The sequence below is a fragment of the Hevea brasiliensis genome, chromosome 15, assembly GCF_030052815.1.
Source record: "Hevea brasiliensis isolate MT/VB/25A 57/8 chromosome 15, ASM3005281v1, whole genome shotgun sequence".
NCBI lineage: Eukaryota > Viridiplantae > Streptophyta > Magnoliopsida > Malpighiales > Euphorbiaceae > Hevea > Hevea brasiliensis.
Window position 1 is genome coordinate 53,411,108 of NC_079507.1, and position 72,089 is coordinate 53,483,196.

At 32.7% G+C, this 72,089-nt stretch overlaps 2 protein-coding genes, 2 long non-coding RNA genes and 3 pseudogenes across 4 annotated transcripts in view; 3 read left to right on the forward strand and 4 right to left on the reverse strand.

Moving 5' to 3' along the window:
- The first annotated feature begins 10,541 nt into the window (after positions 1 to 10,541).
- Positions 10,542 to 43,383, forward strand: LOC131169146 (B2 protein-like; annotated as a pseudogene).
- On the reverse strand, positions 30,965 to 35,297 carry LOC131173761 (receptor-like protein EIX2). Its single transcript, XM_058135903.1, has one exon. The coding sequence runs from the start codon at positions 35,168 to 35,170 to the stop codon at positions 31,844 to 31,846; it is 3,327 nt and encodes a 1,108-aa protein (XP_057991886.1). The 5' UTR covers positions 35,171 to 35,297; the 3' UTR covers positions 30,965 to 31,843.
- A 4,774-nt stretch (positions 43,384 to 48,157) lies between the features above and the next one.
- On the forward strand, positions 48,158 to 50,400 carry LOC110667954 (uncharacterized). The gene is made up of 2 exons (XR_002497398.2): positions 48,158 to 48,461; positions 49,420 to 50,400. It is a non-coding gene; the product is annotated as an uncharacterized LOC110667954 (long non-coding RNA).
- A 2,174-nt stretch (positions 50,401 to 52,574) lies between these two features.
- LOC110654198 (receptor-like protein EIX2) lies at positions 52,575 to 55,776 on the reverse strand (annotated as a pseudogene).
- Positions 55,777 to 60,310: 4,534 nt separating this feature from the next.
- On the forward strand, positions 60,311 to 63,220 carry LOC131173762 (B2 protein-like; annotated as a pseudogene).
- Positions 63,221 to 65,132: 1,912 nt separating this feature from the next.
- On the reverse strand, positions 65,133 to 68,719 carry LOC110634113 (receptor-like protein EIX2). The gene has a single exon (XM_058135904.1). The coding sequence runs from the start codon at positions 68,585 to 68,587 to the stop codon at positions 65,321 to 65,323; it is 3,267 nt and encodes a 1,088-aa protein (XP_057991887.1). The 5' UTR covers positions 68,588 to 68,719; the 3' UTR covers positions 65,133 to 65,320.
- A 2,755-nt stretch (positions 68,720 to 71,474) lies between these two features.
- LOC131173763 (uncharacterized) overlaps positions 71,475 to 72,089 on the reverse strand; it is an 827-nt gene continuing 212 nt past the window's right edge. Inside the window, exon 2 of the long non-coding RNA XR_009144073.1 lies at positions 71,475 to 71,896. This is a non-coding gene — a long non-coding RNA (uncharacterized LOC131173763). The remainder of the gene's footprint in view (positions 71,897 to 72,089) is intronic.

The window sequence follows — 72,089 nt, forward strand, 5'->3', positions numbered from 1 at the left end:
TGTCAAAAGAAGGAAAATGGTATTGTAAACGGTGTGGATCCCATAAAGAAAATTGAATACATACTGAAGTATTAGAGGGGCAAAGAAAATAAATGTTAGAAAGCGTGTAATTTGGAGAGCTCATGTTATAGACTTAGAATTATTGTTAGGAGAAAATAAGAGTAATTAATTTTTTTTTTCTTCATTTTAATTTATTACAATAAAATCATTAAATTTTAATTTGAGTTACAAAAAATCACTATAACTATTAAATCGGTTTTTCAGTTGTCATATTAACTAGATAGTGTGCAATTTTTAACTGTTGTCTCTCAACTTTAATGTGTTATAATAAAATTATTTAACTTTAATATGTATTAAAAATATAACTCAAATCACACATTGTTTTAGAGACAACTCCAATTAGGGGTGTGCAAAAGGTCGGTTCGGTTTCGAACTTAACCGAACCGATAAAACTGAAAACTGAAAATCAAAAATATTAAAAATCGAACCAAACCGATTAATAAGAAAAAATCAAACCGATAAATATCGGTTCGGTTTGGTTTTAAACCGATCCAACCGAATTTTATAAAATTTCATATTTTCAACATTAAATCTAAATAATAAAAACATAAAAACAAAAAAAAATTATAAATCAAAACTCAAAAATCTTAGGGTTCTGTTCGGTTTTCTTTGATTTCCTTGATATATATATATATATATTTGGTTCGGTTTTTTTTGATTTTTTGTGAAAATAACTGAACCGAAGTGATTAACTGAAATTATCAAAAATTATAAACCGAACCGATTGAACAGAAATCTGCTCTCCCCTAACTCCAATACTAAAGCTCAACGGTGAATTAATTATTTTTTTAATCTTTAGTATTAATTGTGCATGTTTTTATATTTTCTATTATATATCAAGTGGTAACAGGTATATACACTATATGTTATTATATATCAAATGGCTAATATAAAATTATCTGGTTTTTTAATTTTTTTTTCATCTGTCCATGCTTTGATTTGTGATTAATATGTATAAATTAATTAAAATTTATATCATTTTTAGCATTATTAATTTATTAGTATAGTTATCAAATTGATTTTTTTTTCTAGTGAGATTTAAGTATAATTTATTCTAAAACTATATTGATTTGATTTATAATTTAATTATTATTATTATTATTAACTTACTTTATCTATTTCATAATTAAATTGAGTTTAGTGGATAAAAAGTGTTTTTTTAGGAAAAGTATAACTTTTGGTACTATTGAAAAAAATAGTTTAAAAAAAATTATTCATGGTATTTTTATGACTAAATATTTGAAATTTAATTTAAAATTAATATTTAATTTTCTCTAATTAATATATTTAAAAAAATATTATTTTAACAGTAGCTCCATCAAAATAATATTGCTAAAGTATCTATCCTAAGTTGAAGTCTTTCCAATATGACGAAATAAAAAGCAGATCAAACCAATGGAAATGATAGAGCCAATTCTTTCATATGGAAAGTAAGAAAGGAAACCGAGTAAATATGAAATAAATGATGAAGGCAATAGAGGCTTAATTCAAAAAAACTTTTCTCTCACCTTTGATGCTAAAGATATCCTTAGTTCAAATACTCAACTGAAGAAGACCATGCTTATGGAATCCTATTTTAGAATGCAATGCATAGAAACATCCTTGATGTTGATAGCCACTTGTGGAAATTTACCAGTAGTAGTCTTCTTTCATTTTTTTTAACTTTTTTTTGTTAGAATCATTATATTTTCACTTTCTTTTTTTTTAACTTGCATCAGCATTAATTTGTGAATATTGTCAATTCGTTTGATAGGCATTTGTGGTAATTTAGAAGTACTATCAATTCATTTGATGGGCGCTTGTGGAAATTGGGAATACTTGTTTGATTTTTCTAACTCGTATTTTAATTTAAAAAAAATGATTTAGATTCTATTTTATTGATTTTTTTTATCTAAATCTAATACATCAAAAATATGAGATTTTCATGTAAAAAAAACTTATTATTAACAACGGAGAGAAAATGAAGTATTTTGCTTTTTAAAATGCTAAGTTTTTCCAGACTAATTATCAATAAAATATTTTGCATATGAAAAAAAAAATAATGGAGAAAATAAAATGCCAATATTCTTATAGTTTCATTGTTCATTGAAAATTGAAAGAAAAAGAATGGTGTCATGTTGTGATTGTAAAATGGGAACATTTTATTTCTTGACTTCCCTTAACTCAATATTAATAAGCATTTTTGTGTAGTAATTGTAACATGTCTTGACGTAATGCAATTAAAAATATTGACAATATGGCTAGAAATCTTCCATTTCTCTTTTCATTTTTTTCCCAGTTCATTTACTGACTGCATATTTGAAAAACCTTGTTCATGTTCATTGCAAAACCAAATCATACATCTTGATATGAATAATTTTTTCCTTTTTTTTTTCTCATAAATTTGTTCTCATTATCAATTACAATTATTACCATTCTTGCTGTAAATCGTATTCATATATAATAATAGACCAAGTCTAATTCAAAGTCTTCACTTTCTCTCATACCCCAAATAGATGATTAAATACCATTTTAGGCCATAAGTTTCGAGCTTTATTAGTTTTTTACTTCAGAAAATCAGTCAATATTAGATTTTCTATCTTTTCACAAAATGCGTTAGATTGTTCTGTTATGTTTTGTAGGGAACTGGAAGATTACTTTTAACTTCAGCAATCATAGGACGTCAAAACTTAAACCATACAATAAATTAGATTTTAATCTAACAAATTTTTAATTTACTATGTCATTTTCATACATATCCTCTCTCATTTTGATTTGTTTTTGGATATTTAGGAAAAATAACAGATATTTAGGATTTTACTTATACAGTGTAATAATAATGAAAAGATAAAAGGGACATAGTAACTAAACTAAGAATAGAAATAAGAATTTTACTAAACAAGTAGATTATCTCACTATTAAGAGAGGAAAATTTAAACATTAAGGAGAACTAAAATGGTTTGATAGTTGACAGTTAACAGGACACATTCACCTTGGAGGGCTCTATGTTCTAGGCCTATTGTAGAGAGGAAACATGAGTAGAATTTCATTGAAGTTTTCTTGCTTCTTTCCAACTTACAGCCACCAGAATATCAAAATTCCTCAGTCTTATCACTACTTCTTTTCCTCTGCTCTTATTGAACGAGGAGTCTCAAAGCTTAAAGAAAAATATGACTATCCTATTGGGAAAATAAGTACTGATAAATAAAGAAAACTTTTATTCATAGACCCTATAAGATCATTGAAACTCTGATATCGCATGCATGTAATGAACATAAAAAATTTTTATTGAATGAAAATTTTTATTAGGCGAGGATTTATTTGGTCTTAATTAGAAAGTACATGGGTATATTTAGCCTAAAATTTAATTTTGGGTTTATTTGGCCCTTTACAGAAAGTATAAGAGTTTATTTGGCCTTTTTTCTATTGAAAAATAATTTTAAAAAAATAATTTTATTATTTTAATATTTTTATGATTAAATATGTAAAATTTAATTTTAAATTAATTTTTAATTCTCTCTAAATAATATATTTAAAAATGTATTATTAAATAGTAACTTCAATAATAATGTTAAACTATCCTAAGTTAAAGTCATTACTCCTTCCCATACGCCAAGTAAAATTATTATAAAGTCAAGTCTCTCCAATATAACAAAATAAAGTCAATTCTTTCCTATGGGAAAGAAAAGAAACCAAGTAAATGAAATAAATGATGAAAAGCAATAGAGATTCTCTCTCACCTTAGTCCAAATAGCCTGTTGAAGAAGACCCTGCTTATGGAATCCTGTTTTAGAATGCAATGCATAGAAATATCCTTAATGGCAACTTGTGGAAATTTGCAAGTAGTGTCAATTGGTTTCATATTTTAATTTACATAAGCATTTAAAAAAACAAAGACTTGACTTGTGGAAATTTGTAAACACACTTGTGAAAATATAAGAGCACTATCAATTCTTTGATGAGAACTTGTGGAAATTTGGGAGTACCGTCAATCTGTTTGGTTTTTAACAATTTGCATCTGAATAAAAAAGACAAAGTCCAATTTACAAATTTTTCTAATCTACATTTAATACATCAAGAATTTAAAGCACAAAAATATGAATTTTTTTTTTAAAAAAAAAGAAAAATTTCAATATATTTTGTATTTTAAATATATAATAGATTGAATTTAAATAAGTGCATATATTAACAATGGAGAAAATGAAGACCGGTATTAATGAAATTTCGTTATTCATCGAAAATCGAAATAAAAAGTATGGTGCCATGCTGTGATGAAGTTAATATAATTAATTAATTAATAGGAGCATTTGAATCCTTGAGTTCTCTTAACTCAATAGCAGTAAGAATTTTTGTGTAGTAATTGTGACATGTTTCATATAATGTAAATAAAAGTATTGACAATATGGTTAGAAATCTTTCATTTTTCTTTTTCATTTTTTCCCATTTCATTTACTGAGTATATATTTCAAAAACCTTGTTCATGTTCATTGCAAAACCAAACCATGCATTCTTGCTAGAAATCATACACATAAAATAATAGACAAGTCTAATTCAGAGTCTTTACTCTTTCTCATACCCCAAATAAAAAATTAAATACCATTTTAGGCCTAAAGGTTCAAGCTTTGTTATTTTTAGTTTTTTACTTCAGAAAATCAATCAATATTGGATTTTCTGCTATTTTACAAAAGGTGTTAGATTTTTGTCTTATGTGTAAATATATACTGGCAAGCTAGCTGAAGAGATAGATGAGGAGGAAAAGTTTTTAGCTGAGCTGGCTAGTTTGTTAGAATTTAATTATTTACAAGAGGAGAATTTAATTAATTATATTATTTTTGAAATAATTTTTTTAAATGAATTTTTTTTAAGTTCAAAAAAATTAAATTTTTTTATCTATTAAAATTTCAAATATAAAAATAATAAAAAAAAAGAAATCAATTAAATTGATTTTTTTTTTGTGAAATTGTAGTTTTCAAACAGGGAACAAAGAAAATGATCCAAGAAGTTGAAGTAGGAATACCTCCATCTTTTCTTAAGGCCAATTGTTGAGAGAAGTCTATAGGAGAGCCAAAATAAAAGCAGTGGACAACGCCTCCTTCAATTGGTGAAAAGCTGATTGGATTTCTTGTGAATAGGTGAAGGAATTGAGGTCAACGATATGCAATTGTGCCATAATCCTTGATGAACTTGCAGCAATAACCATCAAGCCCAAGAAATCCACATAGTCCTCTTACAGTACCATACAATAAATTAGATTTTAATCTAACAAATTTTTAATTTACTATGTCATTTTCATACATATCCTCTATCATTTTGATTCGTTTTTGGATATTTAGGAAAAATAATAGATATTTAGGATTTTATTTATAGAGTGTAATAATAATGAAAAGATAAAAGGGACATAGTAACTAAACTAAGAATAGACATAAGAATTTTACAAAACAATTAGATTATCTCTCTAATATTTAAGTTTTAAGAGAGGAAAATTTAAACATTAAGAAGAATAAAAATGGTTTGATAGTTGACACTTAACAGGACACACTGACTTTGGAGAGCTCATGTTCTAAACTTAGAATTATTGTAGAGAGGCAACAAGAGTGGAGATTCATTAAAGTTTTCTTGCTTCTTTCCAACTTACAGCTACCAGAATATCAAAATTCCTTAGTCTTATTACTACTTCTCTTCCTCTACTCTTATTGAACGAGGACTCTCCAAGCTTAAAGAAAAATATGCCTATCCTATTGGGGAAAAAAAAAAAAAAACTAATGAATAAAGAAAACTTTTATTCATAGACCCTATAAGATCATTGAAAATCTGATACCCCATGCATGTGATAAACATGAAAATTTTTATTGAATGAAAATTTTTATTAGGTGAGGACTTATTTGGTCTTAATTAGAAAGTAAATGAGTATATTTGGCCTAAAATTTAATTTTGAGCTTATTTGGCCTCTTATCGAAAGTATAAGAGTTTATTTAGTCTTTTTTTTATTGAAAAATAATTTTGAAAAAAGTTATTTTATTATTTTAATATTTTTATGATTAAATATATAAAATTTAATTTTAAATTAATTTTTAATTCTCTCTAAATAATATATTTAAAAATGTATTATTAAACAATAATAATGCTAAACTATCCCAAGTTAAAGTCGTTACTCCTTCTCATGCGCTAAGTAAATGATTGTAAAGTCAAGTCTCTCCAGTATGACAAAATTAAAAAGCAAAAAACTAATGGAAACGGCAAAGTCAATTCTTTCTTATGGAAAAGAAAGGAAACCAAGTAAATGAGATAAATGATGAAAAGCAATAGAGGCTTGGTTCAATAGAGCTTCTCTCTCGCCTCAGTCCAAATAAGCTGTTGAAGAAGACTCTGCTTATGGAATCCTATTGCAGAATGCAATGCATAGAAGCATCCTTGATGGGAACTTGTGAAAATTTGCAAGCAGTGTCAATTCGTTTCATTTTTTTAATTTACATCAGCATTTAAAAAAAAAAAAAAAAGAAAGACTTGACTTGTGGAAATTTGTGAACACACTTGTGAAAATATGGGAACTTGTGGAAATTTAGGAGTACCGTCAATTTGATTAATTTTTTCTAACTTGCATCTGAGTAAAAAAGACTTAAACTCTAGTTTAGAGATTTTTTTTTAATCTAAATCTAATACATCAAGAATTTAAAGTACAAAAATATGAAATTTAAAAAAAAAATAGAAAAATTTTAATATATTTTGTATTTTAAGTATATGATAGATTGAATTTTAACTGAGCTTGCAGTATAGCTGTATTCTAGAATGTACAGGTAGCTAGTAGAATGTACAGGTGTCCAGAGGCAGTTATTCTTTTATTTGTGTATAAATTGTATTCTTTTATTTTTCATATTCTTTGATTCAATTTCTCCGTTTTGTAGGATCTTTGCATTTATATTAACCAATCACAGGACAAATTATATTTAATCTAACATCAATGGAAGAGATGAATAATTTTCATTGATTAAAATTCAAACTTGTGTTGCTTGTAAAGAGAATTTAATTAATTATATTATTTTTTTAAATGAATTTTTTTTTAAGTTTAAAAAAATTAATTTTTTTACCTATTAAAATTTTAAATATGAGAATTATCCAAAAAAAAAAATCAATTAAATTATTTTTTTTTTTTAAGATTGTAGTTTTCAAACAGGGGACCAAAGAAAATGATCCAGGAATTTGAAGTAGGAATACCTCCATCTTTTGTTAAGGCCAATTGTTGAGAGAAATCTATGGGAGAGCCAAAATAAAAGCAGTGGACAACGCCTCCTTCAATTGGGTTCTTGTGAATAGCTGAAAAAATTTCTTCTGAGCATTGAGGTCAACAATATGCAATTGTGCCATTCCTTGATGAACTTGCAGCAATAACCATCAACCCCAAGAAATCCACGTAGTCCTCTTACAGTACTTGGTAATGACCACTTCATAATGGCATGAATCTTCCTATTATCAACTGCAACTCCCTATGGAATATATAACATGACCCAATTGATTAAAGAAGCACTTTGATTGATTCTGGAATCAACATATATGGTTACCCTTTTATTGATTTCAACTAGCTTAAGATACAAAAATATAGCACAAATTTAAAACTGAAACAACGACATCTAATCCAACTTATTTTCCCATGTGAATAGCTTTGTAAGCCTGCCCAAAGTAGGGATCCATCTTAACTGAATGTCCATGGGCTCATAAGCTAAGTCAAATCTTACCATTTTCATCCTTCATTAATTAGCAAGAAAAATATAAATCCACAAATGATGAAAATTTTGCATATAAATGTGAGCAACATTTCTTTTTTTTAAATAACATAGGTACTTCATTTTTTCAATTAAATATTTATTGTTTAAAACCTGCATTTGTGGAAGACAGATAAAAAAACTGACAGAAGGATCTCACAAACAATTGGTTTTATTTGGATGATCTCACAAGCAATATAAGAATAAGTTTTGGACTACTGAAATGCAGAGAGTCGAGTATCTCCACAATGCTGAAAAGCATAAATCCATGCCAAAAACACTTAACAACAGGGAAAGATTATAGAAAATATAATAACTTAATTGGCTGTAGTTCACACCTATGACAAAATCTTATTACAGAGAGAGAGAGAGAGAGAGAGAGAGAGAGAGAGAGAACATTTCAAATTAGACATTGAGAAATCAGATGATGATTTTGAGTTCATTAGCATCAAACACATGTTGAGAAAAATAATGAAGAAGAAAGTAGAGGTAAAATTTGATTGATATTGACCTTGGCACCAAATGGACCTACTTTAAGCAAATCAACTTCTTCAACCACAACAAAAGCTCCCTAATGTGGGAACCAACAAGTAGTCAAACAAATTTGCTATGATAGAAGAACAAAAATTTCAAGACCATTACCAATGAGCTTTAAATGATTATTTTAAATGCTACGGAATGGAATATTTTATGAGGCCTATGGTGGTAGGGAAGGGTTTGATCAGTATTAGTATTGTATTGTTCTGCTTATTGCGGTAGCATTGTGAGAAATTTGGGAAATACATCGGGTTAGCATTCGAGAGTTTTGTGTCATTGTATTTTACTCTTTTCTTATATCTTGGATAGAAATCTTACAATCGAACCACGTAAATTTTATATTCATTTTTTTCCTCTCTCCCTATACATTGTGTTTATGTAATTGTGTGTGTTTTAGATTTGTAAGCTTGTTATAACAGATATTTTTGTATAATGAGAATTATTAAAGTTTTGTCTTGAACTCTTAGTTTGTGAGATAAGATCAACATTTACATGTTGCTTGTTCTTTTTCACCAATGAGAACTTGTGTTATGAATGAAGTGTTAGTAGTATACCCTAGAGTATATCATTTAGTATGTATCTTGTACATGTTTTATTAATAAAAGACAATTTTACTTTTCCGTTTACATAATATATTTATGTGTAATAGAAAAGGTCCATTGATATTTTGTTAGAAATTCTATTCTTAAGTTGTTAAGAATATGAGTGACAGTATTTCTAGCACAAAGTATCATAAATTGGTTCACAATCAAGGATACTTCACAATAAGGACATGACTTATCCAGAAAGATTGTAATTATATTTGTTCCCAAGTTATTTATATGAGATGTAAATAAGATAGAATGGTGAGTCTCATACCATATAACAAATATGATAGGCACTTATGCATGATAAGTAGGCCGAACCAGTGACACTTATGACAATCACATGGAAGTTTACTCTTGTCAATGCATTATCATAAATCATATCAGTGCATATAATCTTTAGACCTGAGATAGCACAATTATCTTGTATATAGGTGGTTTGAGTTTGATACTGCTTTCATACTTGTACTGTGTATGGGTATATGGGCATGTGTTGGCTCCTACCAGTTATATATGGAGATAGGTGTTGATCAAGATGGAATCTGTTACCCTAAGTAAATAGGGATAAAATCCTATGTTCATTTAATTATTCTTGATGTTTCAAGTTCTTGGCCACTACAGACAGATTTAATCAGAAAAGAGTTTCTTATAAGAAAATCTTTTTAATCAATAACTGGAATTAAAAGAGAACATAGCAAATAGAGTTTGACATAAACCATGACTCTAGCTCGAATTGAGATTTTGTAACAGAGAGATTCTAGTGCATGGTAATATATGATTATAGGTTCATTTAAAGCGTTCCTTATTACTGATTGGGTGGCCATGGCATGCTATGCTAGGTATTAACCATGGTCTATGAGGTGCTTAAAATAATTTAGAGAAATCATTTATGGTAAGAAAAAAGTTTTGATGATATTAAGAGTTGATATCATATCTCATTGCCAATTAGTGATGAGCCTAGTGAGTCACACACATACACAAGTAATCACCAAGTTAAATGTGATTTAATTAATTAGTTAAAAAGTTTAATTGATTAATTAAATATGTTTGGTTTGCAATTAGATTGCAAAGTCCCTAGCATGGCTTGAAACTAAATCTAGGTTATTGGATGTATAGTATAAATTAAATTTATATTTAAAGTGTTTAAATATGAATTTAATTATGAGAAATTAATTAATAGAGGTTAATTAATTAATTTATATTTGATATAAATTGATTAGAAGAGGAGAAATAATTATTTTGGGTTGAGAACTTAAAATTACAACACAAGGGTAATTTGGTCATTTCACAGGGTGACATGTGACACGATATAAGCAATAATCATTTTTCTATCTTGTTTTACAACTTATATTTTTCACAAATTTCATGGCAGAAAATACACACACAGTACCGTTACAGTGGAGGTAAAGTCAATGTTAGCCGAATCCATACATAATACATAAAAATACTTAATTTTTGTGATAAATTTCCACTGTACATTGAATAGTTCCAATTTCAGGTAATTTGGTAAATTTCTTTTATTTTAAGGGCAATAAGTTTATCTTTTTTTGGAAACTTTTATTGTTATTTCTTTAATTTAGGTTGAAAGTGTGTGTGCGCTTTGAAAGTCTCTGTGCACTTCGGAGAGCGTTTTTTTTTTATCCTCGTTTCGGCGTCGGTTTCCCCAATTTGCTTCCAACACGCTAACTATCCAAAACGACGCCGTTTTTCTTATTTGTTCGCCGTTTTCATTTGCGTTTTCCTCCTCTTTCAGTAGTTCCTTCGAGCAATGTTCTTTCGTTTGTAGAGTATTTCTTCAATCAGTGACGAGATTTTGAGCTGTTAGCTTCCTTGGATGTTTTGCCTGCTCAAATAAATTTATTTATGTTTGATTTGACAGTGAATCAGGAGAGTGCTTGGAAAGGACAATAATGATTAGAGTGAGCTTCTTTTGCACGATATGGAGCACTGGAACTGATTTGACAATTGGTATGGTTGTCCATCCCCTCCTTCTTCTTCTCCTTCGTTATTTATGGTTGTCCACGAAAGCTGACGAGCTTCAATGTTTCACTTACTATTCTCGGCTTTTCTCCCTCAAAATGTAAAATCATTTCTCATCTCTCTATGGATTGAAGGGTTTTCTATTCTGGAATCATTTTTCTTCTCTATTTTTACATGATCTCATCACGTGTTATTGCGAAATTTAACTATCTGGGTTTTGGAGAGTTATGAATTTTCTTTTCTTTTCTGTTGCTTTATATTATTTGGTAATTATTTATGTGAATACCCACCAAATGGGTCTTGGGTTTTACTGTTTGATTATGGATCTTTTAGGTGACTTTTTGCATTTTATTTGGATCTCGTTAGACTAGATCAGGGTTTGTCATTTGATGATATCTATGTGTGTTACGATGTTAACTTATTTGTGCACATACTATACTACTGATGCATCTGATAAATGGTTTCTCAAAAAGAGATACAAGTTGTGTAAGTCTGTACTCTTAGATTGAGCTGTTTTGATTTAATTTACTTATGCTATTCTATGGTTAGTTACTCAATTTTGCAAAAAACTAAATACAAATGCAATTTTTTACTGTCCTAGGCTAATTTACAAGTTCAATTTTTGGGGGAAGTAGAGTAATTATGAGATCAAAACTCTCATGTAACAGGTTTTCAAATGAAATATTATATTTTTTTATTTAAAAATATGCCCTTGAATCCTCTCATTATCTCATTCAATATCCATGCAAATGCAATCAAATGTTCCCGATCCTAAAGCATCTAATCAACTGAGGTATGCAGTAAAGAATCTGACATCAAAAAGGTGCAAGCGTGATTGCATAGGCATTCCAATAAAAAACTAAAAATTATGGTCTTAGGCTATGACTGTGGCATTGATTGTAGTAGTTCTAATTGTTGCTTTGAAGGATAAACAGTTTGTGGCTGTACAATATCATTTGTGGCCTATCATGGAGATAGAGTTAATTCATTGTGGGTGCTACAATGGTGAGTTTGGTTGCTCTACTTAAGGTAAAGGTGGTTGTTGGCTTTTGATGGGTTAAAGTGAAATTTTAATCTGAACTTGGTGTAGTTTCATGTATGGAGGACATCCAAAGAAGGGGTTTGACTAACAAAATTGCTTAATTCTAATTGGTTGGAGTTTGGGCTTCTGGGTTATTGTTAGCTCAATTGAGGTTTTAAGGAGTCTTTTCATTAAAGTTTGCTTTCAGTTGTTTGTTTGGTTGCTGAGATAACTCAGAGAAGGAAGAAAAAAAAAGGGGCAAGGTGTTGGTTCTAATTTGAGGCTCAGTTAAAAGCCATAACAAAAAAAAGTGAGAAGGCATACGCCTGTAGATTTGTCATTCAATGGAGATGTTTTGGAGTCATTGATTGTGGAAATTTCGAAGTAGTAACATGCCTAGATTATAGAGGTCATAACATATCTCATTAAACCATGATATGAAGACAAAGTGAATGGTGCTTTTCAAGCATAGCTTATAGTTAACCTTTCTTCTTCTTGTTTTTATCTGCCTCTATTTTAGATATTTTGATATCTAGCTGTTATATATATGGTTTGAATGTTTCTGAACATACTTTTATTCTTTTGTGATTCAATCTTTGTCTATGATCTTTCTACTCTCTCTCTCTCTCTCTCTCTCTATTTTACATTTTTAATCCATCAAATAAAATTGATTATAAAAATTCTAATTTTACAAGTTGGGGGAATCCTGCTTGGGTTGTTATATTGTTGCCTCTTAGAAAAGCACAGAACAGGATAGGGCTGCTTGCAAGTGAGAATCACACCCTCCATTTCTTGGTAGGCATTTCTGCTGGCAAATGAATGGCATGGGTATGAATTTATTAGGCAATATTTATTTTTTGGAGCAAGTTATTGATAAAAGTTGTTCTGCTGCCACGAATGTGTACATTGGTGCGGATGATATATGTGCTTAACAAATGTTTCAAAATAGGATGCTGTGGTAGTTGGTATAGACTTGACAGGAAGGGCAATAAAGTAAAATACATATTGCCCATGGAAAAAAAATTATTTGATTCCATGTTTATTTATTTCTGTTGGTTACTTTCCTTCCTGCACTCCATTGTATTGCACGCCCTAAACTTGTGTCAAACTCACTGGAGATATGTTTATTAGTGTTTGGGCCTTGGTGTTTGCGACCTAGTGTGGAAGAATTATAATGGTCTAGAATGAATTTAGCTGCCATTTCATTGATTTCAATTAGCTTTTAGATACAAATTTATACAAAAAAAAAAAAAAAAAGAACAAAAATTCTTTGAAATTTAATTCACTTCAATCCACAAATAGAAAACACAACTTCGCATGAGAGCACAACTTCTTTGAAAACAAAAGTATGATAATCCACAATTCTATAACTGAATCAACGTCAAATTAACTAGCAATGTCTTTCTCAATACAATTTTCATGGTGGAAAACACACACACACTATTGTTGCAGTGGAGGCAAAGTCAACAGTAGCCAAATCAATCTATGAAAAAGTTGCAATTGAACTTTCAAATATTTATTTTCAAGCATGTAAATATTTTCAATATCAAATGACAAACAACACCCATCCATAGGATCTAAAGATGCACTAACAACAAATAAGTACACTGCATCATCTCTAAATCGACTGTTCATTTCTTATATTCATAGTACTAACATTTTTAACCATGAAAACAGAGAAGGTTCCATTAAGGAGGCATCACATATACATTGGTGGAGTAATGATTACATTGAAAAAAAAAAAAATTGAAAGTTCCATTAAGGAGGCATTGCATGTCTTTATGAAAAGATGAATGTGAGAAACAGGCCAGCAATTGGTTATAGCAGAATTATGTGAGACTGCCATGGTTAGGAGATAGTGGTTACGGTCCCTTTGTTCATCACTTGGTTTACATTTTTGGGTGGGCAAAATTTAACAACCAAGCTTAGTTGAAGGTGGAGGGTGGCATGGGCTTTTATTTTTGGCAGTAGATAGCCAGAAATTTTAGTGAATATGTTTTTTTTATCGTTTGATCAATTTTAGTCAATAAAATTCAGTCTTTAGCTTTCTATTCTTGGCTTCCATTTTTCCACAAAATTAACAGGTAATAACAACGCTGTCTTCTTGCAGTATAAAATTCTCAAGCATATCCTAAATTGAAAAATGATTGAATATTTATATGATACTGAAGAACTATTTATTGACTATAGGAACATTCTCTATAGGAAAAGGTGCAACAGAAACCCATTACATGCTACAAAAACTTATAGATCTCTAATAAACTGAATAAATTTAACTGATTTGTTACATAATTCTTCATTACAAAAAAGCAACCAACCGATAAATTCAGCAACTTGGTCGAAGATGCTTGGAGAAAGTGATGACACTTCTCAACTCATTTCATTGGAGGATGTTTAGAGTAAGCCTTCACATGTTAGAAAATTTCTTGGTAATAACTCTGAACCATGGTAAATCCTTGTGTCTCTCACACAACAAGAAAGCCCTATGTCCACAATGAATGGAGAATTTCAGAAAGAGTTTCATTTCTTATGATATTAGCAGCAAGTATAATTGACAAGGTAAATAGCTCAATCTCCTTAGTCTTACAGAAATTGAAGTTGCTATGCTTGTAAGTTGCAATATTTGTATATTTTTATATGTATAATTGATGAGGCAAATAGTTTTATCATTATTAATTAATTTTTTTCTTAGTTAAATATTTTTACTTAAATCTACACAACAATCACAAAACTACATACGAAGCCCTCACAACAGTGAGACTTTTCATTTTTTATTAAATTCAATTCAAAATTACAGAGTAATTGCACAACCATACAAAAACACCATCACAACAAACATGAAGCTAAACTCATACTCAGTCATGTAGACGTGCATACCCCATCCTGCATATATTTGTTTTGGACAAAACTCTATAAACCATGACCTTTCACAAATCTAACAACATTTATATAATGCCACACCATAAATTTGTCCCACAAATTATCTAGAAAATTGAAATATAAATGCCTCCATCTTCTTTTAAACACTAAAGGACCCACCATTACCCAAAATCCCACCACAAATCCTGGTGCAATGCTTACATAGAAATAGAACCAAGCAAATGATTCAGATCCTTTGTCATCTTCTCCTCTTTCTATCCCAATAGGAGGCATTGTACCAACAACATTGTAGTTCTTGATGAGTGGAGGCCCACAAAGTTTGTTGTCGCTGAAACTGGATGGATCAAAGCCTTGCAATTGAGTGGCTAAAGGTATTTTTCCTGATAACTTGTTGTTGGATAAATTTAATTTATTCAAAAATGTTAAGCTTGACATAGTTGGAGGAATTTCTCCGAAAAATTGATTATGAGAAAAAATCAAGAGATTCTAATGATTTCATATTTCCTATTTCTTTTGGAATTCTTTCACTCAAAAGATTATGTGACAAATTTACTGAATTCAATGCTTCAAGTCTTATTATTTCTTCAAGAATATTTCCTGATAATTTATTATTTGAGAGGTCCATACTCCATACGAAATTGAGATTGGTGAAATATTCAATCATTTCCCCCTTTGTCATAATTGAGGAACTGTTATAGGAAGTCAATCCTTTAATTATATAAATAATATTATTTCTTAATTAGTTAGCATAATTAGTGGGATATCACCTCAATTAGAATATTTAATTATAGAATCCTTTGTATATAAATACCTTGTATCTCATTCAATAAAATGCACAAAAAAATATTCACTTTATGGTATCAGAGCTTTGTTGGAAAAGTTTTTTTTTTTTTTTTTTGAGAAAACTATTAGAATCGTTACTGTGGAGTTAGGTCACCATCTCAAGGTGACATTTAAGTCTTACCGCCCACCCAGGAAGGAAGATCCCTTGTCGCCGACCTTACCCAGAAAATCCGATCACTAGAAAACCGGCGAGTGAGGCTCACGCAATGGTACAAGCTCCTGCCGCCGTCTCACTCGCCGGCGTGTGGAGGCGCTTCTGACGTCCTCTGCCGCTCTGATTGCTCTCACCGGTGTCGTCTTGGGTGTATACTGCATCCCAGTTAGTTATTTTTCCATATGGTGCTTTTATGGAGGTGATTTGTCTTGGTCCACCTACTGTTGGGTATGTTTCTGGCTTCTGTTACGCTAAACTGCTTTAAAATTGTGTCTTGAGGTGTGTTTGCTCTGTGTTTATTGGTTTGGGAAAGGAAATTTTTGTGATTTGCTTCTGTGAAATTTTTTTTAATGGCAGAAAGTAAAAGTGTAATAATTAATGTGATTCCTGTGATGACTAAAATCACGGAACACAAACTTAATGGTTCTAATTATCTGGATTGGAGTAAGATGGTTCGGTTTTATTTGCGGAGTATCGATAAGGATGATCATCGCACCTAAGATTCACCTACTGATGATACAAAGCAAACTTGGATGAGGGAGGATGCTTGTTTATTCTTGCAAATTCGAAATTTCATTAACAGTGAGGTAATTAGCTTAATTAATCACTGTGAGTTTGTTAAAGAATTGATGAATTATTTAGAATTATTATATTCGGGTAAAGAAAATATCTCTCGTATTTGTGAGGTATGTAAGGCATTTTATCGTGCAGAGAAACAAGATAGGTTCTCATAGCCTATTTTATGGATTTGAAAAGGATCTATGAGGAACTTAATGTCTTAATGCCGTTTAGTCTTGATGTGAAAGTTCAGCAAACTCAACGAGAACAAATGACTTTCATGAGTTTTTTAGCAGGTCTTCCCTCCGAGTTTGAGACTGCTAAATCTCAAATTTTTTCTGGTTCTGAAATTTCATATCTGCATGATGCTTTCTCAAGAGTACTTCGTACTGAAGCTCTCCAATTCTCCCAATATGTTAATAGTGCTCTTGTTAGTCGTACTGACAGTGGCAGGCAAAGTCATAAAGGAGGCCGTAAAAGAGGCTATAGTGACAATAGGGGTAACCAGCGCAGTGGGGAGGTTGCCCCTAATCGTGACTTAAGAGGAATTGAATGTTACTATTGCCATGAGCTAGGTCATACAAAAAGATATTGTCTGAAACTTCAGAATAACAACCCACGATCTCAGATGGCCAATATGGTAGTTGATGACTCTTCAGTAGCTCCTTTTGAGAAAGCAGTTTTAGTATCCGCGGAAGAATATGCACAGTTCTCACAGTATCAGGCCTCTCTAAAGTCCTTTAATTCCCTAGTCACTGCAATAGTTGAGTCAGGTAAATCTAATACATGTCTTGTCTCCTCCAAATGGGTCATTGATTCTGGTGCTACAGACCACATAACAGGTAATTCTAACCTTTTGTCTACATTTCAACCTCATCATCCTTCATCCTCTGTTGTTTTGGCCGATGGGTCTAAGTCTTGTGTCATTGGTTCTGGCATTGCAAATCTTACACCATCCATTTCTGTATCATCTATTTTGTGTCTGCCCAAATTCGCCTTTAATTTATTCTCTGTTAGTAAACTTACTCGAGTCTTAAATTGTAGTCTCATTTTTTTCTGATCATTATTTGTTCCAGGATCTTACGACGAAGCAGATTATTGGTAGAGGATATGAGTCTAGAGGCCTCAACGTCCTTGACAAACAGGTGCCAAGATCTCGTGTGTTCCAATATTTTAACTCCTATCGAAGTCCATTGTCAGTTGGGACATCCGTCTTTATCTATCTCGAAGAAGTTATGTCCATAGTTTTAGTCTTTGTCAGTTTTAGATTGTGAGTCTTGTCAGTTTGCCAAATATCATCGTTTGCCTAAAGTGTCTCGAGTCAATAAACGGGTTTCGTCCATTTTTGAGTTAGTTCATTCTGATGTATGGGGTTCATGTCCTGTTATTTCAAACTCTGGATTCAAGTATTTTGTTACATTTGTTGATGATTATTCTTTTGTTACTTGATTATTTTTAATGAAGAATCGTTTGGAATTATTTTCTATTTTTTATGCCTTTTGTGCTGAGATTCAAAATCAATTTAATACGTCTGTGCGTATATTGAGAAGTGATAATGCTAAGGAATATCTTTTTGGCAATTTTCAAACCTATATATCACAAAAATGCATTCTTTATTAAACATCTTGTGTTGATACTCCATCCCAGAATGGGATTGCTGAAAGGAAAAATAGACATATCTTTGAGGTAGCACGGTCATTCCTTTTTCAAATGAACGTTCTTAAACAGTTTTGGGCTGATGCAGTTTTTGCAGCTTGTTTCCTAATTAATCGTATGCATCATCTATCCTTAACGGTGACATTCCTTATGCTATTTTGTTTCCTTCTAAATCTTTGTTTCCTATTGAATCTCGTATCTTTGGTAGTACTTGTTTTTTGCAAGATGTTCATCTACGGGTTACTAAACTGGATCCCAATTCTCTTAGGTGTCTCTTCCTTGGATATTCTCGACTTCAAAATAGGTACAAATGTTTTTCTCTAATCCTTAATCGTTATATTGTGTCTGCTGATGTTACCTTTTTTGAATCTACTCCATTCTTTCCTCCCTCACCTATTTATGAGAGTCCGGGATAGGAAGATGATCTCCTAGTCTATTCTGTCCATCCAGTGTCAAGTCCTCATTCAGGTCCTCAGAATTCTCCTGCACCAGCACCGGCTCAACTCCTTCGCCCACCTGTTGTTCATGTTTATTCTAGGAGATTGGAGACTCTTGACTCAGATTCTCCACCAGCTTCTTCTTCAGAAGATCCAGTTCCATCCACTGCTTCTCAGTCTGACTTAGACCTTCCCATTGCACTTTGCAAAGGTAAACGTCAATGTACTTATCCTATCTCTTCCTTTGTATGTTATGATCACTTGTCTTCTTCATCTCGTTGTTTTATCAGTTCTCTAGGTACTATTTCTATTCCTAAAACTGTTGCTAAGGTATTGTCTCATCTTGGTTGGCGTGTTGCAATGGAAGAGGAAATGGTGGCTTTAGATACTAATGGTACTTGGGAATTGGTGCATCTACCCCCGGATAAGAAAGCTATTGGATGTAAATGGATTTTTACAGTTAAAGTGAATCCCGATGGTACTGTGGCTCGTCTCAAGGCTTGCCTTATTACTAAAGGATATGCTCAGACTTATGGAACTGATTACTTTGACACTTTCTCTCCTGTTGCTAAACTAGCTTCTGTTCGCTTGTTTGTTTCTTTTGCAGCTAGATATGATTGGCCTTTACATCAGTTAGATATCAAAAATGCTTTTCTTCATGGTGATATCCAGGAAGAAGTTTATATGAAGCAACCACCAGGTTTTGTTGCTCAGGGGGAGTTAGGCAAAGTTTGCAAGCTCCGAAAATCCCTTTATGGCTTGAAACAGAGTGGCAGATTCAGTGAGATAGTTTAGCAGTTTGGTATGAAGAAGAGCAAGTCCGATCATTCGGTGTTTTATAGACATTCTAAAGCTGAACTAATCTTACTTATAGCATATGTTGATGATATTGTTATTACTGGAAATGACTCTGCAGGCATTTCATCACTTAAGTCATTCCTTCAGACTCAATTTCAAACAAAAGATTTGGGTTTGTTGAAATATTTCTTAGGCATTAAAGTTTCAAGGTGTAAGAAAGGCATCTTCTTATCTCAGAGGAAGTATGTTCTTGATTTATTGACGGAAACAGGAAAAATAGGTGCCAAACTATGCAGTGCACCAATGACTCCAAATCTTTAGCTCACAGCAGGAGATGGTGAACTATTTGAGGACCCTGAGATGTATAGGAGATTGGTTGGCAAGCTTAATTATCTCACAGTGACTCGTCCGGATATTACATATTCAGTTAGTATTATAAGTCAATTTATGTCCTCTCCTGCTGTTAACCATTGGGAAGCTTTGGAACAAATTTTATATTACTTGAAGGGTGCTCCAGGTCGTGGTCTCCTATATAGCAATCATGGATACTAAATATTGAATGTTTTTTAGATGCAGATTGGGCAGGTTCAAAGATTGATAGGAGATCCATTACAGGATATTGTATCTTTGTTGGAGGAAACTTAGTATCTTTGAGAAGTAAGAAACAAATTGTCGACACCATAATTTGGCCGACCTCCGAAGTCGAGGAACTATTAGGCCTTTTCACTTTATTATCCGCTCTCAACCGATGTCCTTCGATTATAAATGATTTTTCCGAACTCACCGATCGCTCGATCATGGAATAAACCGATCCCACACTTAGTTAATTGTTTTCCGATCTCTTATCAGATGGGTTCGAATCAATGTTGGGTCTCCGGACCATCCAGTCTTGCCTACTGATGCTCCCAGATCCCTCTGTGCAAATATTGTAAAACTTCATCTGACTAATGAGGTGATCGGGCTTTTCGTTTGGAGATCCCAGATTTTCCTTAAAACAAAGTTAATGTTGTTATCCGGTCTAAGGATGATTCCGATCTTAAAAGTTCAAGTCAATGTCAAGTCTTTCCAATTCTAATGTTCTAAAGTTTTACCCAGTGTTTGGTCATGGCTTAGTCCGATCTCATGTTCGCGCATAATGTTTTTCTGATCTCTTATGCTCTGATTAATGGTTGCTTTCAAGTTTAATGTTCAAATACGTTCAATTAATTAAGTACTCAGACAATTTGGACTCTTTCTGATCTCATTAAGAAATTGAACAAAAGAGGATTTCTATTCATTTCAAAATAAAATATATACAAGTCAGTCAGCAGGTGGATCTCCATCACCCTGCTCCCCAGGTACATTATCAGCTCCCTGATCCCCTTCCTCTCTCTCCGGCTCCTCCTCGCTCCCCTCTTCATCTCTAGGAGCAAGATCCACCATCCAGGAGAAGTCTTCTTCAGGATAACGCCTTTCGAGCTCGGCCAGAAGATCGCCATGTGCATTCACATAAGCACCAGCTTCCCTCGTCACGGCCTCTTCTTCTTTTACTCTGATCTCTTCAGTAAGGCGAGTGACATCGGCAGTTCGGAGGGCCCGAGCTTCTTCTAGTTCACGCTCCAGTTCGGCTAATCTGTCCTAGTAGGATTTCATTCGACCCTCAATCTTAGTGATATAGTCCTGAGCGGACGAAAGTTGGGCTCGAGCGGAAGCAGCGTCCTGGACTGCCTTCAGAATTTCCTGCCTTAAGAGATGAGCCTTTTCTCTGATTATGTGTTGATTCACCAAGCTCTCTACGCTCAAACTCATCGTCTGAGCCAGGAGATTATCAATACTATCAGGGGTCAGCCTATTCCGGTCATCCTGGAGGCATATGGTGTCACCAAAAACCTTGGCTAAGCCAGGATTCTCCCGAACTGAGCGGTTCTTCTCGAGAGAGTGAATGAGGACCTAGGCGCCACGAGAAAGGGTCGTTACAGCAGGTTGAGAAGATTCTCCCTCCGCACTTGAGGAAACAGGGGGAGGTGGCGGTTCCTCCTGTCGAGGAGGGGAAGGAGTGATCTCCACCTCTAGGATCGGCTGTTCCGAAGGACGGGACGAAGAGCCCGGCATTTCTGCCGAGTCCCGCCCTGGCATTTGGGATACCACAGCAATCTTCATTTCCCGTACTTTCCGGCCGACTTCTCTCTTTCGCTTACGACTCTCCTTCACGCCTTCGCCTCCAGCCATACCTGCACGAAAAAAAATTTAGTGAGATCACCTAAGTCAGGAGGCTAAAGATTTAGGTTATACCGATCCTGGGTCCGAGGTTAGAGAGCTGCAGTTCATAATTTTCATTGGCGATCATCTGCATAAGCCACTTCAGTTCGGCTATTATGGCATCTAGACATGAATACTTATGGGTGGCCGCCTGCTCCTTCAATTCCTTTACCATGGCGTCCTCGTCTCTATTCAAGGCGGCCTTCTTTGGAACCGAAGGGACCAAGTATTGTCAACTGCGTGGGAACCCTCGAAGCCGTTTGGAATCTTGCTCCTCAATATAAAGAACCGGTTCTTTCAATTCTTCAGCGAAGAGGGGAGGTCAGTAAAAAGTCCACTGTACGGCTTGACTTGGAAGAACTAGTGCTCGTCGTCCTTTCGACAAGTGAGCTTATGCAACTCAGCAAAAATCTTTGCTGTAGGCTCGAGCTTTTTGGCTCGGCATAACCCTCCGAAAGCCACCAGGATCCGCCATGAATTAGGGTGCACTTGGGCTATGCTTACATGATGAAGCTTCAGAACGGCCTTAAAGAAATCGTCCAAGGGAAATCGAAGTCCGGCCTTCAATTGCTCCTCATACACCATGATCACGTTATTTTCTTCAAGGAAATGATTGGCTCGGAGATCGCCATGGCATTGGATAAGCTCGAAAGAGTTGGTTCGGAGGTTATACTCTTGACTAATGGACTGCAGATCGGTCTCTTGAAGGACCAACGGCAACTCATCCATGGGAAGATTTTCTTTCCCCAAAGTAGAGGCCCATTTGGATTTGGTGGCCTGACTGTGGGCTGGGACAGAGGTTGCAGAAGGTTCAGGTCGTCCACTTGGCCTAACCACCTCAACTTCGTCCGACGTCTACGAGATGTGGACGGAAGGCGGGCTAGCAGCTCTCTGATCCTCGGCATCGCTCATTTTCAAAAAAAACAAAAAGGAATTAACCAAGAAAAGAATCAAAACCCTTACCGGAGTGTGATCGGTGCCTAGAAACTTGAGAGAACGAGAGAAAATGCTGAGATTACTAGGGAAGTTCTGAAATGACATAAGGAAATGACTGACAAATCTCACCCCTTTTTATACCCGTCTGAGCATTAAATACTCGCGAAGTCCCAAGCGACGCATCGGTTAACGGAATCGGCCGTTTCCTCAACACTTCGCAAGAAGGTTCTAGAAACATAATAAAAAAATTGAATAAATGAGATCGGTTAGCTAAGGTCTTCGGATTGAACAAACTTCCAAAACCTACGGATCGCCGAAAGACGATTCGTCTATGGATCGGATCAGATATGCATATTAGGGATCGGAAAATAACTAATGTAATAATAAAACCAAAACATTTAAATAAAAATTTTATTTCATTTTCAAAAGATTGGATTACATCATTTGGGCGATCTCAAGAGATCGGATTACATCATTAGGGGAATCTTTAAAGATCGGATTATATCATTTGGGCGATCTCTAAAGATCAGCACTATACCTTACCTAGTAATGGCTTATGTCAAAGCCTAGTCTTGTGGCCGAATCAAAAGATGTGTTTGATCAGAAAGCTGGCCACAAATGTTGGGTAAATGTGTAGCTCAGATGGGGTGACTATAACTCTCATGATATTGAGCGGAGTCATCGCCGATGTCATCGACTAGAACCGAGCTGCAGTCGGGACGCCCAATGTGGGTGGGAGCCAAATGAACTTCAAGAGGTGGTCACCGACATTAAGATTGAAATTAGCAATCCTCTTGCCCGAGATAGGTTCACCGATTATACCGGTAGACCGATTCGAGATCAGCATGATCGTCACTTTCGATCTTGATCAGTAAATTAGTCCGGTTCCCTAACTGTCATCAGATAATGTCCTCATGGTTCTCCGATCGCCGAGGTCATAAATTTTCAGGCGAAGGGCGAAGAAAATAGTCGGAAAAAGATCAAAAGCAGCCACCATAATCAGAATTATTACCAGAGAAGCTAGAATTGGAGGAATGGAGCATTGAAAACAAACTGAAGGGGGAAAATTGAAGTGTGAAGGGGATTTCCCGTTGGTGCATATATATAGGGCCTGGGCATTTATTGCATACAGAAACCGAAGCGGATGCATCGGTAACTGAAGAATTAATTGCTTTGACCAAGGCAAGTCAGATAAAGAGGAAAAATCTAGAATGGGAGAGATCGGGAAATGAGGGGGACCCGATACGAGAGAGATCGGAAAAGGATAGGGAGATCGGAAGAAATAGAGATCGGAAAGCACGGAGAGATTAAATAACTTTCAATCAACTCTTCATAATCAGAGCCGAGTTAGTTAAAGCGTTGCAGGTGTGATCAAATCTTCACCACTCGCCTCATTTGCAGAAACGCCTACCTAGCTGACAGACGCCAAAACAATTATGGTAGTCATGTACATTTCGATCTCCACCAATGATCATAACTGTAAGGATGGACCCGGAGCCCTTAGATCAAAAAGCAGATGACAAGTTCGGCGCTTTTTATTCTCAGCCTTTGGGTCCATCTTGTAAAGCAAGACCATGAGCCGTTGGATTAAAAGAAGAAAGGACAGATATTCTGAATGGAATCCCAACCCTCCATTTTGATTCTCTTTAATTCTCAGATATCAGATTATGTCCTTTTGAATCTAAACCCTCCGTTTTCCCTGATGAGTTCCTGACCCTCCATGATGAGCACCCGTTCCCTATAAATACCTGCATGCAATACTGTAGAGGGGGGGGGGGGGGGAGGAAGGGACAAAAAGGTGGTGGTGATTATAGTGGAAAGACTCTGAAATTTGATTCAGTCTTGCTACTTTGCTATTCTGAGCTTTTGAGAAACTTTAGAAATCAGTTTTCTTAAGTATCCTCATCGAAGGAGTTCTGAATCCTGAAATTTTCATTTTCAGTGCCTGTTCATTGCTCTGTAAGGCCGTTTTCTTTGTTCAGTTTCATCCTCACCTCCCTAATATCAGTAGATTACTCTCCAAGCTCAACTTCATTCCGACTTGGTTCCCGTTACTTCGAGTAAGTACTAATCTTTCGACCGTCAGCTTTCACCTCTGCAAGATTTGTGGATTCCGGGGTCATTACATCCGTCTCCTCAACTTCCCACAGGTAAGCGTCGAAACTGTTTTTTGTCGAATACCCTTGTTCATTTTCTCCTGCTTTCTTTTCAAATTTCTTTTATATTCAGTCGCACTAAAATCTCAAAGTAGATCATCCAGGCCAATAGTTATTTCCCGGGTCTTCTTTTTCTATTCATTCGTAAACTCTATTTATCTCCTCTTAGTTTTCATTTCCTTCGAGGAAAGACGTTCAGGTCGTGGACAACTTGTAGATAATCTAAAAGATATAAGTAAAAGTATCTTAACATGAGAGCTTCGGGCCTTAATGAATAAAAAGTGGCAAAAGAGGCGTAGCAAAAGGTCGAATAGATCAAATAAATAAGTTATGAGATCGGGCCTCAGAACGAAACTGGGCGAAAATACAATAGATTGGGAATTAAGATGAGATCGGATCCCGGACTAGGGACAAAGAGATCGCCTATCGCTAATCGAAGAGTTCTAATAAAATGATCAGGCGGAAGATTGGCAAAGAGTTCAGTCTTTCGTCCACTATCTAGTTATAAGGTCCCGTAGGCTAGGAAAAGCTTTACCCAGACTTCCTGTGTCTTCGGTACTCTATTCCCATAAAAGGGGAGGCCCAGAAAGACCCCTTACCTGAATCCTTTGTTCCAAGTTCTTACAAAACTCCACTATAATGAATACTTTAATAGATCGGGGAAGAGTTCTTACCCGATTCTCAGCCAAAATTTTAATAAAAATGTGGAGATCGGGGGAGAGTTCTTATCCGAGATCCTTCGCTTAAGCTCTAAACTGAATATCTTAAGAGATCGGGGGAGAGTTCTTTCCCGATTCTCGTCCAAAATTTTAATAAAATATGTGGAGATCGGAGGAGAGTTCTTATCCGAGATCCTTCGCTTAAGCTCTAAAATGAATACTTTAAGAGATCGGGGGAGAGTTCTTACCCGATTCTCAACCAAAATTTTAATAAAATATGTGGAGATCGGAGGAGAGTTCTTATCCGAGATCTTTCGCTTAAGCTCTAAACTGAATATTTTAAGAGATAGGGGGAGAGTTCTTACCCGATTCTTAGCCAAAATTTTAATAAAATATGTGGAGATCGGAGCAGAGTTCTTGTCCGAGATCCTTCGCTTAAGCTCTAAACTGAATACTTTTAGAGATCGGGCGAGAGTTCTTACTCGATTCTCAGCCAAAATTTTAATAAAATGTGGAGATCGGAGGAGAGTTCTTATCCGAGATCCTTCGCTTAAGCTCTAAACCGAATACTTTAAGAGATCGGGGGAGAGTTCTTACCCGATTCTAAGCCAAAATCTTTAAAAAAATATGTGGAGATCGGAGGAGAGTTCTTATCCGAAATTTCCCATTTAAATTAATGCATCAAGAGATCGGGAGAGAGTCCTTACCCGAATTCTTTTAACTAAAACCCAAATCAAAATATCACAACTTCAATACACAAAGCAACCCCTAAACAAAAATCCGCTACCCGACACCTACTCACTAAGGGTCATCTCATGTACTCATGTTCTTGGGCATTCCTGAATAGTGAAATATCAAATATTCCTTTATCCATACGAAGGATTAACATCATCACTCCAACCCTCTTGATTACCAATTTTAATTTATGAAGAGCACAATGTTAAATCTGCTTACCCTCGTTGAGGGACGAGGTGGGGTGTCTAACACCTTTCCTTACCCGTATACGGACCCCGAACCTAGAATCTCTGTTTTCGAAGTGGTTTCTTTTAATTTACCTTTACAAATAGTTTTCTTTAATTTCCCTCAAAATTAAAGTAGTGACTCCTCACTTTTCCCACTTCGGTGAGAACTCGTCCAGGCGACCGCAAAAACCCTTGCTGACACAAATTATAATTTCTTGTTCGAGTGCTGAATCAGAATATTGAGCTATGGCCCAGGCTGTGTGTGAAGTAATGTGAACACGTCAGTTATTAGAAGAAGTGGATTTTGAGACCTCATCTCGTGCCAAACTATAGTGTGACAATCAAGATGCTCTCCATATCGCCTCAAATCCAGTGTTTCATGAGCGTACTAAGCATATTGAAATAGATTGTCACTTTCTTTGAGAAAAGATTCAACAGAAGATCATCTTCACAGGGTATGTTAAAATCGGGGAGCAGTTATGAGATATTTTCACAAAGGCTTTGAATAGGGCTTGGGTTGACTACATTTGTAACAAGTTGGACATGATTAATATCTATGCTCCAACTTGAGGGGGAGTGTTATAGGAAGTCAATCCTATAATTATGTAAATAATATTCTTTCTTAATTAGGTAGCTAATTAGTTAGCATAATTAGTGGGATATCACCCCAATTAGAATACTTAATTATAGGATCCTTTGTATATAAATACCTTGTATCTCATTCAATAAAATACACAAAAAAATAGTCACTTCAGGAACTATCCAAAAACTATAAGGAATCATCCAAACAACTGTGTGCATTTTCACTGTTTGAGTTGTTGCTTCATTTTTGTTGCGCCAACAGTGTTTTCAAGTAGATTGGGTAGAAATTCAATATTGGGGAATTGGGGTTGTTATTGGATCTGATATGAGATATCATATTTGTCTGCTTTCAAAGGACGCAACAAGAAATACTTTTCACTGGTTATTTCTTCGGCATTACTTTTCTGAAATTTGGTTTCTATTCATTTTTACAAAATTGACTTTTTTATTTTTGGCTGGGAATTCTGAAATTTTAAATTTTAGATACCCAAACACCTTCCTCTTTTCCTGTTTAAAGGTGTGCTTCTTTGATTGTTAGCTTGTTGTCTTGTAGTTATGACTTTTCCTTTTCAATGTTTTTCAAAATATACTCAGAGTTGCCTCAGTATGGCTTGTCTTTTGTTCTGTTCTTAACAATTCCTTTGTTTATATCAAAATTTGAATTTATCAAGTATATGGAATAAAGTAATTATATTGAAGATTGAACTTGTGTAACAAATGGGATTAATTAAATCTATCAGAAATATCATGCATAATATACAGGTTGAACATTTTATTTGATGAAATTGCTTACAGATGCTCTCCAGTTGAAATCACTGCTGGTTTGATTTATTGTGTTTAAGCTTTATCTTGTTATGCACTTGAATTGGACTTCAGCCAACAACTTTTACTGTTCTGAACTGATTTTTACTTGTTTTTCTTTCTCTTAGTAGATTTTATTTTTATGAAGATTTATCTTGCGTGGCAATCTTGTTAGGATTTGCAAGATGGACAGAATGCAAAGCTTTTGGCAATTGGGTGACAAGCTTCAAGGACAATCGAAAGTCTCAGAGGATCACAAGTGGTTAATGACTGTGTCTAAATTGGCTGAGCAGACAAGGTCCAAGGGTGAACGCATGAATAATCTTGATCTTTCAAAGGGTTTGGCAGAAATAAGGCCAAGGGACAAGATTGGATTTCAGGAAGATAATAAATTTGAAAGCCTTAACTTTAATATGTTGAACTTGGAATCCAAGATGACAGAAAATGTGGGCAAAAGTTCTTTCAGAAATGGTGTTTACAATATGAATGCAGTGTACCAGAAAAACAACATAAACAATATTGGAAATCTGACTGGTAGCAAGTATAGTGGTAACAGTCAAAGAGCCTAACAACAACAACAATAACAGCAATAACAACAATGAGAACAGTGCAAATAATGCAGTTGACAAAAGGTTCAATACTCTTGCCTGCGACAGAGACAGTTCCACGAAATGAGGTCCTTGGAGGATACATCTTTGTCTGTAACAATGACACACTATGCAGGAAGACCTGAAGCGCCAGCTATTTGGTAATTTGTTTCTCCGTCTTTTTCCTTTTGCTTGTTAGTTTTCCTTTAGACAGGACGTTATTTTTGGTTTGATACGTCTAACCAGTGTATTATGGGAAGCCTATTATTGTGTAATTAATATGTTCTAAGTTCTGATCATGAGAGTGTTTCATATCGTTCTTGTAACCCTGGATCTCTAGTGGTAAACGATATGATGATTGTGTTCCTATGTTAAGCGTTTGCGACACAACTTTGGTGATGATATTAGATATAGATGATCTTTAGGATTTTTTTTTCCTTCTCTAACAGTGTTGGATAAATAATACTGATGTACTGATTGTTACACCCATTGAATAGGTTTATCACCAAGATATCGAGATTCTTTTCGGGCAATAACACCTGGCTTGCCACTCTTTCTTTACAACTACACTACTCACCAGTTGCATGGCATATTTGAGGTTTGTTCTCAAAGTCTGTTGATTTAATTGTTAGTGTACAAACCTGATTAAGGAGCTTTCTGCTCTGATCTGTCTGTTCTCCATCTGCCAACTTTTTTTGATTGATAACCTTAGTTTAGTAATTCTAAGTTCATTCTGATCTGGATTTGTTGTGTGAAAATGGTGCTTTGAGATGATATTGTGGTGACATTTGGAAATTCTCTTTTTCAGAAAAATATATTCAACATTTCTATATCCTTGTCTGAGTTTTTCTGTTTGTTGAAATCTTTTGCTTTTCAAATTCTTGTACAGGCAGCAAGTTTTGGGGGTTCTAACATTGACCCAACTGCTTGGGAAGACAAAAAATGCAAAGGCGAGTTGAGGTTTCCTGCCCGGGTAAAAGTTGTATTGATGATTTTGAGGACTCGATTTGATATATATATCTGAAAGGATTTACTCATTGTATCATTTGTCTTTTTATGCTTAATAAATAGGTGAGGATCCATGTTAGAAAACTCTGCCAGGCATTGGAAGAGGATGCTTTTAGGCCAGTGTTGCACCATTACAACGGCCCAAAGTTTCGTCTTGAACTCCCAGTTCCTGAGGTAAGATGAAGATTTACATGTTGCCTTGTTCTTTGTCATCGTCATCTATTTGAATGAGAACTTGTTGTATGAATCAAAGTTGGGTTCTGAAAGGCTTATTGTGGTTGTTGTACAGACCCTGGATGAGCAGGCTCTCCAGCTTAAGCAAATTGCTTGCTGAATATGCAAATGTAGTAGGCTTTGCGGTGCATGTTAGCTGCCTGCTTTTCACAGATTTTCTGTAGAGCGTAAGCTTGAGGTTTAAGTCTGTTGGGTGAAATCTTGTTGAGAAAAGTAGGAAAGGCATGTGAGCCAGCTGAACAAACACATTTGTGTGTTGTAATGATTGAGTCCTCAGAAGAGGAAGGCCTTTGATGTATGCATGTAAACTGAGCGTGGGACACTTGTTTGTTATGTTGAGCAGCCACGTGGAGTTCTAATCTAATTGTTTTTAAATTCTATTTTTACAAGTTGGTGGAATCCTCCTTGGGTTTCTATATTGTTGCCTCTTAGAAAAGCACAGAACAGGATAGGGGAGCTTGTAAGGGGGAATCACACCCCCCATTTCTTGGGAGGCGTTTATGCTAGCAAATGAGTGTCGTGGGTATGATTTTATTAGCAGTATTTATTTTTTAGTGTGAGATATTGATAACGCTGTTCTGCTGGCATAAGGAGCTAATGGATTGAGGTTTATTAGTGTTTCGGCCTTGGTGTTTGTGAGCTGTTGTGGAAGAATTAAAATGGTTCATTAGAGAGAATCCATCAATCTCTGAGTATATCGGAGACTCAATTTTGGAATGAATTTGGCTTCCATTTCATTGATTTCAACTAGCTTTCAGATACAAAAGTACAAGAAAAAAAAATTAATAAAAATTCTTTGAAATATAAATCTCCTCAATCCGCAAATAGAAAACACAATTCTACAATCCACAAAAAGTTGATTTTTTTGCAATTGAACTTTTAAATGCAACTTTTCTTGCTGTGAGAAACCTTTTTGATCATATTTATTTTCAAGCGTATAAATATTTTCAATATCAAATGACAAATACCACCCATCCATAAAGATGCACTGAGAACAAACTATTCCACTGCATCTTCTCTAAATTGACTGTTTATTTCTTATATTCATAGCACTAACATTTTTAAGCTTTAACCATCAAAACAGACAAAGTTCCATTAACGAGGCACCCATATGCATTGGTGGAGTAATGATTACATTGAAAAAAAAATTTGAAGTCCCATTACGGGGGCATTGCATGTCCTTATGAAGGGATGAATGTGAGAAACAGGCCAGCAATTGGTTATAGCAGAATTATGTGAGACCGCCATGGTTAGGAGACAGTGGTTACGGCCCCTTTGTTCATCACTTGGTTCACATTTTTGGGTGGGGAAAATTCAACAACCCAGCTCAGTTGAAGGTGGAGGATGGCATGGGCTTTTGGTTTTGGCGGTAGGTGGCTAGAAATTTTAGTGTATTTTTTTTAGTGCCAGATTTTAGTCAATAAAATTCAGTCTTTAGCTTTGTATTTTTGGCTCCCATTTTTCAACAACATTAACAAGAAATAACAATGCATGGCTCCCATTTTTCAACAAAATTAGTAAGTAATAACAACTGTCCTGTCTTCTTGCAATCGAAAATTCTCAAGCATATCTTAAATTAAAAAAATGATGAAATATTTACATGATATTGAAAGGCTATTTATCAAGTATAAGAATAGTCTTCACAGGAAGAGGTGCCAAAGAAACCCGTTACATGCTATAGAACTTTTAGATCTCTAATAAACTGAATAAATTTAACCGATTTGTTACAAAATTCTTCATTACAAAAGCAAACAACCAATAAATTCAGCAACTTGGTGGAAGATGTTGTGGAGAAATTGATGACACTTCTCAACCTTATTTCAATGGAGGAAGGTTAGAGCAAGCCTTCACAAGTTCACATGTTAGAAATTTTCTTGGTAATAACTCTGAAACTTGGTAAATCCTTGTGTCTCTCACTCAGCATGAAGGCCCTAAGTTCTTGTCTCTCACACAACAAAACAACTATATCATGCTGGAAACAAGGTTGGCATGTTAAACTCAATTCTTCATGTCCACAAGGAATGGAGAATTTCAGAAAGAGTTTCATTTCTTATGATATCAGCAGCAAGTATAATTGACAAGGTAAATAGCTCAATCTCCTTAGTCTTACAGAATTTGAAGTTGCCATGCTAGTAATTTACAATATTTGTATATTTTTGTATATATAATTGACGAGGTAAATAGTTTTTATCGTTAGTAGTCAATTTTTTTTCTTAGTTAATTATTTTCATTTAAATCTACACGACAATCACAAAACCACACACAAAGTCCTCACAACAGTGGGACTTTTCATTTTTTATTAAACTCAATTCAAAATTACAGAGTAATTGCATAACCATACAAAAACATTGTCACAACAAACATAAAGCTAAACTCACACCTAGTTATGTAGACGTGCATAGCCCATCCCCACATATATTTGTTTTGGACAAAACTCTATAAACCATGACCTTTCACAAATCTAGCAACATTTACATAATACCACACCATAAATTTGTCCCACAAATTATCTAGAAAATTGAAATATAAATGCCTCCATCTTCTATTAAACACTAAAGGACCCATCACTGCCCAAAATCCCACCACAAATCCTGGTGCAATGCTCACATAGAAATAGAACCAAGCAAATGATTCAGACCCTTTGTCATCTTCTCCTCTTTCTATCCCAATAGGAGGCATATCACCATCAACATTGCAGTTCTTGCTGAGTGGGAGCCCACAAAGTTTGTTGCCGCTGAAAGTAGATGGATCAAAGCCTTGCAATTGAGTGCCTGAAGGTATTATTCCTGATAACTTGTTGTTGGATAAATTCAATTTACTCAAAAATGTCAAGCTTGACATACTTGGAGGAATTTCTCCAAAAAGTTGATTCTGAGAAAAATCAAGAGATTCTAATGCTTTCATATTTCCTATTTCCTCTGGAATTCTTCCACTCAAAAGATTATGTGACAAATTTAATGAATACAATGCTTCAAGCCTTGTTATTTCTTCAGGAATAGCTCCTGATAATTTATTATTTGAGAGGTCTATACTTCTCACCAAATTAAGATTGGTGGAATATTCAATCATTTTCCCCTTTGTCATAATTGAGGAACTATCAGAAAAAAGTGAGGGTCCACCAGCAGAAAAGACGATTTGACCTTGATTTCCCATAGCATGATGCCTTTCATTTACCATTTCAATAAAGTTATTGATACATGTTGGTATGGTACCGCTGAGGTTGTTATTAGCAAGATCCAAGATTTGCAAATAAGTCATGCGGCAAAGCTCTGTAGGCATGTGACCATAAAATTGGTTCCCGCGAAGATTGAGAATAACCATAAATGAAAAATTTTGATTCTCCAGCCATGTTGAAATATTTCCCCCCAATCTATTTTCATCCAATTGAAGTACTGTCAATTCTTTGCAATGTTCAAGTGACAATGGTATTTCACCAAAGAGAGTATTGTTGCGAAGATTTAAGTACCAGAGGCCACTTAGCATCCCTATGGAATTAGGAATTTTTCCACTGAAATAGTTGTCATTTAATTTTAAAATTCTTAAAGATTTCCAATTCATCCAACAATCAGGTATCTCTCCGGATAGATGATTTTTTCCAAAGTTAAGCAGCTTAGTGATCAGATCATGCGTTCTATGACATAGAAAGGTGAATAATGATCCAGAGAGTAAATTATCGGAAAGATCTATCCAACTGGAAGAGACATTAGGCAATGGACCATTGAATTTATTTGAACTCAAGTCGATGAAGGAATACAAATCATTGGTGGAGGACAAATAGGGAATCTTGCCATGCAATTGGTTATGAGATAAATTAAGATTAGAAAGTCTTAAAGACCAGTCACTGAACCAAACAGGAAGGGTACTTGAAATTTTTGAGTTTGACAAGTCTAGAAAGACTAAATGCTTTAGTGAACGGAGCCATCTGGGAAGTTGAGGTCCAACATCCCAAGATCTCAAATATATGCTTTGAACAAGTTGAAAAGGTGGAATCCAATGAGGATTGACTCTTAAAATCAGTTGGTTATGAGAGGCATCAAAATATCTCAGATTTGTAAGGTTTGCAAAGTGAATTTCAGAAACTTCACCCTCTAATGAATTATAAGAAATATCTACATGTACTAAATTTTCAAGGGCTCCAAAACCTATGGGGAGACTTCCATTCAGTTTGTTATTGGAAAGGCGTAGAGACGTCAAGGAAGTCAACACACCCAAAGTGGGCGGAATTTGGTGAGCAATCGAATTACGGGAAAGATCGAGAGAATCCAGATTCTTGAATTGTCCAAGAAGATTATTTAAATGACCTGATAACTGACAATTATATAAAGACAACACCTCTATCCCATTTGAAACACAACCTGAGAGAATTTCAAATACCTCATTTATCTCTTGGCTTAGATTGTTGCTGACCAAATCGAGAAACCTCAACTTGCAAAGATTTTTGAATGATGCCGGAATTCCTCCTTCAAGTTCATTGAATGACAAGTCGAGGTTGTTGAGGGAAGTCAAGTTTCCAATGGCACTTGGAATTGCTCCTTCAAGTTTGTTGCCTGACAAGTAAAGGTTGTTGAGGGAAGTCAAGTTTCCAATGGCACTTGGAATTGCTCCTTCAAGTTTGTTGCCTGACAAGTCGAGGTTGTTGAGGGAAGTCAAGTTTCCAATGGCACTTGGAATTGCTCCTTGAAAATTGGAGGATGTCAAGTCAAGACTGTTGAGGGAGGTAAAATTTCCAATGGCACTTGGAATTCCATCTAGCAACTCATTATGGGAAAGGCGAAGAAGCTCAAGCTGGGGAAGACCATGTAACCAAAAGGCCATGGAAGAATTAAAATGATTATAAGACAAATCAAGCTCTCTAAGTGAAGTTATATTTTGAAGTTGAGCAGGGATTGGTCCAAAAAAATTATTATATGAAAGATCAAGAGAAGTCAAAGCTGGAATGTGAAAAATCCAACTGGACACAGAAAATTCTCTAAATCTATTTCCCGACAAATCAAGGATGGCAAGTGATGAAAAGTTGATGTTGGAAGGAACCTTATGATTTAGTGAACAGTATGACAAGTGTAACTCTACCAAAGAGGGGAGTTTGTTCATCGCATCCAACCAATCCAAGGCTTTACTAAGATCCACAGAACTCAAGTCAAGGAATTCTAATGATGAGAGACTAGAGATCCAATCTAAATTCTCAACATAAATATAATAACCTTGACCTTCGAGATTTAGATATTGCAAATTTGAAAGATTTCCGAGTTGATGAGGAATCATTCCTCCAAAATCTGCTCCGGAGAAGTTAAGGTATCTTAAACTCTTCATAGAGCCAAGGAATTTGGGAATTTGAATTCCTTCAAAATTATTGTTGCTTAGGTCTAGATACTTCAAATGCTTCAAGTTGAGTAAAGATTGACTAATCTTACCTCTGAATGTCGACCTCTCCCAATATTCATCATAGTCACCGCTGGCATTAAAGGCATAATACTCATCCTCAGAAAGAGTTCTAAGATGGAGCTCAAGAACATGGTTGGTGAGATTATCACAGATGACTCCAGGCCATTCACAGCAATCCGCATCACGATCCCAAGAAGAAAGCCGGTTAGAAGGATCTTTAAGGCCATGCTTGAATTGTAAAAGAGCTTCTCTCTCACTTTCAATGCAGCCAGCATTAAAGCTTCCATGACAGAGGCCAAGACTAAAAACAGTTGCTGCAAAGAGAAACCAAGGGAAAGCAAGTGTTAAAGAAGTAGCACTCATTGGTATTTTCATGAGCATTCACTACTAGAGGTAAAACTATGGAGGAATACACCAAAGAATGTCACAATGGAGTCCTATTTATAATGTCTTTCATGCTTGATCACCACGAACACGCTGAGATGTAAATGGGAAGTTTCCATTGATTTTCCTACTAATTTGTTTGTTTTGTGTAGATAATTCTAAATTATTAAATACAGACAATCAAATATCATTTTTTTAAGCCAATCAAAATAAATTTATATTGAAAAATTGGGTTAGTTAAAAGTCTGTCCGACATATCTAATGGCTTCATTTGATTACCACTCTGCGTAAAAGGTCTCCATTGTACAACAATTAATAAATTTATAAATTTTCTGAAAAAAGTTTACACTTAGAATTTTTATTTTTAATATTTCCGAATTTCAAACACAACAAAATTTTAAAAGTATTTTATTTTTTTTTTTTCAAAATAATAAAGTTGGCATCTCGAACTATTTTTTAAAGAGTACATATTAATTAATTTAATAATAATCAAAATAATTATTCTAAAACTCAACAGATTTATCAACTAAATTTAATAAAAAAAATTCAATTGTCAAAGAAGGAAAATGGCATTGCAAACCGTGTGGATCCCATGAAGAAAAATCCAATACATACTGAAGTATTAATTTGGATTTAGAATTGACAACTTAGCGTGTAATTTGGATTTGGAGAGCTCATGTTCTATACTTAGAATTATTGTGAGGAGAAAAAAGAGTAATTAAATTTTATTTTTTTTCTTAAATTTAATTTATTTTAATAAATTATTAAATTTTAATTTGAGTTACAAAAATTCACTATAACTGATTAATTAAATCGCTTTTTTAGTTATCATATTAACTAAATAGAGTGTAATTTTTAATTATTGTGTCTCAACTTTAATGTATTGTAATAATTAATTAATTTTAATATGAATTAAAAATGTAACTCAATCACTCACCATTTTAGAGACAACTCCAATACTAAAATTAATTGGTGTATTAATTATTTTTTTTAATCATTAATATTAATTGTGCATATTTTTATATTTTCTACTATATATCAAGTGGTAACAAGTATATATACCATATGTTATTATATACCAAATGGCTAATATAAAATTAACCAGTTTTTTAAGCTATTTTCTTTTTATCAGTCCATGCTTTGATTTGTGATTAATATGTATAAATTAATTAAAATTTATATCATTTTTAGCATTATTAATTTATTAGTATAGTTATTAAATTGATTTTTGTTTTCTAATGAGATTTAAGTATAATTAATTCCAAAATTATATTGACTTGATTTATAATTTAAATATGATGTCATTATTATTATTATTATTATTATTATTATTAACGTATTTTATCCATTTCATAATTAAATTGAGTTTCATAAAAATAATTTTAAAAAATATTGTTTTATTATTTTAGTGTTTTTATAAAAAAAATATGTGAAATTTAATTTTAAATTAATTTTTAATTCTCTTTTAACTAATATATTTTAAAAAATATTATTTTAATAGTAATTTCATCAATAATGTTAAATTATTCAAGTTAAAATCTTTACTCCTTTAATTTCTCTATACAAAATAAATGGTTATAAAGTCGAGTCTTTCTAATATGATCAAATGAAAGAGCAAAAAACCAATGGAAACGTAAGTCTTTCCAATACTGGAAAATAAAAAAGCAAAAAACCAATGAAAAGAAAATGGTATCGGCAAAGAAGGAAAATGGTATTACAAACCGTGTGGATCCCACGAAGAAAATTCCAATGAAAGAAAATGGTATTAGCGTGTAACTTGGAGAGCTCATGTTATAGACTTAGAATTATTGTAGGAAGAAAATAAGAATAGAAATCATTAGAGTTTTCTTGCTTCTTTCCAACTTACAGTTACCAGAAAATTAAAATTTTCTAGTCTTATTACTGCTCCTCTTCCTCTGCTTTTATTGAACATGAAGTCTCTAAACTTGAAGAAAAATATGCATATTCTATTGAAAAGAAAAATTAAAAAAAAAAACCGATGAACAAATAAAACTTTTATTCACAGACCCGCTCTAGAATCATTGAAACTCTTTTACCTCATGCATACTGCAAAAAAAATGTTGATGGAAAAGAAAATCTTTAGCATTATTGTTAGTATAGTTATCATAATTTGATTTTTTTTCTAATGATTTTCCTACTAATTTGTTTGTTTTGTGTAGATAATTCAAAATTATTAAATACAGACAATCAAATATCATTTTTTTAAGCCAATCTAAATTAAATTAATTTTTAATTTTTTTTAACTAATATATTTAAAAAATATTATTTTAATAACAACTCCAAATTATTCAATTTAAAGCATTTACTCCATTCCACACGCCAAGTAAATGGTTATAAAATCAAGTCTTTCCAATATCACAAAAATAAAAAGACAAAGAACTAATGGAAATGGAAAAATTATAAATTCAAGTCTTTTTAATATAATAAAATAAGAAAATAAAAAATTAATAGAAATGGCAAAGCCAATTCTTTCCTATAAAAAAGAAAGAAGACCAAGTAAATGAAATAAATGATGAAAAGCAATAAAGGCTTAGTTCCATAGCATGTTGAAGAAGACCTTACTTGTGGAATCTTATTTTAGAATGCAATGCATAGAAACATCCTTGATGGCAACTTGTGGAAATTTACAAATAGTGTTAATTTGTTTATTTTTTAACTTCTTGCATCAGCATTAAAAAAAAAAAAAAACTGAGCCAATTTATTTGATGGGTACTTGTGGAAATTTAGGAGTATCGTCAATTTGTTAGCGCTTGGTATTTTGATACCAATCAAAACATTACCTTTCTTATTTATACTATTTGGTGGTATAGTGTTTAAACTAATACGAAGAAATGATTTATAAAATATTACTCTTTTAACTTTTAAAAGTAGGGAGAGTATTTTAATTAAATGATATCACTATTTAAATAGGTAACCACTAATATTTAACGATTAGTAAAATAACTGACAGCTACTTGAACAGTTAATATTACCAAACAACCATTCCTACCCTTTCATTGATTTAAACTAGCTTTAGATACAAAAGTATAGCAGAAAAATCAATAAAGCTTCTTTGAAGTTTAAATCACTCATATTATTTGCAGCAACAATAATTCAAAATTTAAAACTCAAACAGCCACATCTAATCCAACTTATTTTTGCCATGTGAATAGCTGTGTAAATCTGCCCAAAGTAGGGATTCGCCTTAACTGAATTTCCATGGTCCTTAGGTAACTGATTGAAGCTCATAACAAGATAGCAAAAGCTAAGTTCTTTTCCAATCTTGCCATTTTGGTCAGATCTCTTTTAATGCTTATAAAATTTTATTTATGACGCCATATCATAATCAAGTTAGCAAAGAGTTTACGAAAAGATAATCAACAGAAATTATCATCTCAGCAAAATTCTATTTAATCTCATCAGACAAATTCAATGAACTATCAGCCAATAGTGAGCAAAGAATTTCATTATAGAGCTGGCAGCTGAAATTGGGAACAAACCAGAACAGAGCAGTTACAGGAATGGAAGTAGCTGTGTTGAGAAACATTACATAATACGTATGCCAACCGAATTTTCAGATATTATAAGTAAAAGGAATAACATGATGAAACTTCTCTCCTGCTTTGGCCGTGCAATACCACTAAAGTAAATCAAGTTACCTCCACTCTCTCAAGATAACTTGTGGCAATACTAAAGCATTTTTGTGTAGTAATTGTAACATGTCTTGACGTAATGCAATTAAAAGTATTGACAATATGGTTAGAAATCTTCCATTTCTCTTTTCATTTTTTTTCCCAGTTCATTTACTGACTACATATTTGAAAAACCTTGTTCATGTTCATTGCAAAGCCAAATCATGCATCTTGATATGAATAAGTTTTTTCCTTTTTTTTTTCTCATCATTTGTTCCTATTATCAATTACAATTATTACTATTCTCGCTGTAAATCGTATACATATATAATAACAGACCAAGTCTAATTCAGAGTCTTCACTTTCTCCCATATTCCTCATTCAGAGTCTTCAATCGATATTAGATTTTCTATCTTTTCACAAAAGGCATTAGATTGTTCTGTTATGTTTTGTAGGGAACTAGAAGATTACATGGGTTGGGAAGATTACATTTAACTTAAGCAATCATAGGACGTCAAAACTTAACCCATAGAATAAATTAGATTTTAATCTAACAAATTTTTAATTTACTATGTCATTTTCATACATATCCTCTCTCATTTTGATTCGTTTTTGGATATTTAGGAAAAATGACAAATATTTAGGATTTTACTTATACAGTGTAATAATAATGAAAAGATAAAAGGGACATAGTAACTAAACTAAGAATAGACATAAGAATTTTACAAAACAATTAGATTATCTCTCTAATATTTAAGTTTTAAGAGAGGAAAATTTAAACATTAAGAAGAATAAAAATGGTTTGATAGTTGACACTTAACAGGACACACTGACTTTGGAGAGCTCAAGTTCTAAACTTAGAATTATTGTAGAAAGGCAACAAGAGTGGAGATTCATTAAAGTTTTCTTGCTTCTTTCCAACTTACAGCTACCAGAATATCAAAATTCCTTAGTTTTATTACTACTTCTCTTCCTCTACTCTCATTGAACGAGGACTCTCCAAGCTTAAAGAAAAATATGCCTATCCTATTGGGGAAAAAAAAAAAACTAATGAATAAAGAAAACTTTTATTCATAGACCCTATAAGATCATTGAAAATCTGATACCCCATGCATGTGATAAACATGAAAATTTTTATTGAATGAAAATTTTTATTAGGTGAGGACTTATTTGGTCTTAATTAGAAAGTAAATGAGTATATTTGGCCTAAAATTTAATTTTGAGCTTATTTGGCCTCTTATCGAAAGTATAACAGTTTATTTGGTCTTTTTTTTTATTGAAAAATAATTTTGAAAAAAGTTATTTTATTATTTTAATATTTTTATGATTAAATATTTAAAATTTTATTTTAAATTAATTTTTAATTCTCTCTAAATAATATATTTAAAAATGTATTATTAAACAGTAACTTCAATAATAATGTTAAACTATCCCAAGTTAAAGTCGTTACTCCTTCTCATACGCTAAGCAAATGATTGTAAAGTCAAGTCTCTCCAGTATGACAAAATTAAAAAGCAAAAAACTAATGGAATCCTATTGTAGATTGCAATGCATATGAAGAAATAGTTATGTATTTATGAAATAGGCAGTTGAAGAAGACTCTGCTTATGGAATCCTATTGTAGATTGCAATGCATAGAAGCATCCTTGATGGGAACTTGTGAAAATTTGCAAGCAGTGTCAATTCGTTTCATTTTTTTAATTTACATCAGCATTTAAAATAAAAAAAAAAAAAAAAAGAAAGACTTGACTTGTGGAAATTTGTGAACACACTTGTGAAAATATGGGAACTTGTGGAAATTTAGGAGTACCGTCAATTTGTTTAATTTTTTCTAACTTGCATCTGAGTAAAAAAGACTTAAACTCTAGTTTAGAGATTTTTTTAATCTAAATCTAATACATCAAGAATTTAAAGTACAAAAATATGAAATTTAAAAAAAATAGAAAAATTTTAATATATTTTGTATTTTAAGTATATGATAGATTGAATTTTAACTGAGCTGGTAGTAGAGTTGTATTCTAGAATGTACAGGTGTCTAGAGGCAGTTATTCTTTTATTTGTGTATAAATTGTATTCTTTTATTTTTCTTATTCTCTGATTCAATTTCTCTGTTTTGTAGGAATCTTTGCATTTAGATTAACCAATCACAGGACAAATTATATTTAATCTAACATCAATGGAAGAGATGAATAATTTTCATTGATTAAAATTCAAACTTGTGTTGCTTGTAAAGAGAATTTAATTAATTATACTATTTTTTTAAGTTTAAAAAAATTAATTTTTTTACCTATTAAAATTTTAAATATGAGAATTATCTAAAAAAAAATCAATTAAATTAATTTTTTTAAGATTGTAGTTTTCAAACAGGGGACCAAAGAAAATGATCCAGGAATTTGAAGTAGGAATACCTCCATCTTTTGTTAAGGCCAATTGTTGAGAGAAATCTATGGGAGAGCCAAAATAAAAGCAGTGGACAATGCCTCCTTCAATTGGGTTCTTGTGAATAGGTGAAGAAATTTCTTCTAAGCATTCAGGTCGACGATATGCAATTGTGCCATTCCTTGATGAACTTGCAGCAATAACCATCAAGCCCAAGAAATCCACATAGTCCTCTTACAGTACTTGGTAATGACCACTTCATAATGGCCTGAATCTTCCTATTATCAACTGCAACTCCCTATGGAATATATAACATGACCCAATTGATTAAAGAAGCGCTTTGATTGATTCTGGAATGAACTTATATGGTTACCCTTTTATTGATTTCAACTAGCTTAAGATTCAAAAATAAAGCACAAATTTAAAACTGAAACAGCGACATCTAATCCAACTTATTTTTCCCATGTGAATAACTTTGTAAGCCTGCCCAAAATAGGGATCCATCTTAACTGAATGTCCATGGGCTCATAGGCTAAGTCAAATCTTACCATTTTCATCCTTCATTAATTAGCAAGACAAATATAAATCCACAAATGATGAAAATTTTACAGATAAATGTGAGGACTTATTTGGTCTTAATTAGAAAGTAAATGAGTATATTTGGCCTAAAATTTAATTTTGAGATTATTTGGCCCTTTATCGAAAGTATAAGAGTTTATTTGGTCTTTTCTTTTATTGAAAAATAATTTTGAAAAAAGTTATTTTATTATTTTAATATTTTTATGATTAAATATGTAAAATTTAATTTTAAATTAATTTTTAATTCTCTCTAAATAATATATTTAAAAATGTATTATTAAATAGTAACTTCAACAATAATGCTAAACTATTCCAAATTAAAGTCGTTATTCCTTCTCGTACGCTAACTAAATGATTGTAAAGTCAAGTATCTCCAATATGACAAAATAAAAAAGCAAAAAACCAATGGAAATGGCAAAGTCAATTCTTTCCTATGGGAAAGAAAAGAAACCAAGTAAATGAAAAAAATGATGAAAAGCAATAGAGGCTTGGTTCAATGGAGCTTCTCTCCCACCTTAGTCCAATCTCTCCAATGCTACAGAATGAAAAAGCAAAAAACCAATGAAAAAGGCAAAGTTAATTCTTTTCTATGGAAAAGAAAGCAAACCAAGTAAATGAAATAAATGATGAAAAGCAATAGAGGCTTGGTTCAATAGGGCTTCTCTCTCACCTTAGTCCAAATAGGCTGTTGAAGAAGACCCTGCTTATGGAATCCTACTGTAAAATGCAATGCAAAGAAGCATCCTTGATGGGAACTTGTGAAAATTTGTAAGTAGTGTCAATTCGTTTCATTTTTTTTAATTTACATCACCATTTAAAAAAAAAAAAGACTTGACTTGTGGAAATTTGTGAATACACTTGTGAAAATATAGGAGCAATATCAATTCGTTTGATGGGAACTTGTGGAAATTTAGGAGCACCGTCAATTTGTTTAATTTTTTCTAACTTGCATCAGAGTAAAAAAGACTTAGACTCTAATTTAGAGATTTTTTTAATCTAAATCTAATACATCAAGAATTTAAAGCACAAAATATGAAATTTAAAAAAAAAAAAAAGAAAAATTTCAATATTTTAAGTATAAGATAGATTGAATTTAAACAAATATTTATATTAACAATGGTGGAAATGAATACCGGCATTAATAAAATTTCATTGTTCATCAAAAATCGAAATAAAAAGTATGGTGCCATGCTTTTTGCTCTTTTCATTATATTTTGCTCTTTTCTTGTGTCTTTAATATAAACCTTACAATCGAACCACGTAAATCTTGTATCCATTTTATTCCTCTCTCTCTATACATTTTGTTTATGTGATTGTGTGTGTTTTAGATTTGTAAGCTTGTTATAACAGATATTTTTGTATAATGAGAATTATTAAATTTTCATCTTGAACTCTCAGTTCCTGAGATAAGATCAACATTTACATGTTGTTTGTTCTTTTTCATCTTCTTCAATTTGACTGAGAACTTGTGTTCTGAATGAAGTTGAAGTCTGAAAGGCTTTATTGTGGTTGTTGTGCAGACCCTGGATCTATTAGACCTTTGTGAACAAGCGGGCTCCCCAACTTAAGCAAATTGCTTGCTGAATATGCAAATGTAGTAGGCTTTGCGGTACATTTTAGGTGCCTGCTTTTCACATATTTTCCACAGAGCATAAGCTTGGGGTTTAAGTTTGTTGGGTGAAATCTTGTTGAGAAAAGTAAGAATGGCATGTGAGCGAGCTGAATAAACGCATTTGTGTGTTGTGAAGCCTTGGTGGCTTCATGTTTTATAGTACCTATTATCTTATAGACAAACTTAAGAGATGTAAAAGAGAATGAATGATAGGCTGTGTAATGATCAAATCCTCAGAAGAGGAAGGTCTTTGATGTGTCTATTTTATGTGTGAAAACTGAAAGTGTGACACGTGTGTTATGTTGAGCATCCATTGGAGTTCTAATCTAATTGTCATGGTTATGAATTTATATGCATTATTTATTTTGTGGTGTGAGATATTAATAATATTGTTCTGCTGCCATAAATGTGTGGATCAAATACTCTGGTTATGAATTAAACCCTAAGCCCTCAATATTGCAGATTTTACTCTTGATAATAGACTTGATAGGAAGGGCAATAAAGTAAAATACTTATTGACCATTAAAAAACAAAAACCATTATTTGATGCCCTTTGTGGAAGAATTAAAATGGTTCATTAGAGAGAATCCTTCAAACTTTGGAATGAATTTAGCTGCCGTTTCATTGATTTCAACTACCTTTTAGATACAAAATTATAAGGAAAAAAAAATCAATGAAAATTCTTTGAAATATAATTCACTTTAATCCATAAATAGAAAACATAATTTCTTTGAAAATAAAAGTCTAATATTCCACAATTCTACAATCCACAAAAATTGGTTTATTTACATTGCATTCACCTCTCTTTTTCTTGAATCAATGCATCTATGATCAAATTAACAGAAAATGTCTTTCTCAATACAAGTAATTATCATTTTTCCATCTTGTTGTACAACTTATATTTTTCACAATTTTCATTGTAGAAAATGCACACACTATTGTTACAGTGGAGGTAAAGTCAACACTAGCCAAATCCATACATAATACATAAAAATACTTTATTTTTGTGATAAATTTCCATTGTACATTTCTTGCTTAGAAATCATATACATATAATAATAGACCAAGTCTAATTCAAAGTCTTTACTCTTTCTCATACCCCAAATAAACAATTAAATAGCATTTTAGGCCTAAAGGTTCAAGCTTTGTTATTTTTATTTTTTTACTTCAAAAAATCATTCAGTATTAGATTTTCTGTAATTTTACAAAAGGTGTTAGATTTTTGTCTTATGTGTAAATATATACTTGCTATCTAGCTGAAGAGATGAGAAGGAAAAGTTTTTGGCTGAGCTGGCCGGCTTGTTAGAAGTATAGCTGTATTCTAGAATATACAGGTGAATAGTAGAATGTACAGGTGTCCAGAGGTAGTTATTCTTTTATTTGTATATAAATTGTATCAATCTCTCGTGCAAAAGATATACATTTTTCTTATTCTCTTATTCAATTTCTCTGTTTTGTAGGAATCTTTACATTTAGATTAACCAATCATAGGACAAAACTGAACCCATACAATAACTTATATTTAATCTAACATCAATGGAAGAGATGAATAATTTTCATTGATTAATGTTCAAACTTGTGTTGCTTGTAAAGAGAATTTAATTAATTATATTATTTTTACTATAATTTTTTTAAATGAATTTTTTTTTGCGTTTAAAAAAATTAATTTTTTTACCTATTAAAAAAAATTGAAGTAGAAATACCTCCATCTTTTGTTAAGGCCAGTTGTTGAGAGAAATCTATAGGAGAGCCAAAATAAAAGCAGTGGATAACGCCTCCTTCAATTGGGTTCTTGTGAATAGGTGAAGGAATTTCTTCTAAGCATTGAGGTCAACGATATGCAATTGTGCCATTCCTTGATAAACTTGCAGCAATAACCATTGAGCCCAAGAAATCCACATAGTCCTCTTACAGTACTTGGTAATGACCACTTCATAATGGCCTGAATCTTCCTATTATCAATTGCAACTCCCTATGGAATATATAACATGACCCAATTGATTAAAGAAGCACTTTGATTGATTCTGGAATGAACTTATATGGTTACCCTTTTATTGATTTCAAATAGCTTAAGATACAAAAATATAGCACAAATTTAAAACTGAAACAGCAACATCTAATCCAACTTATTTTTTCCATGTGAATAACTTTGTAAGCCTGCCCAAAGTAGGGATCCATTAACTGAATGTCCATGAGCTCATAAGCTAAGTTAAATCTTACCATTTTCATCCTTCATTAATTAGCAAGACAAATATAAATCCACAAATGATGAAAATTTTTCATATAAATGTGAGCAAAATTTCTTTTTCTTAATAACATAGGGATTGTGGGGACTTCATTTTTTCAATTAAATATTTATTGTTTAAAACCTGCATTTGTGGAAGACAGATAAAAAAACTGACAGAAGGATCTCACAAACAATTAGTTTTATTTGGATGATCTCACAAGCAATATAAGAATAAGTTTTGGACTACTGAAATGCACAGAGTCGAGTATCTCCACAATGCTGAAAAGCATAAATCCATGCCAAAAACTCTTAACAACGGGGAAAGATTATAGAAAATATAATGACTTAATCGGCTGTAGTTCACACCTATGACAAAATCTTATTACAGAGAGAGAGAGAACATTTCAAATTAGACATTGAGAATCAAATGATGATTTTGAGTTCATTTAGCATCAAACACATGTTGAGAAAAATAATGAAGAAGAAAGCAGAGGTAAAATTTGATTGATACTGACCTTGGCACCAAATGGACCTACTTTAAGCAAATCAACTTCTTCAACCACAACAAAAGCTCCCTAATGTGGGAACCAACAAGTAGTCAAACAAATTTGCTATAGTAGAAGAACAAAAATTTCAAGGCCATTACCAATGAGCTTTAAATGATTATTTTAAATGCTGCTGAATGAAATATTTTATGAGGTATATGGTGGTAGGGAAGGGTTTGACCAGTATTAGTATTGTATTTTTCTACTTATTATGGTAGCGTTGTGAGAAATTTGAGAAATACATTGGGTTAGCATTCGAGAGTTTTGTGTCATTCTATTTTGCTCTTTTCTTGTGTCTTGGATATAAACCTTACGATCGAACCACGTAAATCTTGTATCCATTTTATTCCTCTCTCTTTATACATTGTGTTTATGTGATTGTGTGTGTTTTAGATTTGTAAGCTTATTATAACAGATATTTTTATATAATGAGAATTATTAAACTTTCGTCTTGAACTCTCAATTCCTGAGATAAGATCAACATTTACCTGTTGTTTGTTCTTTTTCATCTTTTTCAATTTGAATGAGAACTTGTGTTATGAATGAAGTTGAAGTCTGAAAGGCTTTATTGTGGTTGTTGTGCAGACCCTGGATCTATTAGACCTTTGTGAACAAGCGGGCTCCCCAGCTTAAGCAAATTGCTTGCTGAATATGCAAACATAGTTGGCTTTGCGGTGCATGTTAGCTGCCTACTTTTCATAGATTTTTCATAGAGTGTAAGCTTGGGGTTTAAGTCTGTTGGGTGAAATCTTGTTGAGAAAAGTAGGAATGGCATGTGAACCAGTCGAATAAACACATTTGTGTGTTGTGAAGCCTTGGTGGCTTCATACTTTATAGTACCTATTATCTTATAGACAGATTTACGAGATGTAAAAGAGAATGAATAATAGGATGTGTAATGATCAAATCCTCAGAAGAGGAAAGTCTTTGATGTGTCTATTTTATGTATGTAAACTGAGAGTGTGACACGTATGTTACGTTGAGCATCCACTGGAGTTCTAATCTAATTGTTTTTAAAATTCCAATTTTACAAGTTGGTGGAATCCTCCTTTGATTGCTATATTGTTGCCTCTTAGAAAAGCACAGAACAGGATAGGGCTGCTTGCAAGTGGGAATCACACCCCCCATTTCTTGGTAGGCATCTATGCTAGAAAATGAATATCATTGTTATGAATTTATGTGATTATTTATTTTGTGGTGTGAGATATTGATAATGCTGTTTTGCTACCATAAATGTGTGGATCATATACGTGCTAACAAATGTTCCAAAATCGGTTACTCTGGTTATGAATTAAACCCTAAGCCCTCAATATTGTAGATTTTACTCTTGGTAATAGACTTGACAGGAAGGGCAATAAAGTAAAATACTTATTGACCATTAAAAAGAAACTATTATTTGATGCCTGTGGAAGAATTAAAATGGTTCATTAGAGGGAATCCTTCAAACTCTGGAATAAATTTAGTTGTCGTTTCATTGATTTCAACTAGTTTTTAGATACAAAATTATAAGAAAAAGAAATCAATAAAAATTCTTTGAAATATAAATCACTTCAATCCATAAATAGCGAACATAATTTCTTTGAAAATAAAAGTATAATAATCCACAATTCTACGATCCACAAAAATTGATTTATTTACATTGCATTCATCTCTCTTTTTCTTGAATCAATGCATCTATGATCGAATCAACATCAAATTAACTGAAAATGTCTTTCTCAATACAAGTAATTATCATTTTTCCATCTTGTTGTACAACTTATATTTTTCACAATTTTCATAGTAGAAAATACACACACTATTGTTACGGTAGAGGTAAAGTCAACTTTATTTTTGTGATAAGTTTTTACCATTCATTGAATAGTTCCAATTTCAGGTAATTTGGTAAATTTCTCTTCCTTTAAGGGCAATAAGTTTATCTTTTTTTGGAAACCTTTATTGTTATTTCTTTAATTTAGGTTGAAAGTATGCGTGCGCTTTGTTAGGCCCTTTTTTTTTTTTTTTTCTTTTCAACGGCACTTTGGAGAAGCGTTCTTTTCCTCCTCGTTTCGGCGTCGGTTTCCCCTGTGTACTTCCAACACGCTAACTATGCAAAACGACGCCGTTGTCATTTGCGTTTTTCTCCCCTCAGTAGTTCCTTCGAGCAATGTTCTTTCGTTTCTGGTGTATATCTTCAATCAGTGACGAGATTTTGAGCTGTTAGCTTCCTTGGATGTTTGATTTGACAGTGAATCAGGAGAGTGCTTGGAAAGGACAATAATGGTTAGAGTGAGCTTCTTTTACACGATATGAAGCATTGGAACTGATTTGACAATTGGTATGGGTTCTCTGCCTTCCTCACCTTCCCTCCTCTCCTTCTTCTTCTCCTTCGTTTTTTATGGTTGTCCATGAAAGCTGACGAGCTTTGATATTTCACTTGCTATTCTCGGCTTTTCTCCCTCAAAATATAAAATCATTTCTCATCTCTCTACGGATTGAAGGGTTTTCTATAGTGGAATCATTTTTCTGCTCTATTTTTCCATCATCTCATCACGTGTTATTGCGAAATTTAACTATCTGGGTTTTCGAGAGTTATGAATTTTTTTGGTTTTCTGTTGCATTATATTATTTGGTAATTATTTATGTGAATACCCACCAAATGGGTCTTGGGTTTTACTGTTTGATTATGAATCTTTTAGGTGACTGTTTGCATTTTATTTGTATCTCGTTAGACTAGTTCAGGGTTTGTCATTTGATGATATCTATGTGTGTTACGATGTTAACTTATTTGTGCACATACTATACTTCTGATGCATCTGATAAATGGTTTCTCAAAAAGAGATACAAGTTGTGTAAGTCTGTACTCTTAGATTGAGCTGTTTTGATTTAATTTACATATGCTATTCCATTGTTAGTTACTCAATTTTGCAAAAAACTAAATACAAATGCAATTTTTTTACTGTCCTAGGCTAATTTACAAGTTCAATTTTTGAGGGAAGTAAAGTAATTATGAGGTCAAAACTCTCATGTAACAGGTTTTCAAATGAAATTTTTATATATTTTTTTATTTAAAAATATGCCCTTTAACCCTCTCATTATCTCATTCAATATCCATGCAAATGCAATCAAATGGTCCCGATCCTAAAGCATCTAATCAACTGAGGTATGCAGTAAAGAATCTGACATCGAAAAGTTGCAAGCATGATTGCATAGGCATTCCAATAAAAAGCTAAAAATTATGGTCTTAGGCTATGACTGTGGCATTGATTGTAGTAGTTCTAATTGTTGCTTTGAAGAATGCACAGTTTGTGGTTGTACAATATCATTTGTGGCCTTCATGGAGATAGAGTTAATTCATTGTGGGTGCTACAATGGTGAGTTTGGTTGCTCTATTTAAGGTAAAGGTGATTGTTGTCATGGTATTTAGCAATAGTAATTAATTTTCAATTTTTATTTTTTTTTTCAAAAAAAAACTTTGTATGTGAAATTATGGTTTAGTTATGGTCATTCATTGTCAAGAATCTCAGGAAATTTGAGGACAAAAAGAAAAGAATGAATGAAGTTTTAAATTCAATGTTTTTATGGTGTTGTTGGCTTTTGATGGGTTAAAGTGAAATTTTAATCTGAACCTAGTATAGTTTCATGTATGGAGGAGATCCAAAGAGGGGGTTTGACTAAGAAAATTGCTTAATTCGAATTGGTTGGAGTTTGGGCTTCTGGGTTACTGTTAGCTCAGTTGAGGTTATAAGGAGTCTTTTCATTAAAGTTTGCTTTCAGTTGTTTATTTGGTTGCTGAGATAACTTAGAGAAGGGAGAAAAAGAAAAGGGCAAGGTGTTGGTTCTAATTTTAGGCTCAGTTAAAAACCATAAACAAAAGAAATAGAAGGGGAAAAAAAAGAAGAAGAAAAACAATTGAGAAGGCATTCGCCTGTAGATTTGTCATTCAAGGGAGATGTTTTGGAGTCCTTGATTATGGAAATTTCGAAGTAGTAACATGCCTAGATCATACAGGTCGTAACATATCTCATTAAACCATGATATGAAGACAAAGTGAATGGTGCCTTTCAAGCATAGCTCGTAGTTAATCTGTCTTCTTCTTGTTTTTATCTGCTTCTATTTTAGATATTTTGATATCTAGCTGTTATATATATGGTTTGAATGTTTATGAACATACTTTTATTCTTTTGTGATTCTATCTTCGTCTATGATCTTTCTACCATCTCTCTCTCTCTCTCTCTCTCTCTCTCTCTCTCTCTCTCTATTTTACATTTTTAATCCACCAAATAAAATTGATTATAAAAATTCTGATTTTGCAAGTTGGCGGAATCCTTCTTGGGTTGTTATAGTATTGCCTCTTAGAAAAACACAGAAGAGGATAGGGCTGCTTGCAAGTGGGAATCACACCCCTATTTCTTGGTAGGCATTTCTGCTAGCAAATGAATGTCATGGGTATGAATTTATTAGGCAGTATTTATTTTTTTGGAGCGAGATATACATAAAGCTGTTCTGCTGCCACGGATGTGTACATTTGTGTGGATGATACACGTGCTTAACAAATGTGTCAAAATCGGATGCCATGGTAGTTGGTATAGACTTGATAAGAAGGGCAACTCAACTCAACTAAACCTTTATCCCAAAAATTTTGGGTCGGCTATATGGATTCGCTTTCTCCACTCTAAACGATTTTGGGTTAAATCTTTAGAAATGTGTAATGCTTCTAAGTCATGTTATACTACTCTTCTCCAAGTCAGTTTAGGTCTACCCCTTCTTTTCTTTCTATCTTCTAACTTAATGTGCTCTACTTGTCTAACTGGAGCCTCCGTATGTTTACGCTTCACATGACCAAACCACCTCAATCTCCCTTCTCTCATCTTTTCCTCAATTGGCACCACTCCTACCTTTTCTCTAATACTCTCATTACGGACTTTAATTCTTCCATGTTTATTTATTTTTGATGGTTACTTTCCTTCCTGACTCCATTGTATTGCGCCCCCTAAACTTGTGTCAAACTCACAGGAGATATGCTTATTAGTGTTTGGGCCTTGGTGTTTGCGAGCTGGTGTGGAAGAATTAAAATGGTTCATCAAATATAATCCTTCAATATCTGAGTATTTATTTAGGAAACTCATTTCTGGAATGAGTTTAGCTTTCATTTCATTGATTTCAACTAGCTTTTAGATATAAAATTATAAGAAAAAAAAATCAATAAAAATTCTTTTAAATTTAAATCAATTCAATCCACAAATAGAAAACACTTCCTTCTTTGAAAACAAAAGTAAGATAATCTACAATTCTACAATCCACAAAAATTGGTTTATTTAAATTGCGTTCACCTCTATTTTCTTGAATCAAATGCATCTATATATGAAAACACACATACTATCGTTCTGTGAAGGCAAAGTCAACACTAGCCAAATCAATATGTGAAAAAGTTGCAATTGAACTTTCAAATATTTATTTTAAAACATGTAAATATTTCCAATATCAAATGACAAACAACACCCATCCATAGGATCTAAAGATGCACTGAGAGCAAACAACTCCACTGCATCTTCTCTAAATCGACTGTTCATTTCTTATATTCATAACACTAGCATTTTTAACCATCAAAACAGAGAAAGTTCCATTAAGGAGGCATTACATATACATTGGTGCAGTAATGATTACATTAAAAAAAATATATGGAAGTTCCATTAGGGAGGCATTCCATGTCATTATGAAGGGATGAATGTGAGAAACAGGCCAGCAATGGGTTATAGCAGAATTATGTGAGACTGCCATGGTTAGGAGACAGTGGTTACGGCCCCTTTGTTCATCACTTGGTTCACATTTCTGGGTGGGGAAAATTCAAAAACCAAGCTCAGTTGAAAGTGCAGGGTGGCGTGGGCTTTTGTTTTTGGCAGTAGATAGTTAGAAATTTTGGTGAATATTTTTTTGTTTGTTAGATAAATTTTAGTCAATAAATTTAGTCTTTAGCTTTCAATTCTTGGCTCCCATTTTTCAACAAAACTAACAAGTAATAACAACACTGTCTTCTTGCAGTATAAAATTCTCAAGCATATCCTAAATTGAAAAATGATGAAATATTTTGTATGATACTGAAGAGCTATTTATTGAGTATAAGAACATTCTCTATAGGAAAAGGTGCAACAGAAACCCATTACATGCTACAAAACTTGTAGACCTTTACTAAACTGAATAAATTTAACTGATTTGTTACATAATTCTTCATTACAAAAAGCAACCAACTGATAAATTCAGCAACTTGGAGGAAGATGCTTCGAGGAAGTGATGACACTTCTCAACTCGTTTCATTGGAGGATGGCTAGAGCAAGCCTTCACAGGTTAGAAATTTGCAATATTTGTATATTTTTGCATGGATTGTTGATGAGTTAAATAGTTTTTATCATTATTAATTATTTTTGCTTAAATTTACACGACAATCACAAAATCGCACACGAAGCCTTCACAACAGTGAGACTTTTCATTTTTCATTAAACTCAATTCAAAATTACAGAGTAATTGCACAACTATACAAAAATACTGTCACAAACAAACTTAAAGCTAAACTCATACTTAGTCATGTAGACGTGCATACCCAGCCCATATATATTTGTTTTGGACAAAACTCTATAAACCATGACCTTTCACAAATCTAACAACATTTACATAATACCACACCATAAATTTGTCCCACAAATTATCTAGAAAATTGAAATATGAATGCCTCCATCTTCTATTAAACACTAAAGGACCCATCACTGCCCAAAATCCCACCACAAATCCTGGTGCAATGCTCACATAGAAATAGAACCAAGCAAATGATTCAGATCCTTCATCATCTTCTCCTCTTTCTATCCCGATAGGAGGCATAGCACCAACAACATTGCAGTTCTTGATGAGTGGACGCCCACAAAGTTTGTTGCCACTGAAACTAGATGGATCAAAGCCTTGCAATTGAGTGCCCGAAGGTATCATTCCTGATAACTTATTGTTGGATAAATTCAATTTACTCAAAAATGTCAAGCTTGACATACTTGGAGGAATTTCTCCAAAAAGTTGATTCTGAGAGAAATCAAGAGATTCTAGTGCTTTCATATTTCCTATTTCCTCTGGAATTCTTCCACTCAAAAGATTATGTGACAAATTCAATGAATGCAATGCTTTAAGCTTTGTTATTTCTTCAGGAATAACTCCTGATAATTTATTATTTGAGAGGTCCATACTTCTCACGAAATTAAGATTGGTGGAATATTCAATCATTTCTCCCTTTGTCATAATTGAGGAACTATCAGAAAACTCCAAATCAATCAAATAAAGGAGAATCCGACCTTGCTCTCCCATACCAACATAACTTTCATTTACCATTGCACTGAAGTTATTGATACATGTTGGTATGGTACCATTGAGGTTGTTATTAGCAAGATCCAAGATTTGCGAATAACTCATGCGGCAAAGCTCTATAGGCACGTGACCATGAAATTGGTTCCCACGAAGATTAAGAATAACCATCTGTGAATAATTTTGATTCTCCAGCCATGTTCAAATATTTCCCTCCAATCTATTTTCATCCAATTCAAGTACCATCAATGCTTCGCAATGTTCAAGTGACAATGGTATTTCACCAAAGAGAGTATTGTTGCGAAGGTTTAAGAATTGAAGGTCACTTAAAATCCCAATGGAACTAGGAATTTTTCCACTGAAATAGTTGTCATTTAATTTTAGAATTCTTAAAGAATTCCAATTCATCCAACAATCAGGTATCTCTCCGGATAGATGATTTTTTCCAAAGTTAAGACAGCATAGTGATCACATCATGCGTTCTATGACATAGAAAGGTGAATAATGATCCAGAGAGTAAATTATCGGAAAGATCTATCCAATTGGAAGAGACATTAGGCAATGGGCCGTTGAATTTATTTGAACTCAAGTCGATGGAGGAAAAAAGATAATCAGTAGTGGACAAATATGGAATCTTGCCACGCAATTGGTTATGAGATAAATTAAGATTAGAAAGTCTTAAAGACCAGTCACTGAACCAAACAGGAAGGGTACTTGAAATTTTTGAGTTTGACAAGTCTAGAAAGACTAACTCCTTCAGTGAACGGAGCCATCTGGGAAGTTGGGGTCCAACATCCCAAGATCGCAAAGACATTTTTTCAACAAGTTGAAAAGGTGGAATCCAATGAGGATTGACTCTTAAAATCAGTTGGTTATGAGAGGCATCAAAATATGTCAGATTTGCAAAGTTTGCAAAGTGAATTTCAGAAACTTCACCCTCTAATGAATTATAAGAAATATCTACATCTACTAAATTTTCAAGGGCTCCAAAACCTATGGGGAGACTTCCATTCAGTTTGTTATTGGAAAGGCGTAGAGACGTCAAGGAAGTCAACACCCCCAAAGTGGCCGGAATTTGGTGAGCAATCGAATTATCGGAATAATCGAGAGAATCCAGATTCTTGAATTGTCCAAGAAGATTATTTAAATGACCTGATAATTGACAATTAGATAAAGACAACACCTCTATCCCATTTGAAACACATCCCGAGAGAATTTCAAATACCTCATTTATCTCTTGGCTTAGATTGTTGCTGACCAAATCGAGTGACCTCAACTTGCAAAGATTTTTGAATGATGCCGGAATTCCTCCTTCAAGTTTATTGAATGACAAGCGAAGTTTGTTGAGGGAAGTCAAGTTTCCATTGGCACTTGGAATTCCTCCTTCAAGTTTGTTGCCTGACAAGTCAAGGTTGTTGAGGGAAGTCAAGTTTCCAATGGCACTAGGAATTGCTCCTTGAAAATTGCAGAATGTCAAGTCGAGACTGTTGAGGGAGGTAAAATTTCCAATGGCACTTGGAATTCCATCTAGCAACTCAATATTATAGGAAAGGCGAAGAAGCTCAAGCTGGGGAAGACCATGTAACCAAAAGGCCATTGAAGAATTAAAATGATTATCAGACAAATCAAGCTCTCTAAGTGAAGTTATATTTTGAAGTCAAAGTTGGAATGTGAAAAATCCAACTGGACACGGAAGATTCACCAAATCTATTTCGTGACAAATCAAGGATGGCAAGTGATGAAAAGTTGATGTTGGAAGGAACCTTATGACTTAGTGAACAGTATGACAAGTGTAGCTCTACCAGAGAGGGGAGTTTGTTCATCGCATCCAACCAATCCAAGGCTTTACTAAGATTCACAGAACTCAAGTGAAGGAATTCTAATGATGAGAGACTAGAGAGCCAATCTAAATTCTCAACATATATCTCATAATAACCATGACCTTCGAGATTTAGATATTGCAAATTTGAAAGATTTCCGAGTTGATGAGGAATCATTCCTCCAAATCCTGCTCCGGAGAAGTTAAGGTATCTTAAACTCTTCATAGAGCCAAGGAATTTGGGAATGTGAATTCCTTCAAAATTGTTGTTGCTTAGGTCTGGACACTTCAATTGCTTCAAGTTGAGTAAAGATTGACTAATCTTACCTCTGAATGTCGACCTTTCCCAATATTCATCATAGTCACCGCTGGCATTAAAGGCATACTACTCATCCTCAGAAAGACTTCTAAGATGGAGCTCAAGAACATGGTTGGTGAGATTATCACAGATGACTCCAGGCCATTGTAGAGAGAAAATAAGAATAGAAATCATTAGAGTTTTCTTGCTTCTTTCCAACTTACAGCTACCAGAAAATCAAAATTTCCAAGTCTTATTACTGCTTCTCTTCCTCTGCTTTTATTGATCATGGAGTCTCTAAATTTGAAGAAAAATATGCCTATTCTATTGAAAAGAAAAATTACCAAAAAAAAAAAAAAAACTGATTAACAAATAAAACTTTTATTCCCAGACCTCTAGAATCATTGAAACTCTTATACCGCATGCATAGTGGAAAAATATATTGATAGAAAAGAAAATTTTTATTGAATGGAAAGAAAATTTATATATAACTCAATGAAATGCGAATACAAGTGTTGTTTATGCAGCACTAAAACTTAATAAAGTTAATTAATGAGTTTTAATTCAATAGTACTGAAGTAATATCAAGGATTGTGAGATCTCGAGTTTGAATTCTAATGGAACTCAATTATACAAAAAATAATAATAATAAATTTAATTGATTTGTTGGGAATCATACTAGATTGAGGCGGTGATAAACAAGTTGCAAAGACTGCAGTTGTCTCTTGGCTTAGATTGAGATGTCAAAAGCTGTAAAGTCTTATGACTGAAAAAAAAAAAATTAAAACTTTCAATTAATTTTTACTTTTAGCCTCTTAATTTTAGAGATTATATATTTTATTTTTTTTCCCTTAATTTTAATTTTATTACAATAACATCATTAAATTTTTAGATTTTGATCTGAGTTAAAAAAAAAAAATCATTATAACTAGATTAACTGAACCAACTTAATCTAATATATATTATCATATATATCAAGTGGCTAATTTAAAATTATGTGGTTTCTTAAGCAATCTTTTTATCTCGCCATGCTTTGATTTTATGGTTTATCTCAATTAATTAAAATTTATATCATTTTTAGCATTATTGTTAGCATAGTTGTCATAATTTTATTCTTTTTTCTGATGAAAATTCAGTATAATTATATTAATTTGATATATAATTTAAATCTAATGTATTATTATTATTATTAACTTACTTTATCTATTTCATAATTAAATTGAGTTTCATAAAAATAATTTGAAAATATTATTTTATTATTTTAGTGTTTTTATAAATAAATATGTGAAATTTAATTTTAAATTAATTTTTAATTTTCTCTAACTAATATATTTTAAAAAATATTATTTTAATAGTAACTCTACCAATAATGTTAAATTATCCAAATTAAAGTCTTTACTCCTCACGCCAAGTAAATGGTTATAAACTCAATTCTTTCTAATACCACAAAATAAAAAAGCAAAATACCAGTGAAAATGGCAGAATCAATTCTTCCCGATGAAAAAAAAAAAAAAAAAAAAAACAAAGTAAATGAAATAAATGATAAAAAACAAAGGCTCGGTTCAAAACAGTTTCTCTCTCACTTTTGATGCTAAAGCTATCCTTAATTCAAATTGCCTGTTGAAGAAGACCTTGCTTATCGAATCCTATTTTAGAATGCAATGCATGGAAATATCCTTGATGGTAACTAAAATATTACCCTCCTAACTTTTAACTTTTAGAGGTTGAGAGAAAGTTTTGACTAAAGTAAAAAGGATGATACCACTATTTTTACATTTAATAGCTAATCCAATAGCTATTTTTCCAAACACTTCTACTTTAAATCACTATATAAATTGTTAACCATTAATTACTGATATCTAATAGCTAACAACTATTAAAACAACTCATAACTACTTAAAATAAAGGGACTAAATAGAAATTTGATCAGCATTAACTAATTGAATAATTAATGGAGGGACTAAATAGTTTAACAGAAGTAAAATACAGAGACTAAATATATTTTTCAAAATATAAAGATTAAGTATTAGTTTTATCAAAATATAAGAACTAAATAATAATTTAACCTAAGAAAATTCATTTGTCAAAAGAAGGAAAATGGAATTGTAAACCGTGTGGATCCCATAAGGAAAATTGAATACATACTGAAGTATTAGAGGGGCAAAGAAAATAAATGTTAGAAAGCGTGTAATTTGGAGAGCTCATGTTATAGAGTTAGAATTATTGTTGGGAGAAAATAAGAGTAATTAAATTTTTTTTTTCTTCATTTTAATTTATTACAATAAAATCATTAAATTTTAATTTAAGTTACAAAAAATCACTATAACTATTAAATCGGTTTTTCAGTTGTCATATTAACTAGATAGTGTGCAATTTTTAACTGTTGTCTCTCAACTTTAATGTGTTATAATAAAATTATTTAACTTTAATATGTATTAAAAATATAACTCAAATCACACATTGTTTTAGAGACAACTCCAATTAGGGGTGTGCAAAAGGTCGGTTCGATTTTGAACTTAACCGAACCGATAAAACTGAAAATCGAAAATAAAAAATATTAAAAATCGAACCAAACCAATTAATAAGAGAAAATCGAACCAAATCAAACCAATAAATATCGGTTCGGTTTGGTTTTAAACCGATCAAACTGAATTTTTTAAAATTTCATATTTTCTACATTAAATCTAAATGATAAAAACATAAAAACAAAAAAAAAATTATAAATCAAAACTAAAAAATTTTAGGGTTCTGTTCGGTTTTCTTTGATTTCCTTAATATATATATATATATATATATATATATATATATATATATATATATATATAATTTCGGTTCGGTTCGATTCGGTTTTTTTTGATTTTTTGTGAAAATAACTGAACCGAAGCGATTAACAGAAATTATCAAAAATTATAAACCGAACCGAACCGATTAAACCGAAATCTGCTCTCCCCTAACTCAAATACTAAAGCTCAATGGTGAATTAATTATTTTTTTAATCTTTAGTATTAATTGTGCATGTTTTTATATTTTCTATTATATATCAAGTGGTAACAGGTATATATACTATATGTTATTATATATCAAATGGCTAATATAAAATTATCTGGTTTTTTAATTTTTTTTTCATCTGTCCATGCTTTGATTTGTGATTAATATGTATAAATTAATTAAAATTTATATCATTTTTAGTATTATTAATTTATTAGTATAGTTATCAAATTGATTTTTTTTCTAGTGAGATTTAAGTATAATTTATTCTAAAACTATATTGATTTGATTTATAATTTAAATATTATTATTATTAACTTACTTTATCTATTTCATAATCAAATTGAGTTTAGTGGATAAAAAGTGTTTTTTTAGGAAAAGTATAACTTTTGGTACTATTGAAAAAAATAGTTTAAAAAAAATTATTCATAGTATTTTTATGACTAAATATTTGAAATTTAATTTAAAATTAATATTTAATTTTCTCTAATTAATATATTTAAAAAAATATTATTTTAACAGTAGCTCCATCAAAATAATATTGCTAAAGTATCTGTCCTAAGTTGAAGTCTTTCCAATATGACGAAATAAAAAGCAGATCAAACCAATGGAAATGATAGAGCCAATTCTTTCATATGGAAAGTAAGAAAGGAAACCGAGTAAATATGAAATAAATGATGAAGGCAATAGAGGCTTAATTCAAAAAAACTTTTCTCTCACCTTTGATGCTAAAGATATCCTTAGTTCAAATACTCAACTGAAGAAGACCATGCTTATGGAATCCTATTTTAGAATGCAATGCATAGAAACATCCTTGATGTTGATAGCCACTTGTGGAAATTTACCAGTAGTAGTCTTCTTTCATTTTTTTTTTAACTTTTTTTTGTTAGAATCATTATATTTTCACTTTTTTTAAACTTGCATCAGTATTAATTTGTCAATATTGTCAATTCGTTTGATAGGCATTTGTGGTAATTTAGAAGTACTATCAATTCATTTGATGGGCGCTTGTGAAAAATTGGGAATACTTGTTTGATTTTTCTAACTCGTATTTTAATTTTAAAAAAATGATTTAGATTCTATTTTATAGATTTTTCTTATCTAAATCTAATACATAAAAAAATATGAGATTTTCATGTAAAAAAAATTCAATATATATAATGTATTTTAATTAAGTACATGATAAACTGGATTTAAAGAAGTACATATATTAACAACGGAGAGAAAATGAAGTATTTTACTTTTTAAAATGCTAAGTTTTTCCAGACTAATTATCAATAAAATATTTTGCATATGAAAAAAAAAATAATGGAGAAAATAAAATGCCAATATTCTTATAATTTCATTGTCCATTGAAAATTGAAATAAAAAGAATGGTGTCATGTTGTGATAAAGTCAATGTAATTAATTAATGGGAACATTTTATTTCTTGACTTCCCTTAACTCAATATCAATAAGCATTTTTGTGTAGTAATTGTAACATGTCTTGACGTAATGCAATTAAAGAAAGTAGAACTGTAAATTTTTAATCTTGCATGCTGTTTGCATGTTACTACTATTGATTATTGATTAATGCGAAGGTAATTGTGTTTTGCGTTCTGTGCTTGTTTATTTGTTATAAGTTTATGCTTAATTTGTGCTGGAAATTGGTAACTGTGCTATAAAATTATTTGGTTTCAAATGGAATGCAAAGCTGGCTTTTGTTCTGTTAAGAAATATGGTTTTATCTGCTTTCTAAATCCGTACAACTGTGTCATTTTCACTGTTTGAGTTGTTGCTTCATTTTTGTTGGGCCAACAGTGTTTTCAAGTAGATTGGATAGAAATTCAATATTGGGGAATTGGGGTTGTTATAGGATCTGATATAAGATATCATTTTTGTCTGCTTTCAAAGGGCGCAAAAAGAAATACTTTTCACTGGTTATTTCTCCGGCATTACTTTTCAGAAATTTGGTTTCTATTCATTTTTACAAAATTGACTTTTTTTTTTTGGCTGGGAACTCTGAAATTTTAAATTTTAGATACCCAAACACCTTCCTCTTTTCCTGTTTAGAGGTGTGCTTCTTTCATTGTTAGCTTGTTGTTTTGTAGTTATGACTTTTCCTTTTCAATGTTTTTTAAAATATACTCAGAGTTGCCTCAGTATGGCTTGTATTTTGTTCTCTTCTTAACAATTCCTTTGTTTATATCAAAATTTGAATTTATCAAGTATATGGAATGAAGTAATTGTATTGAAGATTGAACTTGTGTAACAAATGGGATTAATTAAATCTATCAGAAATATCATGCATAATATACAGGTTGAACATTTTATTTGATGAAATTGCTTACGGATGCTCTCCAGTTGAAATCACTGCTGGTTTGATTTATTGTGTTTAAGCTTTATCTTGTTATGCACTAGAATTGGACTTCAGCCAACAACTTTACTGTTCTGAACTGATTTTTACTTGTTTTTCTCTCTCTTAGTAGATTTTATTTTTATGAAGATTTATCTTGTGTAACATCTTATTAGGATTTGCAAGATGGACAGCATGCAAAGCTTTTGGCAATTGGGTGACGAGCTTCGAGGACAATCAAAAGTCTCAGAGGATCACAAGTGGTTAATGGCTGCGTCTAAATTGGCTGAGCAGACAAGGTCCAAGGGTGAACGCATGAATAATCTTGATCTTTCCAAGGGTTTGGCAGAAATAAGGCCAAGGGACAAGATTGGATTTCAGGAAGATAATAAATTTGAAAGCCTTAACTTTAATATGTTGAACTTGGAATCCAAGATGATAGAAAATGTGGGCAAAAGTTGTTTCAGAAATGGTGTTTACAATATGAATGCAGTGTACCAGAAAAACAACATAAACAATATTGGAAATCTGACTGGTAGCAAGTATGGTGGTAACAGTCAGAATATCAAAGAGCCCAACAACAACAACAATAACAGCAATAACAACAATGAGAACAGTGCAAATAATGCAGTTGACAAAAGGTTCAAGACTCTGCCTGCGACAGAGACACTTCCACGAAATGAGGTCCTTGGAGGATACATCTTTGTCTGTAACAATGACACTATGCAGGAAGACTTGAAGCGCCAGCTATTTGGTAATTTGTTTCTCTGTCTTTTTCCTTTTGCTTGTTAGTTTTCCCCTAGACAGGACGTTACTTTTGGTTTGATACGTCTAACCAGTGTCTTATGGGAAGCATATTATTGTGTAATTAATATGTTCTGAGTTCTGATCATGAGAGTGTTTCATATCATTCTTGTAACCCTGGATCTCTAGCGGTAAACCATATGATGCTTGTGTTCTTATGTTAAGCGTTGCGACACAGCTTTGGTGATGATATTAGATATAGATGATCTTTAGGATTTTTTTTTTCCTTCACTAACAATGTTGGATAAATAATACTGATATACTGATTGTTACACCCATTGAATAGGTTTACCACCAAGATATCGAGATTCTGTTCGGGCAATAAAACCTGGCTTGCCACTCTTTCTTTACAACTACACTACTCACCAGTTGCATGGTATATTTGAGGTTTGTTCTCAAACACTGTTGATTTAATTGTTAGTGTACAAACCTGATTCAGGAGCTTTCTGCTCTGATCTGTGTGTTATCCATCTGCCAACTTTTTTTGATTGATAACCTTAGTTTAGTAATTCTAAGTTCATTCTGATCTGGATTTGTTGTGTGAAAATGGTGCTTTGAGATGATGTTGTGGTGACATTTGGAAATTCTCTTTTTCAGAAAAATATATTCAACATGTCTATATCCTCGTCTGAGGTTTTCTGTTTGTTGAAATCTTTTGCTTTTCAAAATCTTGTACAGGCAGCAAGTTTTGGGGGTAGACATTGACCCAACTGCTTGGGAGGACAAAAAATGCAAAGGCGAGTCGAGGTTTCCTGCTCAGGTAAAAGTTGTATTGATGATTTTGAGGACTCCATTTGATATATATCTGAAAGGATTTACTCATTATATCATTTGTCTTTTTATGCTTAATAAATAGGTGAGGATCTGTGTTAGAAAACTCTGCAAGGCATTGGAAGAGGATGCTTTTAGGCCAGTGTTGCACCATTACGATGGCCCAAAGTTTCGTCTTGAACTCTCAGTTCCTGAGGTAAGATGTTGCCTTGTTCTTTATCATTGTCATCTACTTGAAGGAGAACTTGTTGTATGAGTCAAAGTTGGGTTCTGAAAGGCTTATTGTGGTTGTTGTACAGACCCTGGATCTGTTAGACCTTTGCGAACAAGCAGGCTCTCCAGCTTAAGCAAATTGCTTGCTGAATATGCAAATGTAGTAGGCTTTGCGGTGCATGTTAGCTGCCTGCTTTTCACAGATTTTCCGTAGAGCGTAAGCTTGGGGTTTAAGTCTGTTGGGTGAAATCTTGTTGAGAAAAGTAGGAATGGCATGTGAGCCAGCTGAATAAACACATTTGTGTGTTGTGAAGGTACTTTTAAGCCTTGGTGGCTTAATGTTTTATAGTACCTATTATCTTATAGACAGACTTCCAAGATGTAAAAGAGAATGAATGATAGGCTGTAATGATCAAGTCCTCAGAAGAGGAAGGCCTTTGACGTATGCATGTAAACTGAGCGTGTGACACTTGTTTGTTATGTTGAGCATCCACGTGGAGTTCTAATCTAATTGTTTTTAAATTCTAATTTTACAAGTTGGTGGAATCCTCCTTGGGTTGCTATATTGTTGCCTATTAGAAAAGCACAGAACAGGATAGGGGAGCTTGTAAGTGGGAATCACACCCCCCATTTCTTGGTAGGCGTTTATGCTAGCAAATGAATGTCATGGGTATGATTTTATTTGCAGTATTTATTTTTCAGTGTGAGATATTGATAACGCTGTTCTGCTGCCATAAGGAGCTAATGGATTGATGTTTATCAGTGTTTTGGCCTTGTTGTTTGTGACTTGTTGTGGAAGAATTAAAATGGTTCATTAGAGAGAATCCTTCAATCCCTGAGTATTTCGGAGACTCAATTTTAGAATGAATTTGGCTTCCATTTCAACTAGCTTTTAGATATAAAAGTAAAAGAAAAAAAAATCAATGAAAATTCTTTGAAATATAAATCTCCTCAATCAGCAAATAGAAAACACAACTTTGAAAACACAAGTATGATAATCCACAAATCTACAATTCACAAAAAGTTGATTTTTTTCCAAATGTGAAAAGTTGCAATTGAACTTTTAAATGCAACTTTTCTTGCTGTGAGTGACCTTTGTGATAATATTTATTTTCAAGCATATAAATATTTTCAATATGAAATGACAAACACCACCCATCCATAGGATCTAAAGATGCACTAAGAACAAACAGCTCAACTGCATCTTCTCTAAATTGACTGTTTATTTCTTATATTCATAGCACTAACATTTTTAAGCTTTAACCATCAAAACTGACAAAGTTCCATTAACGAGGCACCCCATATACATTGCTGGAGTAATGATTACATTAAAAAAAAAAAAATGGAAGTTCCATTACGGAGGCATTGCATGTCCTTATGAAGGGATGAATGTGAGAAACAGGCCAGCAATTGGTTATAGCAGAATTGTGTGAGACCGCCATGGTTAGGAGACAGTGGTTACGGCCCCTTTGTTCATCACTTGGTTCACATATTTGGGTGGGGAAAATTCAACAACCAAGCTCAGTTGAAGGTGGAGGATGGCATGGGCTTTTGGTTTTGGCAGTAGCTAGCTATTAGTGTATTTTTTTTTTAGTGCTAAATTTTAGTCAATAAAATTCAGTCTTTAGCTTTGTATTTTTGTCTCCCATTTTTCAACAACATTAACGAGAAATAACAATGCATGGGTACCATATTTCAACAAAATTAGCAAGTAATAACAACGCTGTCCTGTCTTCTTGCAATCTAAAATTCTCAAGCATATCTTAAATTAAAAAAATGATGAAATATTTACATGACATTGAAAGGCTATTTATCGAGTATAAGAACATTCTTTATAGGAAGAGGTGCTAAAGAAACCCGTTACATGCTATAGAACTTTTAGATCTCTAATAAACTGAATAAATTTAACTGATTTGTTACAAAATTCTTCATTACAAAAGCAATCAACCAACAAATTCAGCAACTTGGTGGAAGATGTTGTGGAGAAATTGATGACACTTCTCAACGTTATTTCAATGGAGGATGGTTAGAGCAAGCCTTCACAAGTTCACATGTTGGAAATTTTCTTGGTAATAACTCTGAACCATGGTAAATCCTTGTGTCTCTCACTTAGCCAGAAAGCCCTATTTTCTTGTCTCTCACACAACAAAACAACTAGATCATGTTGGGAAAAGGTTGGCATGTTAAACTCAATTCTTCATGTCCACAAGGAATGGAGAATTTCAGAAAGAGTTTCATTTCTTATGATATTAGCAGCAAGTATAATTGACAAGGTAAATAGCTCAATCTCCTTAGTCTTACAGAATTTGAATTTGCCACGCTAGTAATTTACAATATTTGTATATTTTTGTATATATAATTGACGAGGTAAATAGTTTTTATAGTTATTAGTCAATTTTTTTTTCTTACTTAATTATTTTTATTTAAATCTATACGACAGTCACAAAACCACACACGAAGCCCTCACAACAGTGGGGCTTTTCATTTTTTATTAAACTCAATTCAAAATTACAAAGTAATTGCACAACCATACAAAAACATCGTCACAACAAACATAAAGCTAAACTCATACCTAATTATGTAGACGTGCATAGCCCATCCCCACATATATTTGTTTTGGACAAAACTCTATAAACCATGACCTTTCACAAATCTAGCAACATTTACATAATACCACGCCATAAATTTGTCCCACAAATTATCTAGAAAATTGAAATATAAATGCCTCCATCTTCTATTAAACACTAAAGGACCCATTACTGCCCAAAATCCTACCACAAATCCTGGTGCAATGCTCACATAGAAATAGAACCAAGCAAATGATTCAGACCCTTTGTCATCTTCTCCTCTTTCTATCCCAATAGGAGGCATATCACCATCAACATTGCAGTTCTTGATGAGTGGAAGGCCACAAAGTTTGTTGCCGCTGAAAGTAGATGGATCAAAGCCTTGCAATTGAGTGCCTGAAGGTATTATTCCTGATAACTTGTTGTTGGATAAATTCAATCTACTCAAAAATGTCAAGCTTGACATACTTAGAGGAATTTCTCCAAAAAGTTGATTCTGAGAAAAATCAAGAGATTCTAATGCTTTCATATTTCCTATTTCCTCTGGAATTCTTCCACTCAAAAGATTATGTGACAAATTCAATGAATGCAATGCCTTAAGCTTTGTTATTTCTTCAGGAATAACTCCTGATAATTCATTATTTGAGAGGTCCATACTTCTAACGAAATTCAGATTGGTGGAATATTCAATCATTTCTCCCTTTGTCATAATTGAGGAACTATCAGAAAACACCAAATCAACAAAATTAAGGAGAATCCGACCTTGCTCTCCCATACCAACATAACTTTCATTTACCATTGCACTGAAGTTATTGATACATGTTGGTATGGTACCATTGAGGTTGTTATTAGCAAGATCCAAGATTTGCAAATGAGTCATGCGGCAAAGCTCTATAGGCATGTGACCATGAAATTGGTTCCCACGAAGATTAAGAATAACCATCTGTGAATAATTTTGATTCTCCAGCCATGTTGAAATATTTCCCCCCAAACTATTTTCATCCAATTCAAGTACCATCAATTCTTCGCAATGTTCAAGAGACAATGGTATTTCACCAAAGAGAGTATTGTTGCGAAGATTTAAGTACCCGAGGCGACTTAGCATCCCTATGGAACTAGGAATTTTTCCACTGAAATAGTTGTCATTTAATTTTAAAACTGCTAAATATTCCCAATTCATCCAACAATCAGGTATCTCTCCGGATAGATGATTTTTTCCAAAGTTAAGCAGCATAGTGAGCACATCATGCGTTCTATGACATAGAAAGGTGAATAATGATCCAGAGAGTAAATTATCGGAAAGATCTATCCAATAGGAAGATACATTAGGCAATGGGCCGTTGAATTTATTTGAACTCAAGTCGATGGAGGACAAACTATAATCAGTAGTGGACAAATATGGAATCTTGCCATGCAATTGGTTATGAGATAAATTAAGATTAGAAAGTCTTAAAGACCAATCACTGAACCAAACAGGAAGGGTACCTGAAATTTTTGAGTTTGACAAGTCTAGAAAGACTAACTCCTTCAGTGAACGGAGCCATCTAGGAAGTTGAGGTCCAACATCCCAAGATCGCAAAGACATTTTTTCAACAAGTTGAAAAGGTGGAATCCAATGAGGATTGACTCTTAAAATCAGTTGGTTATGAGAGGCATCAAAATATGTCAGATTTGTAAGGTTTGCAAAGTGAATTTCGGAAACTTCACCCTCTAATGAATTATGAGAAATATCTACATCTACTAAATTTTCAAGGGCTCCAAAACCTATGGGGAGACTTCCATTCAGTTTGTTATTGGAAAGGCGTAGAGACGTCAAGGAAGTCAACACACCCAAAGTGGCCGGAATTTGGTGAGCAATCGAATTATCGGAAAGATCGAGAGAATCCAGATTCTTGAATTGTCCAAGAAGATTATTTAAATGACCTGATAATTGACAATTAGATAAAGACAACACCTCTATCCCATTTGAAACACATCCAAATAGAATTTCAAATACCTCATTTATCTCTTGGCTTAGATTGTTGCTGACCAAATCGAGTGACCTCAACTTGCAAAGATTTTTGAATGATGCCGGAATTCCTCCTTCAAGTTTATTGAATGACAAGCGAAGTTTGTTGAGGGTAGTCAAGTTTCCAATGACACTTGGAATTCCTCCTTCAAGTTGGTTGCCTGACAAGTCAAGGTTGTTGAGGGAAGTCAAGTTTCCAATGGCACTAGGAATTGCTCCTTGAAAATTGCAGTGTGTCAAGTCGAGACTGTTGAGGGAGGTAAAATTTCCAATGGCACTTGGAATTCCATCAAGCAACTCAAAATTATAGGAAAGGCGAAGAAGCTCAAGCCGGGGAAGACCATGTAACCAAAAGGCCATTGAAGAATTAAAATTATTATGAGACATATCAAGCTCCTTAAGTGAAGTTATATTTTGAAGTTGAACAGGGATTGGTCCAAAAAAATTATTATATGAAAGATCAAGAGAAGTCAAAGTTGGAATGTGAAAAATCCAACTGGACACAGAAGATTCACCAAAACTATTTCCTGACAAATCAAGGATGGCAAGCGATGAAAAGTTGATGTTGGAAGGAACCTTATGACTTAGTGAACAGAGTGACAAGTGTAACTCTACCAGAGAGGGGAGTTTGTTCATCGCATCCAACCAATCCAAGGCTTTACTAAGATTCACATAACTCAAGTCAAGGAATTCTAATGATGAGAGACTAGAGAGCCAATCTAAATTCTCAACATATATCTCATGATAATAATAATAATAACCACCTTCGAGATTTAGATATTGCAAATTTGAAAGATTTCCGATTTGATGAGGAATCATTCCTCCAAATCCTGCTCCGGAGAAGTTAAGGTATCTTAAACTCTGCATAGAGCCAAGGAATTTGGGAATGTGAACTCCTTCAAAATTATTGTTGCTTAGGTCTAGATACTTCAAATGCTTCAAGTTGAGTAAAGATTGACTAATCTTACCTCTGAATGTCGACCTCTCCCAATATTCATCATAGTCACCTTTGGCATTAGAGGCATAATACTCTACCACAGAAAGACTTCTAAGATGGAGCTCAAGAACATGGTTGGTGAGATTATCACAGATGACTCCAGGCCATTCACAGCAATCCGCATCACGATCCCAAGAAGAAAGCCGGTTAGAAGGATCTTTAAGGCCAAGCTTTAACTGTAAAAGAGCTTCTCTCTCACTTTCAATACAGCCAGCATTAAAGCTTCCATGACAAAGGCCAAGGCTAAAAACAGTTGCTGCAAAGAGAAACCAAGGGAAAGCAAGTGTTAAAGAAGTAGCACTCATTGGTATTTTCATGAGCATTCACTACTAGAGGTAAAACTATGGAGGAATACACCAAAGAATGTCACAATGGAGTCCTATTTATAATGTCTTTCATGCTTGATCACCACGAACACGCTGAGATGTAAATGGGAAGTTTCCATTGATTTTCCTACTAATTTGTTTGTTTTGTGTAGATAATTCTAAATTATTAAATACAGACAATCAAATATCATTTTTTTTGAGCCCATCTGCATGCGTAGAAGGTCTCCACTGTACAACAATTAATCAATTTATAAATTTTCTAAAAAAAGTTTACACTTATAATTTTTATTTTTAATATTTCCATATGAATTTCAAACACAACAAAATTTTAAAAGTATTTTAATTTTTTTTTTCAAAATAATAAAGTTGGCATCTCGAACTATTTTTTAAAGAGTACATATTAATTAATTATAATAATAATCAAAATAATTATTCTAAAACTCAACAGATTTATTAACTAAATTTAATAAAAAAATTCAATCGTCAAAGAAGGAAAATGGCATTGCAAACCGTGTGGATCCCATGAAGAAAAATTCAATACATACTGAGTATTAGAAGGGCAAAGGAAATAAATATTAGAATTCACAACTTAGCGTGTAACTTGGAGAGCTCATGTGTAGACTTACAATTATTGTAGAGAGAAAATAAGAATAGAAATCATTAGAGTTTTCTTGCTTCTTACCAGAAAATCAAAATTTCCAAGACTTATTACTGCTTTTCTTCCTCTGCTTTTATTGAACATGGAGTCTCTAAACTTGAAGAAAAATATGCATATTCTATTGAAAAGAAAAATTAAAAAAAAAAAGCCCGATGAACAAATAAAACTTTTATTCACACACCCTCTAGAATCATTGAAACTCTTATACCTCATGCATACTGGAAAAAAAAAAATGTTGATGGAAAAGAAAATCTTTAGCATTATTGTTAGTATAGTTATCATAATTTGATTTTTTTTCTAATGAAATTTTAGTATAATTATATTAATTTGATTTATAATTTAAATCTAATGTATTATTATTATTATTATTATTATTATTATTATTATTATTATTAACTTACTTTATCTATTTCATAATTAAATTGAGTTTCATAAAAATAACTTAAAAAATATTATTTAATAACAATTTTACCAATAATGTTAAGTTATTCAAATTAAAGTCTTCACCCCTTCCCCTACACTAAGTAAATAGTTATAAAGTGAGGCCTTTCTAACACGACAAAATAAAAGAGTAAAAAATCAATGGACACGGCAAAACCAATAAAGTTAAGTCTTTCCACTACTGCAAAATAAAAAAGTAAAAAACCAATGAAAAGAAAAAGCATTGGCAAAGAAGGAAAATAGTATTACAAACCGTGTGGATCCCATGAAGAAAATTTATATTAATTTCATTTATAATTTAAATCTAATGTATTATTATTATTATTATTATTATTATTAACTTACTTTATCTATTTCATAATTAAATTGAGTTTCATAAAAATAATTTAAAAAATATTATTTTGTTATTTTAGGGTTTTCATAAATAAACATGTGAAATTTAATTTTAAATTAATTTTTAATTTTTTCTAACTAATATATTTTAAAAAATATTATTTTAATAGCAACTCCATCAATAAAGCTAATTTATCTAGATTAAAGTCTTTACTCATTTCCATAAGTCAAGTAAATGGTTATAAAATTAAGTCTTTCCAATAAAACAAAATAAAAAATCTAATGAAATCGGCAAAGTTAATAAAGTCAAGTCTTTCAAATATGACAAAATAAAAAAGCAAAAAACCAATGGAAACAACAGAGTCAATTTTTCCCGATGCAACGAGAAAAAAAAAAAAATTGTAAATGAAATAAATGATAAAAAGCAAAGGCTTCGTTCAAAACAGCTTGTCTCTCCCCTTTGATGCTAAAGATATCCTTAATTCAAATTGCCTGTTGAAGAAGACACTGCTTATGGAATCCTATTTTAGAATGCAATGCATAGAACATCCTTAATGGCAACTTGTGGAAATTTACAAGTAGTGTCAATTTGTTTCATTTTTTAACCTCTTGCATCAGCATTAAAGAAAAAAAAAAACAAAAAAAAAAAGACTCAACTTGTGAAAATTTATGAATATTGTTAATTTATTTGATGGGTACTTGTGGAAATTTAGAAGTACCTCCATTTGTTAGCATTTAATGTCTTAACCCCAATTAAAACATTATCTCTTATTTATAATGTTTGGTGACACGGTATTAATACTAGTTCCTACAAATTAAAAGAGTAGTTTATAAAACATCACCCTTGAGAGAAAGTTTTGATTAAAATAAAAAAGATAATACCACCATTTTTACATTTAACTACTGATTCAACAGTTATTTTACCGAACACTTCTGCTTTAAATCACTATATGATTTGTTAATAGCTAACAACTAATAAAACAACTCACAACTATTAAATCAGTTAAAACTGCCGAACAGACCGTTAGTAACCCTTTCATCGTTTTCAACTAGCTCTAGATACAAAAGTGTAGCAGAAAAATCAATAAAGAATCACCCATATTATTTGCAGCAAAAATAATTCAAAATGTAAAGCTCAAACAGCCACATCTATTAAAACTTATTTTTCCCATGTGAATAGCTGTGTAAATCTGCCCAAAGTAGGGATCCGCCTTAACTGAATTTCCACGGTCGCTAACTGATTGAAGTCATAACAAGATAACACAAGCTAAGTTCTTTTCAATTCTTGCCATTTTGGTCAGATCTCTTTTAACGCTTATAAAATTTTATTTATGATGCTATATCATAATCAAGTTAGCAAAGAGTTTATGGAAAGATAATCAACAGAAATTATCATCTCAGCAAAATTCTATTTGATCTCATCAGACAAATTCAATGAACTATCAGCCAATGGTAAGCAAAGAATCATTATAGAGCCGGCAGCTGAAATTGGTAACAAACCAGAACAGAGCAGTTACAGGAATGGAAGTAGGTGTGTTGAGAAACATTACATAATAATTATGGCAAACTTAATTTTCAAATTTATAAGTAAAAGGAATAAACTGATGAAACTTCTCTCCTGCTTTGGCCGTATGATTTTTCATTCCTTGGTTTTGCAACGTGCAATACCACTAAGGTAAATCAAGTTACCTCTACTCTCTCAAGATAACTTGCGGCAATGACACTAAACTATGCATCCATACTATTAATGGTTCTGAGTTTCTTACTACTCCACAACACTCATGACTCATAGCTAGTGTATCAAACAGCAGCTTGAACAAGAAAAGCACGAATTCTTTGCAACAGCTCAGCCTTTATGGAATCAGGAATAGATGCTGAATGGGCAAAGGCATGACAATTTTCATAACTACAAAATGTAATAAAAAAGCAGAAGGAAAATAAAGATTAACTAGATAATCTGTCATCCAAATTGAGTTGAGAAACAAGTGTGTTCATCAGTCAAGAAAGGCATGGTTAACTAAACCATATGAACATGAATAAACATGAATAAAATCAGGTGCAGTCCCT

Coding starts and splice junctions, on each gene's coding strand:
- LOC131173761 (XM_058135903.1), bottom strand. CDS start 35,170: ATGCTCATGAAAATACCAATGAGTGCTACTTCTTTAACACTTGCTTTC.
- LOC110634113 (XM_058135904.1), bottom strand. CDS start 68,587: ATGCTCATGAAAATACCAATGAGTGCTACTTCTTTAACACTTGCTTTC.